Source organism: Mirounga angustirostris, unplaced genomic scaffold (assembly GCF_029215605.1).
Source record: "Mirounga angustirostris isolate CCGP_5_RB_7025 unplaced genomic scaffold, mMirAng1.0.hap1 SCAF_9, whole genome shotgun sequence".
NCBI lineage: Eukaryota > Metazoa > Chordata > Mammalia > Carnivora > Phocidae > Mirounga > Mirounga angustirostris.
The window spans coordinates 140,456,572-140,527,735 of NW_026991717.1; the positions used below are offsets into that span (position 1 = coordinate 140,456,572).

The 71,164-nt window shown below is 52.8% G+C and overlaps 2 long non-coding RNA genes across 2 annotated transcripts; one reads left to right on the plus strand and one right to left on the minus strand.

The window, feature by feature from the left end:
• Nucleotides 1-5,674: 5,674 nt before the first annotated feature.
• Nucleotides 5,675-32,234, minus strand: LOC123862509 (uncharacterized). The gene is made up of 3 exons (XR_006795239.1): nucleotides 31,970-32,234; nucleotides 15,648-15,733; nucleotides 5,675-5,901 (listed from the first exon to the last, which is right to left on the minus strand). It is a non-coding gene; the product is annotated as an uncharacterized LOC123862509 (long non-coding RNA).
• Nucleotides 24,299-41,240, plus strand: LOC135361646 (uncharacterized). The gene is made up of 4 exons (XR_010405329.1): nucleotides 24,299-24,531; nucleotides 36,306-36,481; nucleotides 40,113-40,204; nucleotides 40,817-41,240. It is a non-coding gene; the product is annotated as an uncharacterized LOC135361646 (long non-coding RNA).
• The last annotated feature ends 29,924 nt before the right edge of the window (nucleotides 41,241-71,164 follow it).

The following is a 71,164-nucleotide window of genomic DNA, read 5'->3' on the forward strand; positions in this document are numbered from 1 at the left end:
GCATAAACACAGAGGGGGCCTTGGGGTACAGTTTTAACATAAAATTAATTCTCTAGGAATCTGACTCCTAGGTCAATCGAGGAGAAATATTATTTTTTTGTTTTCCTGAACTCAGTCAAAAATTGATCACCATTACAGAAAAGCACATCACTGATGATAACACCACTCACAGTATCTGACTCCCATCTGCACAGCGGTGCACCTGATGCAGGTAAGTTCACGCGGCTCCTGGTACCTTCTGCTGCTTCATCATGACTTCTGTGCACTTGGGCTCCAGCACTACATGTTATTTATCATTAATTACTTTCTTATTATTTCCTTTTGTATTACAATTAAGGTAGTGCATTTTTCTTTTTAATTATATGTGTGGTCATTTATATAACCTACGAATTTCAAAGAAAATGACGGGTCAGAGACTGGTCCTTTTTCAAACAAAATGATGGGTCAGAGACTGGTCCTTTTGTTATGCACCTATTGGTGCATAACAAACCACCCCCAACTTAGTGGCTTCATGCAATAATTACTTCTTTGCTCACAATTCTGTGGGCTGGCAATTTGGGTAAGGCTCAGCCACAGCATTCTGGCTGAGTGCACTTTTTCTTTGGGAGGAGTTGGCTGATCATCCCGGGACTGGCTGGTTCCAGAGAGCTACACGTCTGGTGGTTGGCTAGGACTGCCCGCTATGGCAGCTAGGTTCTCCTTCATGTGGCCTCTCCAGGTGGCAAGTTCAGGCTTCCTCACATGGTGATTTGTCTCCAAGAGGGAGAAGGTAGAAGCGGCAAAGCCTTTCGAGACCTTGGCTCTGAAACCACACATCACCTCTGCTCCATTTTATTGGTTGCAGTTAATCACAAGGCTAGCTGGGATTTAAGAAGGTAGAAAAACAGACACCACTTCTTGATGAGACAAGCGACCACATCCCATTGCATAGGGAATACATACACAGATGGGGAATTTATAGCCATATTTCATAATTAATCACAGAGCATTGCAAAATACATGTTATAAAAAGGGGCATCAGGTCAGACAGGATTGAGAACCACTGCTGTGAACAGTATTTTCTCCATTCCACCCCTCACCTCCCTCAAAGAGCACATGTCCTTTCTTGATTTCTCATGCAAACAAATAAGGAAAAGTCCCCTATTTACTCAAGAGAGTTTCTCCTCTATAGACTGATGGCAATGGTCTACTCTCCAGCTTGCCAAGTAACAGGGCTGTGTTTGCCTGCTACGGTTAGTGTTCGTCACTAGGTACTACTTACACAGTCAAAAAGAAGTAAAGTAAAATGAGGATTTTGTAATTACCCTTTTCTTGCTTCGTTTTTTTCTAGAAATCGATGAACAGAACACTGATAGCCTGTAGTGAATTTTTATGTAAGCGGTCTTCATTATCAGATGGCTGAAAAATCAATCAGATAACTGACCGAGGAATTAGATAAATGACAACTTCGGCTACCCTGGGCGCTACACACACTTGACCCTGACATTCAACTGGCGGTGTCCCCACCTTAGAGACGGCAAGACACCAGCTCCTCAGGCACCAGAGAGTCTCGTCAATGGACACAACGCATGACCCAAGTGATGGGATCTACCAGTTTGGCCCAGGAGTTTGGGACAGCACGTCCCAAGTTCCGCACAGCAGGATTCTGAACTCCTCCAAAAGGATAGACTATCCAGACCCAGATTCTCCCAGGCTGGCCTTGCTTTTGCTGATACACTTCCCTCACAACCATGGGTCACATTATACACAGCAAGAGTGGGTAAAAATCACAGTGAAAACCAACAGACATCTCAGCCCAGAGGGCAGAGTCTCGGTGTTTTCATTACACCCAGGGTGGCAGTGGCTGGGCACGCGGAGAATCAGGGTGTTTTCATTCAGGAAAGTCCTCACCAGCCACTCCAACGTCAAAAGCCTTTTCTGTTCACATTCCCTTTTTAGGAGAAACCTTCTCTGGGATCCCACGGCCTCCCCATAGGTCCTAGAGAGGCAAAACGACTTCAAACGCAAATATTTAACAAAGGCAAGTTCATGAGCCAGAGTGACCTCAATGTTCTGACAACACCTGCCGGCCAGGGATGGGGGCCAGCCAACCAGAGGCCCAGGGACAGCCCTCCTCACCACCACCGGAAGGTACCAAGAGACAGCCTCCCCGTTTGGCTGAACTGGGGCACAACCTATTCCAAGAAATAAGTCTGGAATCCTATCAGGCAGCAGACAACAAATATGCTTTCTTGCCAGACCGAACATAAAAGGTAACATTTGCGATGCACTGTGTCACATCCAGCCTATTAAAAGCTGGCAGCATGTAACTATTTAAGAAGAAGTAGGGAGCACCCTTCCCCCCACCCCCAATAACATACTCCAAATCCTTGGATCTTCCAGTGGAATTTATTTAGGGATCAATTAGGTCTCATCTCATCCTCCAAGAGAGCTGAGACCTTTGTTATGAAGTCTGAGCTCCATGCAGCAGACATGACCCACCCAGATTCATCTACCAGGTCAGTGGACCCATCCCCCAGCTGTGCGTGTGGGGTGCTTCTGGCTGCCCCCTTCTCCCAAGGGTCTCCTCCATCTGCCACACAGGAGACACACATCTGAAAGGTAATGCCCCTCCCCAGAGGCAATCCAAAGACCCATCAACCCTGGGATTGGAGAGATTCCTCCCTTGACTCCAGGGAAGACCAACTCTGAGGCTGGTCTCACACTCACCTCAGGCAGGTGTGCCCCCAGGTGTTAAACAGAATCATGCATCTGCCCTGTGCTCTTAGCTTTTCATGTATACACAGCTCATGTGTTTATAACTCCACTCGACCATGACTTCAAGGACAGGAATACTCTAATCTTTAATGTTTGCTGAATATCCCCTACAGCTAGGACTTTCCAATTTTTTGACAATGACCCAAAATAAGACATTATTGTGCTATATGTTGTAATCTAGTATATACATGCGTGTGTGTGTGTGCACACATCTCAAATGTACATTTTGTGAAATAACATCCACCTTTACTACTCCTGTTTTCTATTTCATTTTTAAAATGTTGGTCACTAAGATTAAAACAGAGAGGGAGACAAACTATAAGAGACACTTAACTCCAGGAAACCAACAGGGTTGTTGAGGGGAGGGGGGAGGGGGTAACTGGGTGATGGGCCTTAAAGAGGGCACTTGATGTAATGAGCACTGGGTGTTGTATGCAACTGATGAATCACTAAATTGTACCTCTGAAACTAATAATACACTATATGTTAACTAACTTGAATTTCAATAAAACCTAAAAAAAAAAAATGTTGGTCACGACTCCCTAATTTTACTAACCCAGTAATATGTATGACACACAGTTTGAAAAACGCTGCCTTAACACTTAGCAAAGTGACTCACACATAAGAGGTACTCCTTAAATATTTTATGAATGATTAAGTGATTGGCTGGTTATGAGAATATCCAACTAACAGTCTGGAAAGGCCTTGACCTTTGGCTCTGGGTCTTTGGATCTTTCCAATTTGTTAGACTTCTTGGCAAGTTCCATGATTTACCTTCACAGAGGGTGAGGCCCCTCCAGGGGCCCTGAGAGGGAGGGGATCAATCCAAAAGGCCCGTGTTGGTGTGTTTGCCCAAGTCCTTAGGCTCCCAAACAAGTCTTGTAGTTTTAGAAATAGGCTAATGGTGACAAATTCAAGACAGCCAGCAAGGACCAGAAATTAAGTCAAAGTATTACCTCCAGAAAACAACTGCCAAAGAAGGCTGCAAGTAAATAAAATGGGAATCTTGAATGAAAGCAGAAAAATAAAAAATAATAAAAAATTTAAAGCAGCAAAGAAGGCTGTGAGAGCGTTTGGTATCATTACTATAGGATGTCAGGCTGCCAAGCTGTAATCTGGAAAGCACTCATTCTCTCTGTGGGTTCCTCAAGAAGACACACATGTTAAAAAAAAACAAAAAAACCCCAAAAAACTGGGTAAGGAGCTACTTCATTATGAGCTGGGCCAATGCATAAGCCATCCCAAATTCAAGGGCTCCTGGGTCATGGTGGAAGTGGGAGACTCGAGTCTTATCCAATAGGAAACAATAAAGTCTGTGTGCTTTTTTTTTTTTTTAACTGTGCTGGCTTTTCCAGGATTCTAAAAAGAAAGAAAGAAAGAGAAAATAACAGCATAGAAGGGGGGCAGAGAGCTGTGCATCACGGCCACTGCCCGGCCGTCCCAGGGGATACGCCCAGCAGCCGCTGCCCTTTGTCCTGCTCAGCCCAGCTGGCCACGCCCTCCCCCGGCATCCAACTGCCATCACCTGGGCCCTGCCCCAGCGACAAACCTGAGCATCTCTGGGTCTGCCCTTCCATGACCCCACTACCCACGAAGACTTGATTTCCCATTTTATCAACTACCATTCCCCAGATGAAGCAACCTGCACTTTGACCTATTTGTAATTACTGTTTACTGCAAAGGAGGCTGTGACCCTGAGTGGGAAGAAGTTTCAGCTTCAAGTTCACCGCTCTCTAACAGACATTAGCACGCTCCCTTCCACTGGGAAGGCAGGCAGCAAATCTCCACAGCGTCAACATTTCCGGTGATCTCGTCATCAACAGAAATCACGAATGTTCTCTTACCACATCCATGGTGCCGCAGGCATCTCAAAATACCACTCACGCTCATCGCTGCTTTGAAATTATGGTAGTTGCTACGTTTACCACCTGATCTCATTTAAAATAAAAGCACATATATGACTACATCGCAAGTCTGCCTTTTAATATATTGCAACTTGAGGGCGCCTGGGTGGCTCAGATGGTTAAGCATCTGCCTTCGGCTCAGGTCATGATCCCAGGGTCCTGGGATCGAGTCCCGCATCGGGCTCTCTGCTCCTTGGGAGCCTGCTTCTCCCTCTGCCTCTCTCTCTCTGTCTCTCATGAATAAATAAATAAAATCTTAAAAATATATATATATTGCAACTTGATTTCAATAGAACGGGTTTCCTTTGTAAGCCTTTATATTTTAAATTTACTCATTTAAAAACGTGAGTCTGAGCTGGGTCTGTAGGCTTCGCCAGCAAGCAGGTCCATGGCACAGATGACGACCTTGGATGAACGCCCCTGTACGCCGGTAGTTGTGTCTATTTCTTATTTCTTTCCATTTGCAACCACTTTCTTCTTTTGATTTAAAAAACTATATATTTTTTTACATATACTCAAATTACAAGAATAACTTAAGCTTATGTGAACCAGTGAAGCAAGGCAAAAAGGTGACCCAAGAGTCGATACGGTCACCTCCTCCGTGCCCCTCAACGTCTATGCCCTGAAGAAACCCACCACACCCTTCCCCTTGCTTCTACAAACACACGAGGGCTGATTTATTGCTTGCTTTATACCAAAATAGAATCATTCTACACACATTATTCTGTAATTTATATTTGTCACTTGGCAATTGACACTGCAACACAGACATTCCTACAAGTCTGTGACTACATGTTTTTCTAGTTTCTTTATATGCACTTGTATAAAATCGTATGTGAATGAACCCCCATCGTGCACGTCATGGTGCTTTGGCACAGACTTCCCCTCTTGTCCGCCTCCTCGCCTCCCTGACTTGTCTTAGTTACCCATCGCTACATAACAAGATAACTTGGAACCTAGCAGCTTAAAACAACACATTTATTGTCTCAGAGCTTCGGGAGGTCAGGAGTCCGGGAGCACTGGGCTGGTTGGTTCTGGGTGGAGGGTCTCTCATCAGGTTGCAGTCTGGAGATTAGGTGGGGCTGCCATCATCTGAAGGTTCGACTGGGGCCAGGAACTCTCAGAGTCCACGTCGCTGGCAGGCAGGTGCCAGCTGGTGACAGGAGGCCTGTGTCCCTCACCAAATGGGCCTTTCTAGAGGGTTGCTGAGTGTCCTCACAACATGGCAGCTGCCTTCTCTCTAGGCAGAAAGGGAAAGCACGGTAGAAGCTTCGATGTCTTTTATGAGCCAGCCTCCAAAGTCACCCATCTTCATTTCTGTGCTGTTCTACTGGTTACTCAGGTCAGCCCAGCTCACTGTGAGTAGGGGCTTTGCCAAGGTGTGAACGCTGGAGGCAAGGCTCACCAGAGGCCCTCCTGGGCACTGGGTCCTCAACCACCACCTCCTGCAAGGGCCACCTCCCCAGATCACTCATGTTAACAACCTTCTATATTTTGTTCCATGCTGATAGGAACATGTGCAAACAGATCCATGAAGTACCTATGCAGACTACTTACGAGGGAGGTATTATTAACATGAAAATTTTTAATATTTTTGAGCATTTCATATGTCTGTGATTTATAGAAAGTTAATGAAATTTGATATAAGTATTTTTAAATATTTAAAAATAAAGAAACAGAAACTCTGGTTCAAGATCATGTGTCGAAGAAGTGGAGCTGCTGGTTTTCGGAGCCAAGACCGGCGGACTGCAAAGCCCACAGTCTTCCCAGGACACTGAGCCAACGTCACCACCTTGTCTCGCTGCCTCCCTCTTGGTGACAGCCCTGAGTCTCCTCCCAGGGGATCATCCCTCATTCTGATTGTTCGTGGGAGTGAAGACTCATGGGGTCAGGGCTTCTCTTCCAGGTCCTGTGCTCTCTGCTTAAAGCCCTTTGCAAAAACCTGATGCTACCCACTCAACCTCTCCCATTAACTTAATTTGCATCTGCTCTGGGCCTTATTCCACCACATTATTCCTCTTCCTAATTTTACAACAAAAAGAAGTTTTCTTTATGCTTTTATTCTTGTGAGTGCAAATACAGATCAAGACTCCAGGGAAGGTAACCTCACACCCTTCCCCACCCTCCCCAGGAAACAGAATGCGGGAAGGGGGAGCACTGGAGCTGGGCTGGCCCTGTGTCTTTACTTCCACTGCCTCCCTGCTTCTCAAGCTCTTATTTCTTTTTTTTTTTTTTTTAAAGATTTTATTTATTTATTTGACAGAGAGAGAGACAGCGAGAGAGGGAACACAAGCAAGGGGAGTGTGAGAGGCAGAAGCAGGCTCGCCACAGAGCAGGGAGCCGGATGCGGGGCTCGATCCCAGGACCCTGGGATCATGACCTGAGCCGAAGGCAGCTGCTTAACGACTGAGCCACCCAGGCACCCCTCAAGCTCTTATTTCTAACCTTCATTGCCACCAGCAGGTCCTAAGCGGATCTAGGTCCTTCGGTGGCCCACCATGGGACAGGCTTTCAACAGGTGGCAAGGGGATCCCCCTCCTTGCACCGGGTGCTTTGCGAATACAGGAAGAGCATGCAGTCTGTCCCTAGACCTGGACACACACAGATCGCAGCGGACTGTCCATTCCACTGACGCGGAGGAAGTGCTGGGGGGCGAGCCCGGAGGACAGAGCGGGTGGTGGGCAGAGCAGCTCCTCGCAGGCGGCCTTTCCTTTGTGGGGGGAGTATGCAGGGTTTCCCACAGACGTCAGCAGGTGCCCTCTGAGAAGGGTTCCATGGTCACCCAGGACAAGGGTTGGGTGAAGCAAAGGAAAATGACATTCTCCTACTCCGCTAAAGTGCACTGTGACCCCAGGGCAGGGAAATACGTGCAAGGTTTCTGAAACAGAGTGGACCCCGGAGCCCTTCTCCCCCTCCCCCAAGAAGTATCCTCTATTCCCTGGAGCGTGGCTTGGGAGCTGCTGAAGCAGGGTAATCTAAGTTTTGTTCTGACCTCAGCAATTTAAAACACGCAACCAACAATGGCTGTATCCTTTGTTTTCTTCTCCTTAGGTCAATAACGAGATTCCGAGAGGTTTCTGTCTTGCCAGAATTCTTTATTTATTTACATTTAAAAAGAGCGGGGGGAAGAGTACAACCACCACCAACAATCTCTCTCCTTTTTTGTACTAATATACTTGGGTCTCAGCCTTTACCTTGCTGGAGGGGGCCCTTAATTACTCACAGGCTTTGCCAGAGCAGCCCTCGGTTCACCCATACCACTGTTTACACTGAAGCCCACATTACAGAATTCCACGGATTGTGGTGCCTCCGTGTCCTTCTTTGGAGACTAAGGCTGTGCTTTCAGCGACATACACAGAAAAGTTTAAGAAGTCCCAGTCCCTTGCTGGAGAACGCATAGATCTGGTGATTGGCCCCTCTGCCCTGAAAATGAGGACGCATTTCACCCTCTCCCCAAGGCCCCCAGAGATGTCAGTTAAGATTTCTCATTAGCCACTCGAATGAATTATCCCGTTGAGAGACTCTACAAGCGCCCCCTCCACCCCAGCCAGAGCGCCATCAAAGCCAGACCATCGCCTCGAAATGGATGATGACCGTCTTTCCCTTGCCTGGATGGGCCTCAAAATCAGCGTTTCTAAAGAACACCAGGAAATGATGGAGCCTCCCCCGCAGGAAAAACACTTTTATGGATGACTAATCAGCAATAATGCTGCAAATGACCCGTCTGCAGAAATCTTCAGTGCCTTGAGATCTAAATTACTCTAATTTTTCTCCCCAAAAATTAGGTATAATATTATAATTTCAAGTAATGCCAGAGCAATTTCTCCCTTCATTGGATACCAAGCTCAAGATGTTACAGGAAAAAGAAATAGCTTTTACCGCTGATATGAGAAATTTAAAAGACAGACAAGTGTGAGCAAACAAAAGCTGTCACATCAAATACTGCGGGGCGGGGGGGGGGGGGGGGGGGAGAAAAATCTAGAAAAAATGCCAGGAATGCTCACGTCTAAATAAAGTCATTTATTTGTTATTTTAACCCCTTCGCTGTCAGTCGCGGGCGAGGCTAGCGAACCCTCTGGGGGCGGGAGGAACTGGAGGAGACGGCTCTCTTGGGCTCCTCACAACGGTGGTCTGTCAAGGATCCTCTTAGTCCCCTGGTCCCCTACAGGGTTTCCAAACACCAAGCACACCGCCGATGCCTCCCTGCTCCCGACTCCTCTGTGGGCATCACTTCCTCAGAGAACTCAGCCGTGTCTAATTGCCACCCCCTTAAGCAAAGAAGCTGGACCCCGAGTCCCCAGAGGACAGCAGCAACATACCGTCCACGTGCATCGGTAGATGGCAGGTGTGCAGCCGAGGCGGCGGAAGTCCCTTCTTGGATTTAGTTTCCTAGACGGCTAACGTGCAAGCAACTCCAAGATACGACTCCTTCGGGGGAGGGGGACTCTGCGAAGGACAGCTGGGAAAGGGGAGAAAACACAGCCTGGACAGCCCTGGGGCACGTCCCTTGCTCCTCCCTGGTCCATAAGCCTGTTTCCTGTGTCAAGACGATGTACTTTTATTTAAAAAAAAAAAAAAAACAAAACTGAGTAAGGTAAGGTTGGTGCAAGACCATCGCTAATGATGGTCTCTAGAAATAGAGGCAAGTATTTCCAGTGAAAATGGATTGATCGGGCACCGATTTTTGCACACTTCAGCAGGCCCCGAGATGAGAAAGTCACAGCTCTGTCCTCAAGAATCTACCCCCTCCACCCCCACTCTCTCTGCTCCAAGCAGTTTTCCAACAAACTGCTTGGGCAGTGGCCCGCAGGACCTCCCAACAGAGAGGATTCCACAGACGCAGCTCCTACCCGCATACAGACACCTTGATGTGCCGGGTCTCCAAACTTTCTCCCAACTGCCCATCCATTCCTCCCCAGTAGGGGGCCCACCTCGAGCTGCCACGAACCTGCGGCTCCCAGAGGGCAGCCTGGGAGGTGTCCTGGGTCCTCGCCCCTCCCTGCAGCCAGCCAGCTCCTCAGCACGGCACCCAAAACCCCCCATGGTCATGAGGTCCCCTCCACCTCCAAGGCCTTGCACCCTCGATCACCCCCCACTCAAACACGCTCATCTCTGCTCAAGATGCTTCCTTGAGCCCTGAGCTCATGCCCATTCCCACTCCGGGCTCACCCCCTCCTGTTTTGGGGTGCCCAACCTACCTGCATTTCCTCTCCTCCCCTCCTTGGTACCATGCACTGTGCCCGACCAGGTTTATGCACTCGACTGTCCTACTAGTGATGAATGCCTCATGGGCAGGAACCCAGCTGCTCTGCTTGGGAACCCCCAGGGCCTTGTACAGGCTGTGAGGCAGGGTAGGTCCTTAAACTGGGACCGCGTGAGAGATGCCTAATCTATATACCAAAGCAACTCCCTTGGATCTTTAACAGGTAATGCTCGCTGGCTTGCCAAAGAAGTCTGGTTAAATGAAATGCTTTTCAAAGATATTCACCAACGGGAGAAATGGGCAGGGTCTCCCATCCAGAATCACAGACTGCCTGGGGCTCATTTGACCATTTCTCCACATTCCGCAGATTCCTCCCATCCTGATGCACCTTTGTCTTGGGACCTTCTCCGCTGCTCCTCCCCTCGTGCAGATTGGCTGTGGGTGGCAGAGAAGGCGCCTCTGTGGTCCCCGGCACCTGGTGGCAGCCACCTGCTTCCCCACAGCATCTCGGCTGACCCGACTCCCTGGAGCCGGTGCTGGGGGGAGCCGCTCCTGGGGGCCTCCGCCCGTGTGAGGCTCTAAGGGACGCGAGGGATGTGCAGCCATGTGTTCTCAGCTCAGACATTCTGATGTGGGTTTCTGTGTGGGAGACGGAAAGATGCACACACTCCCGCAAGTCTAGGATTTGTGGCTTGTGTTATCTTACAACCTCACATTTGGAAGAGGTATTTTAATTTCTTGTGAGTTGTGAAAATAATTATGTAATTCTGCCACCTTCTTAAAACTAAGATATTTCAAACTGACTCCTTGTAGTCTGGGGCTGACATCCTTAAGGGGACTCGGCTTTTTTTTTTTTTTCTCCTTTGAGTTTTCAGCCAATTTGTGCCAAACAAACTCTTGAGTTGTTAAAACAGTTTGTGATGGAGAACCATCTTGCATAAAAAAGTAGAGGAAAATCCTTCTTCCCTCCCAAAATTAACTGTCAACAAGGACTTCTTGAAATTACAAATGCTGTTGGCGGTCGCCAGCGAAGCCCACTTTTCCGATTTGTTTTCGGGCTCCCGCGGTCTCTAGTGCCACCGGATTTCTCCATCATCCTGCCTCACTCTGTTTGTCCCTCCCTGGGTCTCCCTTATTTGTCTTCGGTTATTTAAGAACCTAGGGAAAGGTTCAAGAAGATTGCACCAGCAAATGCCACTAGGAAGCTCTCAACGGCATATTTTAAATGATTGTCCGAAAGGCACTTCTCTGTCGAAAGCCTTCCACTCTAGATTTACCCCAGCCAACCATTAAGTCACTTGGTCGTCAATATTTCTGAGCATCTGCAACATCCCAGACCTCATTTGGGGTTCTAGGGACATGGAGCAAACAGGCAGATGAAATCCCAGATCCACGAGTGACCATAGGGGCATTTATACTTTAACATCACCCATGGCTGACTTCGTGACATTCACACAACAAGGTGATCATTTCATTAAATACAGCCCAGAGACTGTCAGTAGTTAGGATGTGTTTATCATTTGTTCCAGGGCATAAGTTTTTTTTTTTTCTCATATGTATTTCATATTCCTAGCTGGAGAAATATCAAAAGAATCTGAATATCACCATCTGGACGTTACACCATGGGCTCCAGTGGGCAGGATTAGAGCCGGGTTTCTCTTCTTCCTCTAAAAGTGTGTTTCTTCTCCTTTGAAATGAGCACAGACATGGTTGATCCCCTGATGAGACCGACCCAGGCTCCAAAGGGCACTGAGTCTCTGCCCTCCATCCTCGCAGGCTCCTGGGATTCTCCAACGCAGAGGAAAGGGGGTAGGGTCCCTTCAAGGACATCTGAGCATCCGTGACTCACTCAGCCAATAAGTCGAACGTGCTCACATACATGATACCAGCAACACAGCGCCCCACTCCTCACGGAGCAGTCTGCTGGTCTGCCCGGCTCCCGGGTTGTGCCGTGGAGCCCTGGGGAGCCATGCTGATGTCGAAAGCATGCAGTCGCCACCGAATGCTTCACAAAGTGTCCCTCCCCTTTACTAGCATTCCCCTCGCTGGTGTGTAATGGTTACTTTTGAAACTACTGGTATTCTTAAGGAACAGAGAACATTAGCTGTTTTTTGAAAGCACTCACTTTTTATACCTCCAGTATATCACTTTTATGTTTGTAAGTCTCTCCATGTCCACCCAGAATGCTTTCATCCTCTCCTCACGTGGTTCTCTCTCCTGCCAGACCAGCCTGGGAGCTCCTGAAAGAAGCCTCGGCACCTGGCCCATGAGAGACGTGTGAGACACAGGGTGATTTTTAAAATTAAAATTGTATTTTTTTTTAATTTTTTTAAATTACTATTATAGACATAGCTAGAAAAATGTGGCTATGGCCCATGTCAGAGAGATTACTGCCTGTGCTCTCTTCTATGAATTTCATAGTTTCAGGTCTCTCACTTAGGTCTTTAATCCATTTTGAGTTTACTTTGGTGTATGGTGTAAGAAAGCGGTCCAGTTGCATTCTTCTGCATATAGCTGTCTAGTTCTCCCAGTGCCGTTTCTTGAAGAGACTGTCCTTTCCCCACTGTAGATTCCTGCCTCCTTTGTCATAGATTACAGCCACTGTGGAAAACAGGATGGAGCTTCCTCAAGAAATTAAAAATAGAAATATCATACGATCCAGTAATTGCCCTACTCGGTATTTACCCAAAGAAAATGAAAATCCTCATTCAAAAAGATATATGCACCCCTATGTTTATTGCAACATTATTTACAATAGCCAAGATATGGAAGCAGCCCAAGTGTCCCCTGGTAGACAAATGGATAAGGAAGATGTGGTATATAGATACAATGGAATATCACGCAGCCATAAAAAGGATGGGGTCTTGCCATTTGCGACAATGTGGATGGACCTAGATGGTATCATGCTAAGTGAAATAAGTCAGGCTGAGAAAGACAAATAACATATGACCTCACTCATATGTGGATTCTAAAAAAACAAACTAATAAACAAACAAAAAGAATCAGACCCACAAACACAGAGAACAAACCGATGGTTGCCAAGGGGCGGGAGTGGGGAGGGGACAAAATGGGTGAAGGGGAGTGGGAGACACGGGCACAGTGACGGGAAGGAAAGGTACAGCACAGGGAACGTAGTCAATGATACTGTAATAATGTTGCACGGCGACAGATGGTAGCTACACGTGTGATGAGCACAGCATAACGTACACAATTGTCCAATCACTATGCTGTGCACCTGAAACTAAGGTAACACTGCGTGTCAACTAGGCTCAAATTCAAAAGTTTAAAAATTTAAAATAAAATAAAATTGCATTTTTAGCTCTCCCCTGTTAACTATTCGTTAACAGTTTGCATTGTGTGTAGAGTCCATATTGATAAATATAACATTAGCTCTTTCTTAAATTTTCACAGGACAAATTCGGTTCGGAAACATGCTCTGCTGATCATGCAGGGATGGTGTCCGAACTGGGCGAGCGTTCCTAAATCCCACGGCTGTAAACGGCGACCTGCTACAGACGTCTATTTCAAGCCCAAGTTCGAATCGCCTGCCATGGTGAAATCGGCCCAATAACCCTAACTTAGGCCCAATTCGTATTTATCATTAGATAGTCTGTAACACAAATGAAGGACTCCCAGACGCCTCTTTAATGCTGAGAGGCAGAGCTGCTCATTCCTGAAGCTTGACCTCGGATGAGGCGTCCAGGCTCCCCAAGCTGCGGTTGCCTCCCCCGTGAGATGGATGTGCTAAGAGCACCCAACCCACAGGTCGGACAGTGGGAATAAGTGAGACATCAGGTGAAGCCCACAGAATAGCCTCGGGCAGAGGCAGCCGTTAACTAAGATGTTCGCTCTTTAATCCCTTTGGCCTCAGGATGACGCTACTGAAGATGCTTACAGACCTGCAGAAGGCTTAAGCATGAGGTTCTCTTCAGGAGGAAGAAATCTATAAACCGTTGTAATGATGCATTTTATAATAATGCATTACATGACCCCTACTCAGAACTTCAACCCAAAATGCTGTCTTTCCATAAACAAGACTCACACGGAGACTCCATTTACACAAAACAAACCAGCTTCATAGTCAGATGAGATCAAACAACCGATCGCTAAAAATGTTTTACACAAACTGGTTTACGTTTGTGGACCCAATCCTCAATATTTTTTACCAAGTTACCTTCAATATGTCATCAGAAAGGTTTTTAGTGGACAGCTTTGAACCTAATTTTATAGTCTGAGGGTACATTAATAGCGTAGTAGGGTCGTATATTGTATATGCACTTTCTAAAGTATTATGTATAAGATATTCTAATGCTGGGCCTATCCTGGGCTCAAGAAACAAAGCCCCTTGACATTTATAACATGATCTAGCTCGGTTATCCAGACTGAACTGGGGAGGGAGTCATCTGGATGTTTTTTTTCCCATGCCCTTATTTAATATAAGTTGGAAGGGTCTTTATTGGGGCAACAATTCACGGTCCAAGTTGGGTTTCTCTTCTCTCTGACACAAGGATAACTGCAAGGTGGAAAAAGCTCTCTGTGGAAAATACCATGCCCGGGAAAACAGATCTGTGAAAGGCAGGACTGGACAATCTATGTTGGCTCCCGTGACCACTGACTTCCATCAAACATTCTATTGCTGTTACTGCCTCCAGCATTTATAAGAGTAAACTGCTCCAGAAAGCGACTGTGTCTTTCTCAACTGAGATGTGCTCTTATCACACCAAGTGGCATCGATCACCCACCCAGCCCATACCCAGGGAGAGCAGATTCCTGCAGCTAATCTTGGTGACATTAGCTGGTCTTCACACAGCAGAAGGAAAGTGAGGCTCTGGAAGCTTCCAAGGCTTGCCCAAGGCCCTGTGCTGAGCCAGATCTGTACGAGGTCATCTCTGGGCCCTTCCCTTACACCTTGCTCATGCCTCTCTCTGCCAGGGACGATCCTGGCAGCAGCACCCCGCCTGCCAAGTAGGCCTGGGGAACTGGCCAGCTCTGGGGCCCTGGATGTTCCTTTCCATCAGGAGGAAGAGGAAGGAAGCCTTTCTCTCAGGTCCCCCCATGGTGCCAATGAGCCTCTGCAGCCCCCACTTCCCGAGCCCTTTCTCCACAGCAGCCGCAATCCTGCAACCCAACAGAGAGCCACACACTCAGTCTTCCGATTTCGGGGCAGCGTTCACGGTCATTTCCTAGCTCGAGTTAGCTATAGGGAGTTGAGGCTGATACCAGCCCTGCTGCTGTTCCCAGACAGCCTGCAAGAGGTACAAAGTATACATACAGATGTACACACACATACTAATAATCTAATAATGTCCATGAGCAACAAATGCTTCCATCTCATCAGGACTCGGATATTGAGAATGTACATGATCACATTAACAGGTAACAGGCTAATACTCTTAACATGGCATTAGAGAAAAGTACAAATCACTTGCAAGCCCAGGATCTGGCGACCTTAGTTTTTCTGATTTTGTTTTTGGAAAACTCTGTCTTCTCCTTAACAGACTGATTACATCATCACACCCTTCACTAAGTGTCAGGCACCGGGTTACCCAGGCCCTCCCTGGGTTATCGGGTTAATCCTTACAAGAGCTACCTGATGAAAACATGGAAGCCCAAATCTGCTGCAGATGAGGGGACATAGGTGCAGATGCAGGTGACCCGGAGGTCACAGCACCGAGCTGAAGCCCACAGCTGGACCCGAGGCAGTGGGTCTCCACTGCTATGGTCTTCTCGGGCTCTCACTGAGCACAGGTTCCAAGAGCTTCGCAGTCTGTTATGTAACTCACCTTCTCCGCAGGGCTGAAGAGTAGAAACGAGTGCATACTTTCCATGAAGAAGGAGCTTGTCCCTGTCCATCCTGATCTATAGGGACCTATATAAAAAATATAGATAAATTATATCTTAGTGATTGATAGACATAATACAGTTCACTGAAAAATGATTCCAAACAATAGAGAAACGACTCCCCATCCTTCACAGATTCAATAATGGTTTGGTTGAGGCTTACTATTAGTCAACGGGAGTGTTGGACTCTGGGAGGAAGAATAAAAAGTATGGGGGGGGGCCCTCTCTTGACCACAGAGATCAAAGTCAGGTTCTGATCTTATCTTTTATCTGATCAAAGTCAGAGAAGCTGCATATTCCAGAAAGTTCTGCTTTCCATGACATGAGCTCGGGTCAGCACTAGAAGCTCACTTATCAAACATGGAGGAAGGAAGACTAATAGAATACTGTGTGTGAACCACCCTGGAATTAAAATTTTTTAAAAATAAATAAAATTTTTAAACTCTATGTAAAAAAAATGGAGGAAGGAAGGAAGAAAGCATTTCGGGGGATGGAGGGGACCCTTGAGCTTTTGTCTCATGGCCATAGAGAAGGCTGTGGTGACATGTGACATGTAGCGGTCCCGTTTGCTCCTGGGAATGAACAGGAGCCGACTGAGCCGGATAGCAGATGCAGCTTCACGTGGAGCTGGTAATATTGCTTCTGCTTTACTATTTTTAAGATGCCATAAGACTGCTCTGTCTTTAAAAAAAAAAAAAAAATTACAGATTAACTTAAAACCAGTGGGGTAGACATCTCTCCTCTTCTTTCAGGAGGAGAATTTTGGAATCACTTAAAAATCATAGCCTGCGTCCTCAAACATCATGGCTGCTGACTTGGGTATTTGTCTTTGAGCGTGATGAGCTTCGTGCTGAATACTGATTTGAGGTGTGGTTCACTGTGCTGCAGACTTAAATTGTCCTTCCCACAACTTTATCTGAGAAGCCTGACAATCACAGGACTGGTTTCATTGGGTAAAACTCTGCTATCTGCAATTTACTCTGACAGGCTCCACAATTTTAAGTGCAATTAAATCCTAAGAATTTGCCCAGAAGAAAAAAAATTCTATCACATTAAAAAAAAAAAAATTTAAGAGAAGGTTAAAAAAAAAAAAAAAGAAGAAGAAAAAAAACAGTTGAATTGAACAACTAATTTCTAACTGGTTGCTCTTCCAAAAAAAAAGAAAAGAAAAATGTATTTGGCTGAGCCCAGAAATCAATTTCGCTGTATAGGCAGGCAGCTCTCTCGGCCGGAGAAGGAGGCCTGCCGGGGGGTCACAGCCTGCTGACTAGATGCTCAGCCACCGCTGGTACCCACAGGTCCAAAGCGAATGTGGGAGAAAAACAGGAAACTTGCAGAAAACGACCTTCAGAAGCAGCTATCACCTGATCTCCCCTCAGCGGGAGCAGAGCAGCTGACCCCAAAGCAGGTGGGAGCTACTGGCCTCCCTTGTCGCTGTCCACATCCTCACCCCACTGTCGTCATCATAGAGATGGGACCCAAAGAAATAGCCCGAGCAGACCAGGCCAGCCTGCCCATCTGACCAGATGCAGGGCCAGTGGGCCAGACAGTCTTCCTTTGTAACCGTCTAGGGAATAGACTCAGAAGCGTAACTGTCTGACTGCTTGCCTTCTGGGACATTCCAGTTGCATTTCTAATCCACAGCCAGGGTCACTGGTGTCCTGGAAAAGGACCTGTGTCCCTACCCCTTCTTGGCATTCCACACTTGAAATCTTTATTCAACAGGAAGCTAAGCTGACACCGAAACAGCTACCTGGGTTACGTCTGGGAAATCAGGTTTTTCTTTAAGAGATGTCAAATTATACCTAATGTTGGGGAACATTTCATATAAAATATGCATTGAATTCAGCAGAACATCTTCGAGGAGACACCTTCAAGCTTCCTAACTCTCATCACTGAGGGGCACGGAACTCAACAGCCCCAGCCCCCTGGCCCCTGCCCTCTCCACCGCCATCCCACCCTCTCCCCAACCCCAACTAGGGGTTACTGGTCCCCGGAGAGACCAGCCGTTTGATGGTCTTCCCTCCTCCCAGCATGCCCCATGCATAGCACTGACCGCCCCCTGCAGCCCTACCCCCCGAGACTTCTACCACTGACAACCCTCAAATGACCTTGCCCATCTTTCCCTACCAGGCCCTGAATTCGCTGGAAATGGGGACCACCTCACTCACTTCCCAGCACCTCACAGGGTGCCTGGCACAAGGCAGGGTTCCCAGGGATGTTTGCTGAAGGCTCCTTTCCTTCAGAGCTGCTAAACTGGGCACTAAAAAGCCTCCTGGGTGACATACTTCTCTTGCTGAATATCTTCCCCGACCGACTACAAGCCCAGCGAGGGCAGAGACCATTTACCCCAGTGCTTTGGCCCGCACTTGGACCCGTGAGATGCTCAATAAATGTTTACTGACTACATGAATTAAAGACAATACTAGGGGCACCTGAGTGGCTCAGTCGGTTAAGTGGCTGCCTTCGGCTCAGGTCATGATCCCGGGGTCCTGGGATCAAGCCCCACATCCAGCTCCTTGCTCAGCAGGGAGCCTGCTTCTCCCATGCCTTCTGCTCCCCCCCACCCCTGCATTTGTGCTTGCTCTCTCCCTCTCTCCCCCCTCTCTCTGTGTCAAATAAATAAAATAAATAAATAAATAAATAAATAAATAAAGACAACACTAATACAGAGATCCTGAAAGTATGACTCGAAACCTTCAAACATCCCTGAGAATATTAGAGAGAATATTCTAAGAGAATATTAGAAAATTGAATTTTCTAAGAGAATATTAGAAAATTGTCCATCGGTGCTTCTCTTTTGTGGGTGCCTATTAAAGTCTGCAGAACTTGACCTTGAACGTGCTGCAATCTAGCATGGTATTGGACAGATCAAGCCGTAGGGAAAGAGGTCATCCCACTGACATGTCATGGAGAAACAGGGATGAGGAGCTGATGTCTCATAATGGAGAGGGGCACCCTGGAGCCCCTGCCCCCCACTTCTTGGGCTGTTTGTTGCTTTTTCCTGGACAACCCTCTCTTTCTTATCACCCAGTGCTGTCCCCCTTGCCTCTCTATCAAGGCCAACTTACTCCCTATGACTCAGCTCAGCTACTGCCTCCCAAGGACGTGTTGCTGGGCCCCTCCTCATCCCACCTGGATGAGAGTCCCCCATAAACACACCCGCATTGATGCATCTGACACAACACCCCTCCCCTGTAGCCGGCGCCCCATGGCCCTCACTGGGCCTTGGGTCAGGAGGGGCCGAGACGATTTCTTCTTTATCTTTAGGCAGTGCCTGAGCAAGCTCACCCAGATTTGCTGTCACCTGTCCCTGCAACCAGCCCTGGACCCTGGCTCTCTTTTCCCCAGCCTACACCTTCACCTGCTTCCCCTCATTTTAATCCCACAAAATGAAGTCGATCCTTCCCACATCAGAAGCCGTGTAAGCACCCAGAGGTCTCCCCAGGGAAGAGAAAGAAGCATGAGAAACGCTAAGGGGAAGTTCAGATAGAACGTTCCCTCGGGGCAGGTGTGGCCTCGGTCTCCTGCCGCAGCTGAAGTTCACCTTCCTGTGGTCAGGCCTCTCCCTTCAGCGGGCGCTTCGGTACGCATGTCGGGTCAGTGGAGAGGGGTGGGGCAGGGTGCCACCACCTTGGCCCCTGTGGCTTTAAGGGACACCTGCTACTTTTGTCAGCTCCAAACTACACACTGCAGTGGCCTCTTTGAGGATTTTCTCCTAAGAGCTGCCTTCTGTTGCCTTCTGTGCCCTCCCCGTCCGGTCAGTCACGGGGGACGCTGGCCCTCAAAGGCCCTTCCCCCTTTATTAGCATTAATACTGAACCCCAAAAACGGGCATTACGAAAACAGGGCCGCTTTGCTTTGAGCACTAGATGGACTCCTGAAGAGTCCGTGCAAAACAGAACCCTGGCGTGGTGGCCCTCGGTCCCACGACCGACACTGTTCTTTCAGAAGCGCGTTCCTACAGGTTGCGGACTCCCGTCCAACGCATCAAATCAAACAAAGCATTCTGACCCTTCCCGAGTGCACACGGCCCCTGTGCACTGAATTTGCTTGTAGAGGCCCTATTAGAAACTTAAACCCACAGACAGCTCGGGACTTCTCTGATGAAATAAACAAGTGCTAATTAAAATATACATCACATTCCCACTTAAATGGGGAATGCTATTTCTGCGCAAAACGGTCCTGTCTCTTAGGACGGTAGATGTTTATTATTAGCCCGTACGGGGCACACGAACTCACGGAGTCAAAACTGGCCGGGATGGTGGAGGTTATGTAACCCAACCCTCCACCCCCTGCAGGAATCCCATCCACATGCTGGGGGCTGTCATCATTTTAAGGACCTCTTAGTACCTCAGGTTCTATTAGTCATGAGCAGTTTATTTTTGTTCGAAAGGTCAGAGGCAAATGAAGGCGCTTACAGCTTTTTTTAAGCATGGGAGCCTTTCCCGGCAGGGTAAGGGGTGAAACCCGGCCATCGGCGGTCAACTGCTGTCCCTGGCACTGCGTCCAGCCCTCACCTAGGGCAGGACGTGGAAATCCGCCTCGGGTGTTAGTACCGGGCGCTTTTAATACACTAAAGCAAGGTCCTCGGTCCATTTTTTCCTGAACTGTCTGAAAATACATAAGCATTCTTGAAACAATGCTGAGGCACCACCTACAATTAAAACTGACCGATGGGAGAGGGTTGTGAAGGACCTTGGAGCTGGTGCCTTTTTTGTTTCTTTGTTTAAAAGAAAGGTAGGGGGCGGTCCTATAATCCAGATCCATAAGCCCTTACACACACGTGTCCAAAACTCCAAAGAACTCTGAAAACCGAAGTTGTTTCATACACTTAGCACATTCCCTGACATGAGGCGACTTAGAGTCTCCATTCTGTCCCACTTGGGGTGAATATTCATATGATTGCTGTGAAAACATCCATGTCTTTGATAAGGGGGTGCTTCCCAACTGCGGAATCCCATACTATCCAGTATGCATGATACACTATTTCCTTTCTAACATCAGGGGAAAAAAAAATCCAAGTTCTGGAAAACATCCAGTGCCAAAAGTTTTGTGGACCAGTGTTGTCAAAGTCTGACGTAAGAAGGAGCCCGGTAGATGATAATCAAGATAAAGGAGAACCTAAACTGGAGAAAATAAGGAGGTCTGCGCTGGGGGTTACAAGTGGAAACCTTGACCCAAAGCTGTCTCTGAGAGACACCCAAACACACGGGCACCTGTTCCCCGGGTTGCTGGCCCAAACTTTAATGTTGGTTCTGGATTGAACCGTAAATCTGAAGTAGGTACTTCTGTTTCGTTTCTCTTTTTTTCCCCCAGAAGGACACCAAAGTCAGAACATCAAAATACTGTCCAAAACTAATGCGAACAGGATCAGTGTTCAACTACAACCGTGGTCAAAGAGACGAGGCGAGGAGACAGTCAGAGGATCTCATGGATGGGAGAGGCTTAAACCACCCATCCACCTGTTAAACACTCTTCCTCAGGGAGGAAGGGAGGAAGCTCTTCAAGTCTTTAAACCGGTTGGAAAATCACATCACGTGCACATCTTGACCTAGCGGCACTCCAGATACAGCCATGCATTGTGAATATATACGTGCGTCTCCCTTTGATGATTTTGCTGGTGCTTACAAGGATGGGCTGAGACTCTGATGCTCCACGACAGGGTCCCGGTTCTCCACTGGAGATGGCGACTCTCAGGGTGGCCCCCTTCAGAAGCAGAGCGCTTGTCTAAATACACGTCTGCCTGATTTTGGGGAACCTGGTGAAGTGGCCAGAAATGATACCTTTCTCGTGGATGGGTTGTTAACATGTGTTCACTGGAATCGAAATGCTAAATGTTCCTCCTTCAAATTCCCGAGAGTGTGCTTTTCACTTCTTCCTGTACCACGGCAACTGCTAATCTCTTTGTTCCCTGAAGAGCTTCAAAAGTGGATTTGTTCACGTCATTTCTGTCTTGTTACTTTAATCGTGTGCTATTGACCAGAGTGGGATTTCTCCTCCTCTGCAGAGCCAGCCCCACCACCAGTGTGCTAGTGGGAGGCAATGGAGGTGGCCTGGGAGAAGGTGCTGGAGGGTCCCGTCCACCTCCCAGAGACATCAGGGCCACGGGCCTTTGCCAAGACATGACAGCACTTGAGACTTTCTGAGGCTGTTTCACAGGAATCTGCTCCTTTTCTTGGGCAAATCAAGATTATCCAAAGCAGACTGATCTATTTGGATTTCTGGATTTGCTTTTGTTTTTTCCCCCACTTTCTACTGCAGTCCAACTGAGTCATCCACATTTTTTAAACAATTTAAGATTCCATTTAATCGAAATAGTTTTATGTCGGTTTGAAAAAGTCCAGTGACAGGTCCTGTGAGTTCAACAGAGAAGCATGTCAGCTTCTCCTGGTGCCTTCGGCAAACGGGAGCATTTGTCACTGTTTTTTTTCTCCTCCCTGCTTGCTGAAATGTGATTCTGATTTATAAATCGACACCCGATTGACAGATGGATGGCCTACTTTCTGGGCGCTGGCTGCTGACAGGGCCCCAAGACATGTGTAAAATGATACCTGCTCTCAAGGGGTCTTCATTGTTTTCTTCTGAACCAGAAACATTCCCAAAGCCAAGCTACAATACGAGAAAGAAGCAGGGCAATGAAAGACAGATGGTGTCACCAGGCCCTCCGTGAGAACCCAGTGGTGGGGACGGTTCCCCGGGAGCCCGACGCAGGCCAGGCCCACATGGGTCCGAGAGACGATGAGGCAGGAGTCTGACAGGTGCAATGTGGACAGGCAGAGAGGAGGACGTAAGGTGTTTCGGGGAGGCAGAGGGTGGGAGGGAAATCTAGAGGCAAGAAAGAGAGAAAGAGTCAGCTGAGGCAGAAGATTGTAAAGGCAGGGCTGGAAGTGCCTGAGGCTGGGATCTGCAGATCCTGAAGCTTGCTGTCTGTCCTTTCCTGCCCAGTCCACAGGAGGCCCAGATGTGGCCAAGCAAAGGCTATGTAGACAAACCGTGTGGCCTGGCTGGAGGTGTGGTGTGTGCACAGAACAAGAGGTCAGAGGCCCAGTCGCTGGCAACCACAGGGCCAGGAAGGGCAATGAAATGAGAGAAAAGCGGGGCAGATTTGAGAAAATTTTCCAAATCATTGACGACTAATACAAACTACTCAAAACATAAACATTCAACTTTGCACACGCATTTTTAATTACTCCCTTATGGATTTAGTATGCAGCCCACTCCCCCTATAACCCATGCTCATTTCATTACCATCGAAATTATAATTCCTTAATTAGGAGCCTATCACCTATTCTTTCCTAAAACCAATCCAGAAACCACCAGGTACGAACTTCTATTTAATAAAATGAACATCTGTGATGATGCACCAGGAGCAAAATCCTCATTGTTCTAAAACTGGCACTTTGCTTTGACAACCAAGTACCTATTTTTTTTTTTACAAAAAAAAAAGAAAGAAAGAAAATGTTTTATTCCTTTAAAACACCTGCTTTACTTCTTTTTTGACTTCTGAAGAGATTCATTTTTATTGGCAAGAAGAGAAGTCACTCTCTAACAAAGGAAAAGCTGTGCTCTATGGAAGAGTTGCCCGCTACATTAAATAATGCACAAGGATATCAACCCCAAACCACAAATCAAAGTGGGGCCAATCCCGTTTTCCCACATAAAAGCCCGCAGTCTGATAACCTCACTCCTTTGGAATTAGGCAGCCTGAGGAGGCTGCAATTCTTGCTACTCGAGGGTGGCCGCACCACCGCGCTTCTGGACAGCCGGATTTCCATTAGAATCGCCTTCCCTCATTCACTGCCTTCTCCTCCACCCCCCTCCACCCCAGCGCAGTTATTCAGTGAGTTATAATTTGGCACTAAAATTCAATTAAGCTGAAACTTTGGTCATATGTGGCCTTTTTCTCAGCAACGCGCAATTTCTCCCACCCGTCTTCCAAATGTTAGCAGATCGATTTTAAAGCGGAGGAAGGCAAAAGTTTACTGGGACCAAGCTCTCCTTTCTAGAAACCGCCTGGGACTCTCTACAAATTCAAAGACACGCAGCGCGGGGTCAGTGCACCAAAGCGCTCCAAGTTTTGACAGCGCTGGTGGACCCGAGGCCTCGGAGCGCCCCGCGGCCAGTGCCTCCCGCTCGGGCGGCCGCCCCGCGGCCAGGACACCGGCGCGCCCCGATGGGAGTGCGGCTTGCAGGCCGCTCGCAGCGGAGCCCCCGCGGCTCCCGGTGAGCCGGCCAAAGTCTGTCCAAGCATTGAGACCCCATTGAGGACTGTGGGAGTTTGGGCGGCTTAATGGGATTGTGTTCGGTGCTTCAGGCGCTCCTTTAAAAGATTCCATGGCACCGACGAGACTCCAATAAAAGGGCCTCTCTAATTGCTCTCTGACTTTCTATGAAACTTTCTAAGCTGTGCTGACATCCTCGAATACGACTATGGAATTCAACAGGGGAAACCAAGGGGGTGTGCGCAGAGAAAGCGGTTCTCAGCGAGGCATGTGTGGGGTGGGGGGTGGCTTGGGGGAGGGGAGATGGGGCGGGTGTGAAGTCTGTGCCGGGAAAAGAAAAATATGAGTGTTCTCCTTTGTGTGCGGACGAACAGCCGAGCGCGGGAGGTCGGGGCCGGGGTCACGCGGCTCCGGACTGCAGCTGCCGCCGTGGGGCGGGGGTCCCGGGCGGCCCCCGGGCGTCGCGGCCGGCGGAGGCACAGCATTCCGGCGGCGCGGGCGGCCGCTGTCCTCGCACGACCCCGGCCCGTCCGGAGCGCGCCACGCTCCAACCCTCGGGGCGCCCGGGCGCGGGGAGCACGGGGCCGGGCGCCCGAGCAAGGTAAGCACCGCGCGCCAGCGCCCCTCACCCCTCGACAGGGCGCACGGGAGGCTCAGGCCGGCCCCCGCTGCCCGAGCCCCGCCGTCCCCGCGCTCCTGGGGCCCGACGCCCAGCCGGGACCCCGGCAGCCCCGCCACCGCGGCGCCCGGCCTTGGCCTGGGCCTAGGCTTGGCCTGCGGGGCCCGCGGCGCCTCACTCCGGGCCCAAGAGGACGGAACCGCCTCGGGGCCCGCTCGCCCCTCTCGGGAGGGGGCCCACGAGAGCACAGGTGACCTGCCCAGGCCGCCCGCAGCGGGGGTCACCCTCCCTCCGCACCGCTCCGCGGGCGGCGGCCTTACCAGGGTCCCGGGCCCCGGGCGCTGGCGTCCCTGGGGCCCTGTGCGAGCCCCCGCCGCCCCCTCGAGCGCTCCCGTGCGCAGGCGCGGGCCGCAGGGGGCCAGGCTTCGGCCGGCGTGGGCGCGCGGGCGTGGGCCCGGCCTCGGACGCTGCCCTGCGTGTCCACGCGGTCACCCGAGGGCGAAGGCACATTGGGCGCTGGGGGGCGGGGAAAGAAATGGCGGCGTCGGCGAGGCCCAGGCGCCGGCAATCAAAGGCTGGGGATGGCGCCCGCCGCGTTGCCCACGGCCAGGCCCAGGGCATGAAAGGATCTTTATCCTCGAGTGACACGGCGGCGGTTTCCTCCTGCCCCCCCCTCCCCGCGGCCCTAATTGGGGCCGGCTGCTAATGTGATTAAAGGCCAGTTAAATGTTTCTCGGGGCAGATGGTGGGAAGAGGCCGAGACCCCTGCCCCCTCCCCGGGGTCACGCCGGGCCCGTGGTCAGGGGACCGGTGGTGGTGCCAGTCCCAGGGCAGCCTGGCCGGGCGCCCGCCGATTGTTCACCCCGAGGCGGGGAGGCCGCGGGCGGGCTCCTGGGGCTTTATGTAAGCTGGTGGGCTTGGGGCCCGGCCGGATTTGGGGATTCTTTTCGCACAGTTTCCATTTTCTGGCCTTTGGAACTGCGCCCTGGGCCCTTGGGGCCCTCCCCCTCCGGTGCCCGGCGCCTGCGGGGCCCAGCGGCGGAGGCAGGCCTGGGGGCGCGGGGCGCTGCGGGTCTGGCAGGCTCGGAGCAGTTCGGCTCGGGGTCTCCCCACTGAGGACAGTGACTCAGGATGGTGGTGCTGCGGAGGCCAGGCAGGACCCCCGACCCGCAGCGCCCCCAGGCCTCGGCGACAACCGGGTTCCCACGTCGGCGACGGCGTGGGTGGTCTCGCCCTCCCTCCCGGGAGGGCTGGGCGTCGTGGCTGCCCCGGGGCGCAGGGCCTGGGAGCCAGTGTGCGCGCTGCGCTGCCCGCCGCGCCCGCTTCCGAGGGCGCCCAGAGGCCCCGGGGACCCCTCCCCAAGCCCGCCTGACCTGGCGGAGGCTGTGCGGGGGGCCCCCCAGACAGCTCCGCTGCGCCCCGAGCGGAGAAGGCCGGGCCATGCCCGGGTCAGCGGAGTCAGAGCTCCGAGCCCCGGCCCCACCGCCCGCTCCCCGCCCGTGGCCCTGTTCCCCCGCGGGCCCGGCCCTGCGCTCGCGCGGGTTCACGGCTCGGGAGTCCCCGAGCGGCCAGGAGCGCGGCCTGCCGAGTCCCCGCGGCTCCGAAGTGGCAAATCTGGAACCAGTTAGGATGGGGGCAGCAGATAAAAGCCGAATGGAAGCCCGGCGGAAGAGTGAGCTCGGGACGGTCCGCCAGGTGGCCCTGGCCGTGCGCTCGGGCGGCGGCGGCGCGGGCAGCGCGGGGCCGGGCGGCGCAGGCGGGACGCGGCAGGACCCACGTCGCAGGCCGCGCACCCTCTTCCGGGCCCCGCGGGGCTCTGCCCGCGGCCTCCGTGCGCCGCGGAGGGGGGAAAAGCCAGCCAGCTGGAAGGCCGCGCGGGGCCGGGGCCGCGGGACGGCGGGAGGGCGCCCGGGGCTGCGCACGGAGCCGGCCTCGGGCGCGCACGGAGAAGGCCGCCGCCGGCGCCCCCGCCGCGCTGCCCTGCGAGCACCCGGCGCACCGCCGCCTTGAAAACTGACGTTAACCAAGCAAGCGTGCTTCCGTGGAAATCTTACATATTGGCTGTTTACGTTTTTCCAATATTTTTTGGAATAGTCTACAGAACTTCCTCACATCTAACAAATGTCAGACTGAGCAGATCAGAGAATATGAAATAAAAAGAATGACATTTCAGTTTAAGCGGAGTGAAAGCAAACGGTATTTTTTAATAATATTTTTGCCAGAGTGTATTGTGGATCTAAAATTTTGTCATGTTCAAAATATATAATTTTTTTGATACTTAAAATACACATTTTGTACATTTTTCAACCAAAAGAAGTAAAGCATTTAAAAAGCAAAAGCCGAAACCAAGGAAAGCCTGCAGAGAAAATGGTGAGGGACCAAAGCCTTTCTCCTGCTCTCCTATTTTTTTCTTTTCCTCCTTAATAGCCTGAAGGAAAACAGAGTCAAAATAAAACAATTTCATATTAAACTAACACATAGATGGAATTAATTCCTTCCCAGATGGTCTGAGGGACCTGGCTGTTTTAGTGGGTTCAGAAAATGCTAGATTCAAGGTGATTTTCTTTCCTTCAGCTGCTCAGGGAATTGTAAACAGCGTCAGCCTCATGATTTGTTTTAATCTGCTTATTGAACACAGATAAAATTAGAATCGTCCTTCCACTTGACATAAACATGGCACAGGGAAAAGTCATCAGTGTTTTTAACCAAAGGAATATCTGTTTTTGTTTTGTACAAAACAGTAATATTTAACTAGTATGTAACAAACCCAGTGACCTTGCGTTTGTTTAAAACGGCAAATGTTCTACTGTCAGTAACCCCAATGGCTGTAAAAAAAAAAAAAAAAAATCAGTTTTTAAGTTAATCTTCCATTTGCTCTTTTCCAGTGATCTTGTGTCACTAAGCAAGCAGCATAGAGTAAAACAAATCATTTGTGTGTTCCTGGTAAATAATTTTTTGAGTCTCAAAAAATCAAAAATATGTCAACTGCTGCTTTTTAGGAAAAACCTTTAAAATGGACAGGAGAGGGGAAAATACGGTTTTGTTGACACTGGGAAAACTGCCTCTGGATGGGGAGGGCGCGTTGTGAGGCTCTCGGTGCTCCCGGGCGCTTCTGCAGACACACCCCGGCCCCGTTACAGTTATGACGCCGGTGATGGTGTTATGAGCCAGACAGGTCCGTTGTGCACCTGCAGTAGGGGAGGTGCCCTGGACCATGCACACGGGACCCACACCCGCCCGGCCGCGTCATGGTCCCATCTGGAGGACCCTCTCCGCTTTACAACGTTTTCTCTCCTTTAAACACTCCGTGGTGGCCCGCTCAGTAACATGACCGGGGACCCGTTTGTCATTTTCGCACACAAAGCCATAAGTAACCAAAGTCTGGACCAAAACTTAGAATCAGAGAAGCCCCCAGGCTGCTTTGTCACATCCACAGCCCGTAGTCTGAAGAGCGGGCCAACCATGGGACATCTTTGTTCATAGCCCACAAAGGCGACAGCGCGTTCAACCTCAGGCCCGATTACGCAGTTGCATTTAGGTGTGAGTGAGAGCGTTTGGGGTTTTTTGTTTGTTTGTTTCCATCTTTGTTTGGTTCTGTTTCTCTGGGAAAACTAAGGTCCCCCAGCACTTGGGCCCGCCTGCACGGCAAACGGGAAATCCAGCCAGGACAGGAGGGGGACGAGGCCTCCCTTTGGGATGCCAGTTTGCTCTGGGCCTGTTTATTACAACTGAAGGTTTCAAGGTGCCTCAAATTGCCCAAACCTGAGGCCCATTCCCAGGAGGGGAACGAACGCTTCACCGCCACGAAGAGGCCCCTGCAAAGTTTGTCCAAGAACCTTCCCAGCCTTCCTTGTGGGGGTCGGCCCCCGACCCTCTCCAAGGAACAAAACAGCCAACTCACATATTTTGAACACCCAGAATGTTCAGTGATATTGAGAAAAGTAGACAGCTGGCCTCTGGCCTTGGAGACCTTAAAACGATGTGGCCATAATAGACAAAAGAAGTGACAGAGTCTGTGAGTGCTTGGGGGAAGAAGAATGCCCTGCAAGGTAGGCAGGGTACATCTGAAAATGGCCACCCAGGGGTTTGTGGCCCGTATCCAGGCCTCTGTGGTGGGAGCGGGACCATCTGGAGGAAGCCAGCAGATCCGGGGGGCCAGCCCCACACTCCAACCACAGTTAGTTCCGGACTGAAAAACAAATCTGATAACCCCAAAAGCCTTCCTCCAGGTGCCAACTGCTGGCAGGAGGGAGCTCAGACAGCTTCCCCAACAGGCCTCCCAGCCCAGCCGGGCATTTCTTGGCCCCTGCCCATGTCATTGCCCTGCCATCCCTCTGCTCCCCAAGACACTCTCCTCGGCCACCAACACTGGCTCAGGGATGGGGAAAGGCTCTCACTCTGCTGGCTCCCCATAACCACATGGGGTTCGGTGCCTCTCAGAGCAGGCCAGCCTGGGGAGGCCCCTTTAGGGCCTTGCTTTGGGGACCTCCGGAGCACCCCTGGCCTGCAGGTGAGGAACAGTCACATCTCGACACCCCAACCTCTCAGACCCCACACAGCGGTGCCGCCACCTTGCTGAGCCAGCCCCATTGGTGTGCGGGTGGGGGCACATAGCGGAAATCCTCCAGCACGTCCTGGCTCCTGTCCTGTGCCCAGCACTGGCGTTCTTGTTCCGAGAACAAAGGCCCGGAGGCCCCTGCAGAACAGAGAAAGGCTGAGGGCAGTGGCTTTCAAAGCTTGCTGACCGTGGCCAGGGTAAGAAATACATTGTGCCTCTCAACCCAGTGCACACAGAATGGCTACGGATAAAATAAGCAATGAACTTGTTATACATGTCTAACAGAACGTTTTCACAAAAGAATACTTCTCCTTCCGTGCATCGTGAACCCTGATGTTTGTTATCCCTTTTCGTGTCTTCTCAGCGATGGCAGCCACCTACTAAAATGATCCCATGACCCTAGTGGGTTGCAGCTCAGTTTTTGCAGAGCTGAGGCTGTGTGGGCTGAAGGAGCTTGGGACTCAATCTGGTGGCACCCTCAGTCCCCGCCTGCTACCTTTGCGTCCCCCCCATTTCAGCCCTAGAGTCAGACCATCTTGCTGGGATTCTTAGAGCCATGAAGCTGGGGAAATCACCTCCCTCTGCTGAGTTTCTTTCTCTTAGAATGGGGGTGACAACACCCACCTCCTAGGGTCATGGGGAGGATCAAATGAGATCCTGCACGAAATGAGGGCTGGACTCAAAGCACCCAAGCACCTGTCCCTTTCGTTCCTCTGCCTCTCGGCTGCACCTCTGGTCCTGACCAGGTTGCCAGCCCCAGTCTGCCTGCCTCCCAGTGGGATTCTCCCCCTGCTGGCTCCCGTCCCGGCTTCCCTCTGGGCCACCTCCTCCTGGGTTCCCACTGCAGGGTTCAGTCCAGCTCAGCATCCACCGAGCCCCGATTAAGTCCTACTGCCCTGATGGAACTCCAGGTGCTATATCCCACACCCGTGGACCACCAGCTGTCCTCTGGGCGAGACCCTAACAATAGTACAGCATTGGATATGGGTGGTTGCTCCTCTCCTCATGTTGTAGATCAAGTACTGGGGACCCAGAGGGGTGTTGCGCAGTTAGTAAGTATAGAACTGGGATTAGGCCAGCTCTCCTGGCCTTGGAATATTGTCACACTCCACCTGATGTGCAGCCCCTGGGTCCACGCCCTGCGTCCTCCCTGGAGCCAGGCCGAGAGGACTCCTGCTTCACGCTCTCTCCCCAGCCACCCTCGGGAGATGGCTCCTCTCCTGGGGTTGAGGGATGATCCTTGGGGAAGGGACAAGGAGCTCCCTCAGGCAACAGAGGGAATTATTCCCTGGCCCGTCTTCACCTCCTCAGCCCTGAGAGGGCTGACTCCATTTGCCTTTGAGCGTCCCCCACTTGGGGGCAGAACCACAGTGTTCCTGCACCCCCTCACTGGGCTCGCTTCAGAAGTCACAGACATGGGACCAGGACGGCTGCCCTGCGTTCTCTGCACACAGACACACATGTACACAAGTATGCATGCACTCACACACACACATGCTTGCCGTGTGCATTTTAGTTGGCAAATTACTCTCACACCCTTTAACCCCTCCAGCCTTCCTATAATCGGTAAATAAACATTAGGAAATAGATGGCTAACTCGATCTTGAGGGAGGCAATAGAATGTTTGGAAACATGGAAACTGGTGGAAGGCCTCTTTCCCTCAAGTTTTTTCAGGCTTTATGAGCCTCCAGTGGCCCTGAGGTAGGAGGTCGCTGTGCAGGGACAGCAAAGGACAGAGTTCTTCTGTGGACCAGGCCCTGCTGCAGACACCCAGGTCCCTGCCCATGGAGCTGACGTTCTAGTGGGAGACGGGCAGGCGGTGCAGCCGGGATGGACCGTGTCTGGGAGCAGGCAGTAGCCGTGGAGGGAGGTGCCAGCAAAGCTCTGGAGGAATGTTCTGGCACCTGTGCCTGCAAAGGCCTAATCCAGAACCAGGTCCAGTAGCGGAGCAGGAAGGAGTTGGTCTGGCTGCAGCAAGAGGCAAGTGGCAGAAGAAAGGGTAAGGAAGAAGGAATGATGGGGTCTCTCTGGCCCTCCAGCCCTGAACGTGCTACCTTCCCTGCCCCGCCTCTGAGCCCAAGGGTGCTGCAGGGCCCCTCCCCCAACACCCCCACCCCACCCCGCCTCTCAGGGCTGCAGCAGGGCACGGTAACCCAGTGCCAACCGACCCAAAGGTCCATGATGGCTCTGTGGAGCCAGCCCCGTCTGTGTGCCTCCTGCAATCTGTCCTTCTGAGTCCATTTTCCCTCGTAAGGATTTTCCCTTTTCCTTGTTTTGTTCCTCTGACAGTTTTTATCTCTTTGAAGTTGCTCTTGTATGATCCAGCTGTTGCGGCCTGCCATTTTACTCCCTCTCAGGCCCTTCCAGGGGGTGCTGAGAGCAGTGGACACCCCTGCCACGGCTTCTTCGTGGCCTTCGCTGCCCACCTGCCCGCACCGGCGGAGCGCCAGAGGGACGACCAAAGCCCTGGCAGGGCTCGAGTCATTCTCCAGGCTTCGAACTGCAATGTGGGGAAGCTCCTGCACCCCCATTCCCCATGCATAGACGCATGCGTGCACACACACACACACACACACTTACACACGCCTGTGGTCCCATGAGGAAAACTGTTTCCATCCAGGAGTGAGCTGCCCAGCACCTGCTGACCCAGCGTCGCCCTCCGAGCCACTCTCAGGGCCAGTGCAGGATGCCTTCTGAGGCTCGTCCTGACCCTGGGGCCCGGACACTGGTGTTTTCCTTGAATCTGTCCACCCAGAAAGCAGGTGCCATAGACCCGGGCTTCTGCCCCCGCCTCCCCTGCCCAACGGTCGGCTCAGGTGTGGGGCTCACCTTCAGCATCTATGAGCGCTGCCATCTACCCACCTGCTTCATCCACGCATCGCCTCTGCTGGACAGCTCTTCACAGTGTGGGCAAGCATTCTAGAAAATGCTTTGAGCTCCATGGGCCCCCGGGGCCCCAGGCCGTCGGAGATGATGAAGCTGGACTTGCAAGGCAGACAGGCAGTGTGCACAGAGGTGGGCAGCTTCCTCTGAGGGTGGGGACCCGGCCCTCCCAGGCTCCCAGCCTCCCAGCCTCCCGCTGGCCCTCACATGTGCCCTGCTCACCTCGTGCTTCCCTCTTGCTCTCTATGCCCCGCCCGCTGGACTTTGGATGCATTTTTTTCCCTTCCTGCCAACCTGTCACCTTGGTCACTGCCCTTCACCCAGTGCCTCCCTCAATATATTTTCCTCTGAGGTTTTCCGCCAGCATAAACCTCCAAAGTTTTTGCCTTAGTGTGTATTAATATTCATATTCTTAGAGGCACAAAAACCCCAAAGCAAAAGAACACCTTATGGTGGCAGATGCCCAGGTGAAATTGGGATCCTGTGGCCGGGTCAGCCTGTCCATACTGCCCAGAGCTTGCTGAACTCCAAATCCAAGCAAAACACTCAAAGTGCACCCCCAAACTTCAGTTCAAAGCACACCTAATTTGGAGTCTGATAAAGTCATGGACCCGTGGAAGGAGGAAATCCCTCGGAGGGCATCTAGCCGGGCCCCTTATTTTAAGAGAAGACCATAGTAGCTCAGGGAGGGAAAGGACTGGCCAAGGTCACACAGCCAGTTGATAAGTATAGTAAGACCGGGGTAGAAGGGCTCTCAGCTTCTGCTCTGGCTTGTTAAGCGTGGCAAGCAGTAACCCAACTGTCATGAAAGGTGTGATAAGCACACCAGTCTGAGCACCAAGCTCAGCACACCAATCTGGACCTGAGCATTCACTGTGTATGAGTACCATCATGCCGCTCCTTCTCCATGCCCTTCTGAAGAGTCCACCCCTTTCCCAGCCCAGTTGGTGCAGTCTATATCAAGCAAGGAAGCCTTCCGGGCCACGCTCCCTGGATAGAGCTTCAAGTTCCAGCCCGGCCGCAGCCATCCGTCTTTCAAGAATTTGAACTAAGCACAGCCGCTGAGTCAGACTGAGCTGGGCCTGGGGACACGAGATCCCACAGATGCAGAGAGTGGTATCTCCATGTAGTGAACCATAGGTTTCCAGTAGCATCCCCTGCCCCCCTCTATGCTCCTGCTCCCCCAGGGGCCTCATTGGCCTTCCATCAGCCCACGATGAAGCAAGGCCCTGGTTCTCCGGGGGCGGGATGAGACCAGGACTGGGGAAGAGAAGGGGACGTGTTGGAGGCAGCCTGGGCTCCGGAGGATGGGATGCAGGGCCCCACATCCTTGAGAAGGTGAGCGGGCACCTCAGCAGCACCCGGGAGGGACTGATGCTGAATGCCAAGATGTCACAGGGTGAGGCCCCACCCCCGGGACCACCCCTTCGGCCCAGACACACCGGCCTGTCGCCCCATCCAGCTCGAGATCCTCCTGGACACCTGTGTTCATCTCCTAGCGCCCCCATAACGGAGGACCGCAACCTGGCCGACTTAACACAATAGACACTCTGTCACAATTCTGGAGGCCACGAGTCTAGAACCAAGGTGTCTGCGGGGCCATACGTCCTCTGAAGGCTTCAGGGGAGGATCCTTCATGGCTTCTTCCTCACAAGGACACCGCCATTGGGTTTAGGGCCCATTGGGTTTAGGGCCTGTATCATCTTAACTAATTACAGCTGCAAACACCCTATTTCCAAATACGGTCATGTTCTGAGGTTCCAGGTGGATGTGAATTTGTGCCGGCGGGGACAGGATTCAACCTGACACAACCCCCACGCTCTCTAAAGAAAGATGGCCTCCATACACCTTGAGGGGCCGTCGGGTGTGCAGACAACGTTTGCTTCTTGCCTGAGGTGGGCTCGACAGAAGCTGCTGGGGATTCCCTGACAGCCCGGGGGTGCTCACACTGCCTGTGTCGTGTCAAACCAGGGCAGCGACAGTACCATGCAAGCCAGTGTTCGAGGGGAAACCGGGGGCCTGTGGGAAAAGGGCAGGAGCGTGGAGCCCCCAGGGAGGACAGCTGCTGGCCCGTTGTCCTGTCCCCGCGGTTTGTGCCCCCCACCCCGAGCCCTCTCTTAACAGGCGCTGGTTTGCCCGGTGTGCTACACATCTCTGGTTCTGTTGGCCCCAAGCCCCAGGCTTCTCCTTCCCCGCTGTGGTCCTTATAGTTTGGGCGGGGCTGGGCCAACGGGGCTCCTGGCCGGGTACGTGAGCCGTGCCTGGCCCAGCGGCACACTGTGGTGGGCCACTCAGGACGCAAGGGCAGGGTTGGGCCAAATCAGGGCTCTGAGGGGGCGCTGAGATTGCTGAATGGCAGAATGACCCGTGGAGTCACCTTGCCACCTTGTGGGGGAAGCCCACCGCACAGTGAAGGGGGTCTGGATGGAAGCCGAGTGCAGAAGGACAGACGCGTGCCGTGACATCGTGCGAGCCAGGGGGTCCAGCTGAACTTTGGACTCCTTGGTCACGAGAACCAGTCAGTTCCCTTTAAGCCAGCCTGAGTGGGGTTTCTATGCTAACTGGCCACAGCTGTGCCCCCCACCAGCTCTGGGACCAAGTTTCACAGAAGGTGTGTCTGACTCAGTACCGAGTCTACACACAAAGCCCTGTCCACACTCAGTCCCCAGAAGGGTCACAGATGTGTGCCAGGGCCAAGGCCAGAGACCAGGTCCCAGATGGGACCGAGAGGAGATGTGCTCCTGGTCTCAAGCATAGATGGCCAAGACCGCGTCTGTGCTCTAGACTCTGGGCCACCCCATCCCACCATCGCTGTGGAAGTGATGGGCAACTCCCAATTTCCAAAGCAGTCTAAGCTCCTCGGTCACTGAGCACTGAGACCCCCAGCCCCTGCATCTGAGGCCTCCCTTGTAAGGCAGAAGCCAGGAGCCTGGTTCAGGGAAATAGGAGTGGAGTTTAGGGGTCCATGTAGGAGAGAAGACCCCTTCTGCAAGCAGACAGACGTCAAGAATGAAGGAAGCCCACAGAGGGGATGGGGCAGAATTGCTGCTCTAAGTCCGGCCTCTGGGGGTGAGGGCTTGTGATGGAGGGGCATGGGGTGCAAGCCAGGTCTTGGGGGGTTGCTGGCCAGACTCTGCTGCCTTCACAGCGCCTCGCGGTGTAATTCCTCTCTGTAAAATGAGGCCCTTTGTCTTTATGGGCACCCTCCATTACCAAGTTTCCAAGGGTCTAAAAATCAAAGTCACCAACCAGTAGGAAGCCTGGAGCTGGAGCCCACCGTCCCACCGTTTCCCCAGTGACCATCAGGAGACTGGCCAGAAATCGGGTGGGCAGGTCTCCATGGAGATAGGACCAAGATCCCCAAGATCCACTGGTCTGTCCTTCCTCTGACCTGAAGCAGGAGCAAGGCCAGGAAGAAGACCATCTTAAAGGTTTGAAGTCCTCTAGGCCACCCCCATTGTTCTACAGAAGGGGAAACTGAGGCCGGGGGGGGCGGCTCTGGCAAGGGCAGAGCTGAATGCCTGCCACACCACTGTTGCCCGAGCAAACTCGGCCCTCATGAGCGCCTCAAGTGGCCTTCCCGCACCGGGCCACCGGGATACCTGTGGTCACCAAAGGCATGGTCATTGGTGGCAATGGTCACCGTTGCCAATGGCAACGTCACCCTCCCAACAGCTGCGGTGAGCGGTGTAGCAGGCCTGCCAGGTCGAGTGTGTGCGGGACTGGGGCCAGGGTCATACCAGGGAGGCAGCCGTTTGGGGCCCAGGCCGACAGGAGACAGTTCTGTCCCAGGGGGTCTTTGGATCCTGTCTGGGACTAAATAGAGGCCCTTGGCCACTTTGACTTGGTTATCGAGCAACCATGGCAGAGAAATAGGGGGCGTCCTCACCTCCAGCTTCAGGTTCAGAGCATCAGGGCAGGCCCTACGTGGGGCCCAGGGGACACTGAGAGCAAGGCAGCCCCTCTCTTGGCCTCATTTGGCCCCCCATGAAATGAGGACTTGGACCAGAAATTGTCCAGGGGTCTTACACCTTCCATCTTCCACATTCTGGAAACCACGGGAAACAGAGCTGACCTGTAAGCAAGCACCGGGGAGCCCCCCTGAGGCCCCTGAGGGTTCACTTTCTGGAATCCTGGTGCTTTCTTCAGTTCTCTTCCTAGGGACCCAGTTTTCTCTTTGGGGGGGTTGAGTTTTTAAAACGGCATGACCGTGTTTCTATCTTTCATACAGAAAAACGCAGCCAAGGAACAAAACCCTGTTACACCCCTCCAGATACCCCTGTTGACGTTTTCTAAAATAAAGTCATACTTGCAGTTGGAGAGGAGCCACAGAGAACACGGAAAAGGTGAAGAGTGGAAGCTCCCAGCTCGGCCCGAGGCCTTGCGTCAGCAGCATGCCGGACAGGGGCTCGTGGCCTGCACCCCCACACATCCGGGCAGGGCCCTCACCTCCCCGACAGCGGAGCCCTCATCCACAGAGGGGGCCAAATGGTAATACCCACTTCCTGGGCCCTCCAAGGACCTGGCGAGTTATGGGCCCATAAGCACTTGGAGGAGAGCTCACGACAGGAGGAATCGACTCCTGGCATTCACCCCCAGCCATACCCCCATCGATCCCTTCCCCCTTTTTAACTCAAAATGGATCAGATTTTGTTTGGCATCTTGCATTCTTTGCCCTGTTTATTCTAGAGATCTGTCCATCCCAACACGTGCAGGCAGATGCACCTCCCTCTTGCTCAGAGCCTTTAGATCCAGGGGCCCATCCTCTGTCACCCTCTCCGACACCGGGCCACCAGATTCCTAGTAAGTGTGGGTTCTACGCAAACTGTGCATGCATTTTCAGTGTGGCTGGATTCACACCTCCATCGACGAGGACCAGCGTCCCCTCCCCGAAAGCCCCTGCCAGCCCAGGGATCACTGCGTCCTGAGTAGTTTCTGATCTGCCTCAGGCACCCCCTCGGGGACAGCCTTGCAAGGCGGGGACCACAAGGGCCGTAGTGATGCAGCCGAGACACGGAGACCGGGAGTGGGCTCCAGGGCTGAGGGACGTCTCAGGGACCCCGGGGGGATGGGCAGGAGCCATAGCCAGCAGCCAGTTGCTCATGCCCATAGGCCCTGCCCAGCGTTCGGCTCCCGGGACGTTTGATAGAATGAATGCCCACCTTGCAGCTGGGAAGTCAGCTGGGACATTATCAGCCAGCTTTCTCTGAGCCTCTCTGGAGGCAGCCCTCTGCAGCCTGGGGCTGGCTGGGACGCCTGCCTTGGGCCCTTTGGGGGGGCCTGCAGAGACAGCCCGTTGTGTGGCCTCCTTAGCAGGTTCGGCTCTGACCTCAGAGAGCCGGCCACTTGTGGAAACAGCCAGATGCCATTCTGAGCCAAGCCCAGCGGGGCTGCTGCTGGGGCCAACCCAGGTCACTCATGTGAGCGACCACAAAACAATGAAGCCCATCTGTCCCTGCACCATTACTGGCCTAGAGAAGGTTCCAGAAGAGAGGCTGCAAACCTGTTGCCAGTGAAGGTGGCACCGCTGGGTACAGAGGCAGCCTCCAGGGTGATAAGGGGACTTGTTGGGAAAGACTGAAATTTAGCCCTCTGGTTAAGATATTCACATGCTGGGTCTAAGCCTTGACGCGAGTTGGCCCACCAAGCTCAGCCGCGTCCGTGGCTTTGCAGACACTGTTCCCTATGCTCCACCTGCTGCCTCCACCCCACCTGGAGCTTCGGGGCCCTTTACCCCCTCCTATGACCACTGAGTCATGGCCTCTTCCTTAGACACTTCTCGTCCCCTTGTCCCCACCCCAACACCCAGATGATGAGCTCCAGAGGTCACAGCTCATGTCTCTCCACATCTGTGTCTCTGTAGCCCAAAGCAGTCATACCAGCTAACAGGGATTTCGGTGGAGGAAGAGAGACATGCAGAGCAGCCCCTGGACAAGAGCATTAGAAGACCTGGGGCCAGGGCTCGAGCCAGCCAGGGCCCGGGATCTCGCACCTTGGTTTCCTAACCTATCAAAAGGGGTGTTGGGACCACAGGAATCCAAGGCCCCCTCCAATCCTGTTATTTGTAGGCGTTCTCCTGGCGGAAGCTAGAGGATGAGAGAGGCCCCCCACACTCTGTGCCCCGCATGCAGTGAAGGGACAGCCCCGTCCACAGCCCCCAGGACGGTTCCCAGACCCCACGGTGCCCCCAGGGAAGGCAGCAGAGGTGCGCGGGAGGGCACGGGAGGACACACTTTCACTGACCATCCAGCCCAGCAAAGCTAGAAACCGTCAAAAAGTAAAAATTCCATTTGTAAACAAGATCGAATTATTTGATTGTGAAACCAGGGTCCATGGAATTTTAAATAATTTAATATGAAACAATATCATTTGAAATGCTGGCCAGCCAAGGACCTGGGGGCGGGGGGGGGTGGGGGGCGGACCTAGCCTCCTGTGGCCGGACACGTGGAACCCAGCCTCAGGGAATAACAAGTCACCGGTCAGCAGGCGAGGTTGAGAGTCGACTGCGTGGCTAGCCGGGACAGGGCATGGGGCCGCCAGCCTGGGGCTCCTGTCCTCCTGGGGTTCACAGTCGTGATAGGCAAGCAAGACACCAGCCGTTTAAAAAGCCGTGCCGGAGAGCAGGAGGGGTTTGGTTAGGTGGCTATGATCCAAGCCAACAGAGAGGCCCGGATGGAGCCAAGGGGAAGGCGCACACGGGGCCCTCGCAGGCGCTGTCAGGGAGGCTCCAGGCCATCCCATATCGTGGTGAGGAACTGGGGCAACACCTCGGAGGAGGGACAGCTGAAGAAGGGTATTCGGAATAGAAACAATGACCGCCTTTGACCCCGGCTTTGTCTGCACTGCCTGTGTAACGTGGGGCATGCCAGCCACTCTCAAGCCTCTGTTTTGTCATCTGTGGAATGGGAATAATCCCAGTGCTCACTCCCTGGTGGCGTGAGGGTCAGAAATCAGGCCTTCCCCCGAAAGCCGACGTCCCCCCCATGGACAGGGGCATTCCGGGTAGAAGGTGTGACGCAGTTGGCACTGATAACAGACGCCCGCGGGCGGGAGGCGGGGGTGGGCAGGTGCCCTGGATGCCTCTGCACGCGGCTGGCTCAGGATCCCGGCGGCGGCACCTGCCTGTGCTCTGCGGGAGGATGGGGGAGGCAGGGCCCAGCAGATCCTGGTGCAGGAGCCCCCTGCCTCCACGTGTCCTGCCTCAACATAAACACAATCAGGAATATTTCAGGACTGCAAGTGCAGGAAAAACAAACCCGGGGAACCCAGACAAAGAGTGCAAATGCTAACTTGCATGTCGCATCCAGAAACCACGTGTTCAGCAAGCCACCTGCAGGCTCATGGCTCAGCAGGGAGGTGCAGGCTTGCTGTGTTTAGAAACCAAGCTAGCCGGACAGCTGGGGTGCCACCTCCCTCCAGCCTCCCAGGGGGCTGCCTGGGATTTCGGCGTGGGGACGGGCGCGAGTGCCTCTGGGTTTCACATCACCTGGGAGTCAGTGGGGCAGAGTGGGAACTTTCCATCACTGTGGTACCACCTGGGCGCCTCTCCCTGCAGAGAAGGGTCTGGAAAACGCCCAAGGTCACCTGGCCAGTGAGTAGCAGAACTCATACCAGGCCCCCTGACGCCGCAGACACGCTCTCTTCCCGCTGTCCCTGGCTCACCAGCCACCATCCTGCTCATGCAAACCAACTACCTATGGGCTCGGGGAGGGCTCCAGATCCCTCCTACCCTTTGAGACAGCGATGCTGAGAAGTGTTATTTTTATTCGTCCCCAAGCCTTGCCAGATTACATTGTCAAGGCCAGCACTTTGGAGATATTCCCTTGGTTTCGCAATTCACGCAGTGACTAACACATGTTACATTTTGAAAACCTCTCTTGGTAAAAATTTAAGCTGAATTGTAAATACATAAAAGTCTCGATGTTAATGGGGTGCATGATTTCTCAGTGGCTGTTTTGTAATCCTGAGATTCAGAAAGGATGTGGAATTCTATAAAAGTGGATAACAAGCTCCCGCCCAGAGCTGCCCTTTGAAACCGTCACTATGGGCAGCAAAGCAGCCCTTACATCCGTCCGTCGTTATATAAGTTACAAAATCACTCCGAGTTTCCTGCCTCTGACAGGCCCAGGACACTTCGTGGGGTGATCAGAGCAGGGGACAGGAGAAGTCCGCAGCAGAGGACGGAGTCCCTCCAGGGCGCATGCGCGTGCGCAGGTAGGTGGGGTGCCGGGCACACCTCACCCGAGGCACCGAGGTGTTAAGACGTGATAAGGGGGTAGAGCAGGACCTCGTCCCAGGCCCCACGCCTCTCTGCAGCATGGGAGGCCCCTGGCTGTGCCCATCACGCCCACCACCCCCACTCCTGAGCACCCATGTCCCGGGTCACTCGCTCTGTACCCACCTCAGTTGATTGCACCAGAGTGGTCCCCACCTGGGACAGGCGATGCAGAGGTGGACAAGCGGGGTCTCTGTTGGAGCATCGGAACTAGGACATGAGAGAGGATGGGGCAGTTGGCAGCAGGACAACCTGAGGTTCCACAGGCATGCTGGAGTTGGCATGAGAAGGTGACAGGGAGAGGAAGAAGGGAGGAGACAAGTTGAGAGTGGCGAGGACTGGCCATCGGCTGCGAGAGAGGCTGGTAAGGGAGTGGGTCCAGGGCTGCCCCGGCCCCTGCAGGCTCGGGTGGGTGGCAGGCGTCCAGAGTGCAGGCAGTGCCTTCCAGCCCCGCCAACACCTCCCTCACACCCCCGATTTATTGCCTGGGTGGATAACACTTATCAGTCTGTAGTTACTCTGTTTCTTCTTTCGTTTACCATTCAATGCAGGTCCCCACGCTGGACTGTAGACTCGGTGCATTAAGTGGCCCGTCTGGCTGGCTCCCCGCCATATCAGCAGAGTCCGGCCCAGCGTCTGGGCATCGTGGGCACTCAATAATTGCTTGTTGAATCCATGCACCTCTGAAAGAACCAGGGAGCCACCCTACTCCAGCCGCCCCACCCCTGCAGGTAACTGTAGGAAGTCCTACCAGACGCAAGGGCTACTCTGGCTCTGCAGACGGGTGATATGGGGGTGGGGCAGGAGCTCCCCCACCAGCAGAAGGCTCACCTGGGCCGTGCAAGAGCCAGGAAGTGGCCGTGCCACTCGAGACACGATTATGATTCAGTGAACTCCAGGATGAACACTGATTTTCTTCCAAGTTCACGGCCAATCTGTCCGGGATCCTCCTGGGGTCCCGCCCACCCCCACCCCTGAGCTGCCTGCCAAGCCCGGGGACTCGGGCCATCAAGGCACAGTCTCCTCGATGCTGTGGGACCCCCTTGTCGCCAGCATTCCGGTAACCTGGACATTTGCAATCCCGCGGTTGTTGCAATGAAGCTAAAAAAAAAAAAAAAAAACCATGTCCAGCCAAAGATACAATGTGGAGAAGGTGCTTTCTGAAGACACTGTGGAAGAACTCAGTTCAGGAGTGATACCGAAGTGGGCAAGGTGCAGCCCCTGCTCTCGAGACACCAATGGGGGCGGTAAAAGGGTGTGAGACAGACCCAGAGGTGATCACAACACGGTGTGATTGTGAAACAGGCGCAGAAATAGCAGCTCGTCCAGGGCCCAGGAGGGAAGGACCAGCTCTAAATGGGGGTCATCAAGGGGTCCCCAAAGGAAGGAAATTTCCATTGTCTGTTGCAATTTTAATCCGGCATCTCTAGAATACCTGTTATATTAGAGCCAACTGGGTCCTTAATGGAATTACTCAGCTTTCAGTAATAACGAGTTTGTCTAGGTCATGTGGGGAAGTGCTTTAAAGTTATTCTTTCTTTTTTATTATAGCAACGACTCACAATGCTTGAAAGGACATTTTCCTTAATTCAATTACCGAGTGAGCTCAATGCATCTGCTGGAGATAATTAAGAATCTTTATAAATATAAAACAATTATCCCATCAAAATACAGTGCTAGATGTTATTATTCAGGATAGCTTTTCAATCAAGCTCCCCCCCTTTCAAAGCAATTCCAGAGCATTCCAGGCCCGCCTTCACTGGTTTTCCGGGCAGAGCTGCCTGTGTCCAGGCTCGCCGCGCCAGGCCACGTCGTCCTGCAAGCTTTTCACCACGATGCAAGCGTTTGCCCACGTCCACCTGGCTCCCTGGACCACGAGCTGCCGGCGTCCAAAGCTCTCCCCGCTCACCTCTAGGGCCCTCGCCTTGGCCCAGAGCAGGTATCAAAAAACGACATGACATGGCCCACAGGAGCCTGGGAAGACAAGATGACCACGTGCAGTGCATTCCCCAGCTCGGATGCTGGAGCAGAGAGAGAACATCGGTGGGACAACTGGGGAAGTCTAAATCAAGTCAGGAGTCAAGTTAATAATGGACCAATGTCAGCTTCTTGGTATTGGCACACGTCCCATGGTGACCCAGGGGGAAACTGACTGAGGGGTGCATGGGAACGCTATGCTGTCTTTGCAACTTCTCTATAAATCTGAAATTATTCTAAAACTAAATGTCTACTGGGGTGCTTGGGTGGCTCAGGCGGTTGAGCGCCCAACTCTTGATTTCGGCCCAGATCATGATCTCAGGGTCCTGGGATCGAGCCCCGTGTTGTTGGGCTCCATGTTCAGCAGGGAGTCAGCTTGAGGATTCTCTCTCTTTCTGCCCCTCCCCCCAATCCTGTGCACACACACACACCCTCTCTCTCTCTCTCAAATGAATCTTTTTTAAAAAAACTTTTAAAATTAAATGTTTATTATAAAACAAAGGCCACAGTGTGACCAAATGCACAAGCAAAAGGGCAGATTCTCTATTGCTCAGTACTCCCCATCTTTAGAAGCCTGCCTTGGACGCCCCACCACCCCAGCCCAGGGCAGGAATGGCGATGTTATGCCGTGTGCGGGGGCTGGGAAAGGCGCGCACCCTTCTGCTAGAGCTCTGTCTAATGTCAGGTGCACTGGGGCCACCCACGGCATCACCCGCATGCTCTTCCGGGACCCCTCGAGAACCTGGCCTCTGGGGGGGCCAGGCCAAGTTACAATCCCTCGGAGCTGCATGGTGACGCTCATGCCCACACCATAATAATATCTATATTTTAAATTTTTTAAATAAAATTTCAAATACTTCAACATTTGTCCACAGTAGGCAAAATCGAACAGATGTCCGTGAGCCCCTAAGAATGGCGTTGAGACACATGCCTGCCGTACCTAATGGAGAAGCGGGGTCCCCAGGCCACACTTTCCAGCTAAGTGACCTGGAGTAACTTCCTTAACCACCGCATCTTCGATCCCTCACGTGAGAACCAGGGATAATGATGCCTGTTTTGCAGGCTTTTATGAGGATTGCCTAAGTTAATGGGTGTGAAAGCACTGACTCGAGCCTGGCCCCCAGGAGGAGATCGATAAGGACGGGCTGCCTTTCTGAAACATCCCAGCCATCTGAGCAGACAACAATATTTCCATCTTCTAAATGTTCCCAAGAGAGCCTCAACTGGAGCCTGCCCACAAGGCCTCCTGATTTTATTCTGCAAGCTCTCTCATTACCTGAAATTAGAAGTACTTGAAAGGCATCTGGCCCCTCCGCTTTGCCCTGAGTGCTGTGTGGTGCCCCACTTCCCACCTGAGGCCGACGTGCTAGGGTTCCCTGGACGGTTGCCTCGGGGGGAGGGGGGCCCTTCTGGATCTCATCCTTCCCCCAGGCCAGGGACTCAAGTTCCCTCCCCGCACTAAAACCAAGGGAGGGTGTTTATGAAGGAGCTCTGACCGAAGTCCAGGCTCAACCCAGAATTTCTCTGTTTATTTTCGCTCCTCCCAGGTGAGCTGGCGGGACGGCCTGGGGACTCGCACCACCCCGATGACAGTCTCGGCATGGGTGCCAGGGCTGACCTCCCGGCTGGGTCCTCTGTGCCACTTCTGCTGAGGGCTCAGACAGGCTTGTCCTTTTAGCTTAACTGCCACGGCTGAGCCTGCAAGAGAGACTCGCTCCTTGGAATTCCCACAAATGCTTCCCAGTTTGTTTAGCTTGGGAAATTAGGCAAGAGCAGGTAGAAAAACTGGGGGTCAAATACGAGCCATTGCAAGAAACTGACTCACACTTTACCAACAGCAATTATTCACCCTCTTTCCTTTAGCTGGCTATTTATGTATTCATTTATTCAGCAAATATTTATAGAGCAGCCAACATGGGTCTCGGTCCCCTCACACCCCAACCTCACATCCTTGCAGACCAGGTCAAAGGTTGCCTCCTCTGGGAAGCCTGTGCTGGGTCTCTGTGCCAGACACCATCCCTCTCTGTCCCAAGGAAGGCCAGAGAAGGAGGTAGCTGTGGGATCAGACAGGCCTGGCTGAGAAGCAAGGCTCCGGGACCCCCGATGTGTGTCCTTGGGCAGATTGCTGAAACTTTCTGCCTGTTTCCTCACCTATGAAGTGTGGATAATAATACTACTTACCTCCTGAAATGAAATACCTGGGAATGCTATATAAAATGCAATAAACATTATTTGCAATATGCAACAGAGCTTACAGAAAGTAGAGGAGTCACCCAGGGGCCCAAACTAAGGGGATCTGAAATGGAGAGTGAGGAGCTGATCCTGACACCGAAGCAACCTCAGGGCATTGGACAGTCCCAGCATCCTCGCAGGGAAGGTGCTCAGGAACAGGAGAGAGCCTTGGGCATGTGCAAGGTGGAGTGTTGGGACCAGCATCCATGCCAAAAGCCAGGCTGGCTCAGAGGGCTCCCACTCCAAGGAATGGGCATCTAGGTGAATTCCACCTGCTGGAAGAGTGATGACTTCTAGCGCCCCCCAGGTTCAACGTTCCTCTTCCTCCAGGCACAGAGGTTTCCTGCCCCTTGCAATTAGCCTATCTTTGGGACTGGTTCTGGCCAAAGGGTGCTGAGAAGAAGAGAAGTGAGCCACTTCTAGACTAAAGCAATCAACATCCAGTGCCAGATTCTCCAGTGCTCTCTCCCACCCCCATCCCCAGGTGCCTGAGGATGCTGCACACTCAGATGGTAGAGTTGTGTTGAGATTGATGAAACCTGGATCATTGACTGGCTCCATGATGGACAGTTGTCTCTCCAATCTGAGTTGCTCAGATTCCCTGCAAACTTTGCAAGAGCTTCAAGAAATAAGCCTTTGTTGGGTTTCACCAGTGAAAGGACTGTTTGTTACTGAAGCAGAACTTAGGCTACCCTGACTAACAGAGCTGGCAAAAAGAGATAGCAAGCAAGGGAGCAAGTAGGATAACAAGGTAACTTGTTCATCTCTATTTAGAAAACTAATCTCCTCTGAGAATTCATATCCACAGTCCCGTACTTCACAAGAGTTTGGAGGTTGGATTTACACCATCCTTGTGATCCAGAAAACCCCAAACTGTAAAATCAATTTAAAGGTATCTCTGGTAAGGTCCAGCTACTGGAAGCAAACTCAAATCCCCCTCAACCTGGCCTCATAGGATTCCCACAAATATAGAACCATCAAACAGGCAATCCCAATCCCAAGTTAGAACCCCAAGTTCACTAAATAAATGCAATGAGTAGGAAACTTAAATAAACTTTTTTTTTTTTAGTGTTGTAAGAAAGGAAAACAAGAAACCAAACTATGGACAATTAGCAAAATACTATCAAAAAAATAAATAAATAAATAAACTTGAAAAAGAACCAGACAACTGGTTATGAAAATCTTATTAAATAGTATTAAAACCTCAATTTTTGGTAAAAGAGCAAATTAGATGTAGCTGAAAACAGAATTCATGAAATGGAAGGTATACTCAAAGAAATTACCCAGAGACACACAGAGAGAAAAAGAGATCAGGAAAAAAAAAAAAAAAGGTGGTAACAGACATGAAGGATAGAGTTAACAGTATACTCTACATCCAATTGGTGTTTCAGAAGAAAACAACAAAAAGAACAGGGCTGAAGGGGGGTGGATACTTGAAGATATAATGGCCAAGAATTTTTCAGAACTGATAATAGATGGGAATCTTTAGATTCAAGAACCACATTGAGTCTGTACCAGGATAAATAAAAATGAATTCATGCCCTGACATATCATACTTAAACTGCAGGATACCAAAACCAAAACAAAGGCATAAAGGTGGCCATTTTTTCATTCCCTTATTTATAAAAGGGATATTTTTGAACACCTAGGTGCCAGGTACTATTGTGGACACTTGGGACACATCAGTGGGAAAAAAAAATAAAACACCAGAATCCTTGCTCATTCTCACAGGAGAAATAATGAAAAATAAGCCTATGTAAATTTCACAATGTGGTAGCAAGTGATAAGTGCTATAGAAAAAGGAAAAGATCAGCATGCAGGAGGTGGATCTGGGATATGTGTGTGGTGGGAGAGGTAGGGGCAGAGTGTAGGAGTCACTAAAATGTGAGGGGAGGTCTCACTGAGAAGGTGAAATCTGAGCAAAGACTTCAAGTAAGGGAGGGACTTAGTGAAATAGAGGATGGGGGAGCACTCCAGGCTAGTGGATTGATCATTTCACATCTTCTTCTGTGGAGTAGCTGTTCAAAGCTTTTGTCCAAGGTTGCACTGTTTGCCTTACCATAGAGTTGCAAAAATGTTCTTATGTTTTCTGATAGAGTCTTTTACCATATGGGTGTACTGCAAACCTGTTCTCCCAGGCTGTGGTTTGTCATTCATTTTAACAGGTCCTTTGAAATGCGGATGTTGTTCATTTTCATGACCTCCACTTTGCCCAGTTTTACTTTTATGTTTTTGGTAATTTGGGTCTTATTAAGAAACCTTTGCCTACCCCAAGGTCACAAAAATTTTTCTATGTTTTCTAGAAGTTTTATATAGTTGGCCTTTATGTTTAGGTCTGTGTTCTCTTTCAAGTTAATTTTTGTGTATGATGTGAGGTAGGGGTTGAGGTAGGTTTATATTTTTACATATAGATATCCAGTTGTTGCATCAACATGTGTTTTAAAGGTTTTGCTTTTCCCAGTGATTTACCTTGGCCCCTTTTTAAAAAATCAATTGGTCATATATATATGGAACCATTTCTGGGTTCTCTGTTCTGTTCCATTGATCTAGATATCTATCCTTATGTCAATGCCATACTATTGCTTTATAATAGGTCTTAAAACTCAATAGTATAAATCCTCCCACTTTGTCCTTTTTGAAAATTGCTTTGGCGATTCTAGGTTCTTTGCATTTCCATTTAAATTTTAGAATCACCTTGTTAATTTCTACAAAAAGACAACATAATTGGGATTATGTTGAATCTACAGATCATTGAGGACAGGATTGACATCTAATAGTATTAAGTCTTTGGATCCATGAACATGGTATATCTCTTTATTTCTTTATGCCGTCTTTAATTTCTCTCAGCATTGCTTTGTAGATTTTAGCATGCAGGTCTTGTATATATTTTGTGAAATAAATCCCTAGGCATTTCATATATTTTATGCTATTGTAAATGGTATTATTTTTTAAGCTTTTTTATTTTGAGATAATTTACAAATATCAGAAGAGTTGCTAAAAGAGTACAAAGAGTTATCATATAACTTTCACTCAGCTTCCCTTAATGTTAATACCTAAATCATGGTGCAATTATGAAAACCAGGAAATTAACATTGGTATGATACTATTAACTAAATTACAGAATTTATTTGGATTTTACCAGTTTTTCCACTAGGATTCTTTTTGACCCCAGGATCCCACATCATATTTAGTTGGAACATCTCCTTAGTCTCCTACAATCTGTGACAGTTCTTCAGTATTCCTGTCTTTCACGACTTGACACTTTTGAAGAGTAATGGTCAGGCGTTTTGTAGACTGTCCCTCAATCTGGCTTTGTCTAATGTTTTCACATAATTATTTGAGGTTAAGCATTATTGAGAAGAACACCACTGGGGCAATGTACGTTATATCAGGGAATTCTAATCACTTGGTGAAGATGGTGTCTGTCAGATTCCTGCATGGTATTATACTATTTTGCTTTTCATTAGTAACTTTGGGGTGTGAGACACTTTGAGACTTAGCAAATGCTCTGCTTCTTTTTAAACTTTTGCCCACTAATTCTAACATCCATTGGAGTATCTTGCCTCCATTACTTCCATGGAATGCTACGGTGATTTTTCTGTCTCCCTCAATCCTTTGACATTTATTAATTGGAATTCTGTCCCACCTGTTCTTTTTTCCTTTTTCCCTTTCTTCTTCTTTCTTTGGGATTAATTGTGGTTTTTTATTCCATTTTCCCCTCTAATATCCAATAAACTACATCTCTTTGTTCTAATTTTTAGGAGTTGCTCTGGGATTTAAAAGATGCATATTTAACTTCTCACAGTCTGGTTTCAAATGTTATACCATGTCAGATATGATGCAAGTATCTTACAACAGCATTCTTCCATTTCACCTCTCCTGTCCATTGTGTTATGGTTGTCATAGATTATACCTTTCAATATCCAATAAGAGCCACAGTACCTTGTTGATATTTTGATTTAAGCAATCAACTGTCTTAAGGAGATTAAAATTTGAGAAAAAAGTATTTTAATAACTGTTTTTAAATGCATACGGCAGAATAATATGAAATATTCCACATACAATAGCAATCTATACTCCATATATGTTTTTATATGTTTATGTTTAATATACAAAATGTGTAGAAGCATATGTATCAAACATTATTTCCTTTGGGGAACAGGTTGGAAGGGTTTATTATTATTATTTTCTGTTTGTATTTGGATGAAATGAGTATATGTGACACCTATAATTTAAGTATATGTAATCAAGTTTTAATTTTTTAATAACATTTATGAACCACCAGAGTGCCACAAATATCATGCAAACAATCACTCTTAAAGTGGGCTTTTGTTTAAAAAAAATTTTTTTACATTTATCTACATTTTTTCCATTTCCAATACTCCACTACTTTTTGTAAATCCAGCTTTCCACCTGACGTCATTTTCTTTCTACTTGAAGAATTTTCTGGGGCACCTGGGTGGCTCAGTTGATTAAGCATCTGCCTTTGGCTCAGGTCATGATCTCAGGATCCTGGGATTGAGCCCCGCACTGGGATTCCAGCTCAGTGGGGAGCCTGCTTCTCTCTCTCTCTCTCTCTGCCCCTCCCCCAACTCATGGGTGCTCTCCTCCTCTCTCTCTCTCTATATATATACACATATATATATAAAATAAATAAATAAAATCTTTTTTTAAAAAAAGAACTTCCTTTAACATTTCTTGCAGTGCCAGTCTGCTGGTGTCTTAAAAACTCTTTATTTTGCCTTCATTTTGAAAGATATTTTTGTAGAGTGTAGAATTCTAGATTAAATTTCTTTCACTGTTTTAAAGATGTCACCCCATTGACTACTGGTTTGCATTGTTTCCAAAAAGAAAACATTTTTTATATCGTTCTCTCTGTATTTCTCCTTCTCTGGTTGCTTTTGGGATTTTCTCTCTAACTCCGGTTTCAGAAAATTCACTGTGATGTGTCTTGGTGTGGTTTTCTTTGCATTTACCCTACTTGGGATTTGTCAAACTCGTTGGATTTGTAGACTTACCATGCTCATCACATTTGGATGTGGTGTTTCAGCTGGGCCTCCTGGAAAGAGCTCTTCTGTCTTTGAGTATAAGGGTCAACCAATGAGCTATTAGTGACCTGGGTAACCACACTTACTAGAATGCTGTCCAGGAGCCTGAACAAATGGTTAGAGCTCAGCGTCAGTGGTCCCATGGTATGCGGTGGAGCCTGGTGAGATTCTCTGAGGTTCTCTCAGTTACCTGGAGAGTTAGGACAGCATTGCCACTGCCTTTGGCCACAGCAGTGCTGGTGGATACACCACACGCTGCCCTGGATGCAGGAAGAAACATGAGTCTTTTGGAAAAGAGGTGCAGTTTGAGCTTGGGGAACAGACCTCTCAAGCAGACCCATCTTCCCTGGATGCTGTGGACACACCATGGCCAGACAGGCACAGAAAAGCCCAGCAGGTAGGAGAATACATCTGCGTTGCCTCTGGGGTCTCCCTCCCCATAAGATCTAGATCTGTTGGCACACATCCAAGTGCTTCCCTGAGAAGCTGAGCCCTTGACTTCTCCTGGTCACCTCTGTGTCCCCATTCTCCACCCCACATCTGCAGCTATTCCTTTACCTCTCTGAGGTGTTGGCCCAAATGTGGAATTCAGCCCCTTGTCCTTCCTGTCCATAAGAAACCACATGTGGAAGGCCCATGTCTGAGCACAGGCTCTTCTAAAGGTTAGAGAAGAGGGGTTGCTCCATCACAGTCATGAGGACACCAGAGGTCAGACCTTCCTAACCCTCCCCCTCCCTTTCCTGCCAGGCCCCCACGCTCCCTTCCTTGCCTGCTGTGCCCTACCTTGAGGGTCACCCTCCCCTCCAAGGGGCTTATCTAGGAATTTTCCTCCCCAAAAGACACAGGGCTGGAACTAGGGTGAGCAAAGGAGGTACTCACCTCAGGTGCAAAATTGAAGGAGGCACCAAAAACTCCATGATAAAGACAAGCCACATTCAGTGTGATATTTTTAAAGTAAAAATTAATGCAAATACAACCCAACCACAAAACAATAAGCAGCCCAATTCAAAAATGGGCAAAGGACTTGAACAGACATTGCTCCAAAGAAGTTATGGAAATGGGCAACCAGCACATGAAAAGATGCTCAGCATCATTAGTCAGCAGGGAAATGCAAAGCAAAATCATAGTAAGATACCACTTCACACCCATTGGGATGGAAAGAATAAAAAAATTAATTAAAAAATGGAAAATACCAAATGCTGGCAAAGATGCAGAGAAACTGGAATCCTCATGCACTGCTGGTGGAAATACAACATGGTGCGGCCCTTGTGGAAAACAGTGTGGTGGTTCCTCAAAACATTAAACATAGAACTACCATATAATCCATGAGTTCCCCTTCCATGTAGATACTCAAAATAATTGAGGGGGGAAAAGAAGAACAACCTTGAACACCAATGTTCACAACAACACTATTCACAGTAGACAAAAGTGGAAACAAACCCAAATTTCAATCACCAGATGAATGGATACACAAGATGGGGTACCTGCATACAAGGAAGTATTATCCACTCAAGAAAAGGGAGGAAATTCTGACACCTGCTATAACATGGATGAACCTGGAGGACACTGTGCTAAATGAAATCGGCAGTCACAGAAGAACCAAGATCATATGACTCCGCTTACCGAGGTCCCTGGAGTACCCAAATTCATGGAGGCAGAAAGTAGAAAGGGGGGCACCAGGGGCTGGGTGCAGCAATGAGGAAGCTAGGATTTAAGAGGGACAGAGTTTCTGTTTTGCCAAATGTGGAAGTTCTGGGGATGGACGGATGGTATTGGTTGTACAACAATGTAAATGGACTTAATGCCGCTGAATTATACCCCTAAAAGTGGTTAAAATGATAAAGTTTGTGTTATGTGTATCCTACCACAACTTAAGACAACACTAATGCAAAAGATCCATGATAAAAAAAAATAAAATTTTAAATAGAGATGAGATCCATGATATGACAAGCCACCCTGGAGCCCGAGACGAAGAGAACAACCCCTCAATACCGATCCTGTCTTTATTTAAAATTTTGGCATTTTGCTCATCATAGATTTTTTGCGTTACTTTGATTTTCGTTAACACCACAGTAAAACGTGATTTCTCTGGAGCACTGAGACCAAGGACGCCCCTTACATTGCACCCAGTGCAAGTACCCCACTTTCCCCGCCCCCAGTTCTAGCCTGAGGAATGCAGCGTCAGCCCCTGAAATCGTAAGTCTCCCTCGATGCTCCGGCAGGGCCCACCCCAAGAACCCCATCTTGCCCCGAGCAGGGGGCCTGGCCAATCCCTTCTCGGAGGCTGGGTCAGGGCCAATCGTTTTCTCTTTTTGAATTCCCCATTGCCATCAGTCCACAGAATAAAACCAAAGTTTTATTCTTGGTTTTGGTTATTTGGTTATTTGGTTATTCTTGGACTATTCTTTAGTCTTAAAAAGGAAGGGAATTCTGACATCTTCTACTAATGGATAGACCTTGAGGACATCATGCTAAGTGAGATAGGCCAGTCACACAAACAGATGCTGTGCGATCGTGCGTACACAAGCTATCTAGAGGAGTTGAATTCATAAGGAGAGTAGAAGGGGGGTGCCAGGGGCTGGGGACGGTGGTGGGGGTCCGTGTGTACCAGGGGCTGAGTTCCAGTTTGGGGAGCTAAAAGCTTTCTGGAGACAGAGGTGAGGGCTCACACAACAATGTGAATGTGCTCAGTGCCCCCGAGCCGTACACTTAAAAATTATTTAAAAAGTCAATATTAATATATTGTACCACAATAAAAAAAAAATAAAAGTACCAAGCAAACACACAAACAGCCTCCCGTACAGGTCCCTGGCTCTTCACGGTGGTTGGGCACGAGGAGCCTCCAGGCGGGGCTTCGTCCACCCTTTGCCCTCTGAGCTCCGTGGACCAACATCCCCTTTTCATCTGGCCACGGGCCACTGCTTGTTAAACAACAAAGATAAATATTTTCTACCTTGACTTGGCAGAATATAAACAGAAAAGATCCAGATTTCTAGAGTAACTATGTTTTGTTCCCCAAATACTTCTTCTAACCTTTAGGTTGTCGATCCGCCTTAATTCAGAAAGCACTCAGGGGACCACTCCTCAAGCCTCCTCGGTGATTCACATGATCCACGCACTAGTCCCCACGCCTCCGGGACTGCAAGCTGTCCTCACACCCGGGACGCCCCGGGCTGCTGTGACTGATGGAGAGCTTCCATGCTCATCATCCTCACAAGGCAGTGAGTGTGCATAATTTACACAGCTGAGGAATGATCCTCGAGCCCAGGGTGTCCAAGTGACTGGCCCAAGGTCACACAGCTGGCCGAAACTTTGGCTTTGGGCTCTGGCCCCTCCCCTCTCCCCCAGTACCTTCCCCCCCCACCCCCCGCCAGCTACTGGACGTGTCCTAGTGCATCTTAACCACAGCCGTGGACCTGGTTCAAGCCCATCTCCATGCAAGGCTCCCCAGCCCCACGACAATTAATGCATGCAAATAGGAGACCAGGGCCTCAGCCTGGTGCCGCCAGGGCCCGCGCTTCTCTAGGGGCCCACTTCTTCCTGCAAATGAGGCTGGGGGCCTTCGTGGCAGGGGCCGGACCCCCTGATAACGAGGCTTGATGGGCCTGAGATGCTTGTGCCCAGGCTGGGATGGTGCGGCGGCCAGCGCCCTTCCCGGGCCCGGCCTCCTCCGCACGGTCGGCTGTCCTTTCCCACAAGGCCCCACATCTCTGCTTGGTATGCGACGGGGGTCCCCGCCAGGGTCCAGCTGCCTTCCCAGGCCATTCAAGTCGACCGCAGCAAAGGCTTTTTGTTGTTATTACCACCCTCCGCTATTAGCAGGGGCCGTTTTTGTCTTCCCAAATGGGAAAGTATCTTTTACTTTTCTCTTTTGACACTGACTATTTGGCCCAAAGCAGGGACCAATTAAACTAATTAATCCCTAGGCATTTTGCCGGTGGAGAGACCAAGCTCTTACCCTTCGAGTCGCTGCAGAGGGAGCAAGCGGACTCTCACATCCTGCGCGGCCCTGACCTCTGGGCCAGTCAGCGACCCCAAGACCCTGGGGCTTGGGCGCGGCCCTCAGCAGGCCTCTGGGGCATTCAGAGGTTCGGGTCCTGAGGCTTCCTGCCACCCCCCACCTGCCACACAGGGCACCCCAGGCCCTCCCGGCTCTCACCCCTCCTCCCCTCCCATACAAGCCAGCCTGCATCTCCAAGGGGGATCGCTTCCTGCTTTGCTGTGCAATTAGCACTTTCCCTTAGAAGGGGGCATACAGGACCCCAAATTCAGAAAGAGCCCAGTGCACTGAAAGGAGGTGCTCAAGGTGGAGCTCAGAGGCCCTTGGGGGCCCGGGGCGGCGAGGGGGTGCGAGGCTGCTCTTCTGGGCCTCTCAGCTCCTGCTGAGCCGGTCCCTCGTCAAATGCATTTTCATCATGGACAACAGCAGACTTTCTCTGGCTCCGGCGGGGGAGAGCAGCTGTCCACACTGTTCATTCCGATACCATTCTGGCAATATGCAGATTGTTTTCTTCTCTTCCCTGCCGGCTCTGAAACCATCCATGGGGCAGTTGGATGCACGTGTCTGCACATGGCTTTGCAGAGTGGCGTCTTTGAGGAGCGCGTACCTCCTCTTCCAAGAGCCCTTTGCCGCGCGCTCCTCCCGGCCCCTCCCCCCGCCTCCCACCCCCGCTAACGGGCATGTTTCCGCGAACACTCAAGGCGGAAAACACTCGATTTTGAATGTGTCTCTTTCATGGTGGCTTTCACATTTTTTTCATTGTGCATCTTGGCTGATCCAGGATTTTGAAATTCCCAGCAGCTGTTCCCAGGTTGGTTTTCAAAGTGTTTTGCACCTTGGACCTCACCCCCGCACACCGCCCCCCCTAAAAAGAAGAAAACCAGAGGGCACCGGCCAGGAACCTGGAGCCTGTCTCTGAAAGCATTTTTCAGTAAAAGTTGCATGGTTTTGCCTCTGGTTTCCCCTTGCCGCTTGGAGCCCTAGGCTCACAGACCCAAGATTCGCTCTGAGCCTTGCACCCACAGTACATCTTGACAAGCACCAGGTTCCAGAACTTTGCACAACACTGACCACAAGCACTCAGGATATGTGAGTCTTCCGACACCCAGTCATTTCCTGGACCAGAGGCTCCACCAGGACTCTGCACACTGCCCCCCCGACACCCCACTTTGGGTGTCTCTTCCTCCAAACTGAGTGTAGACCCGGGACCGGGTGCTCAGGGCCCCAGCCCTCCCGGCCAGCCTCATCCTGCAACCCCTCCCTGGCCCCGCAGGCTGGTCTGAGAGGCTGCTTCCCAGCCAGCAAACAGCCTACACTCCGCTGCTGGGCCTTTCCACTCGAGTTTCCTTCCAGCTGGCGGGGTCCCCACTGCAGTCCCCCCTCCGCCCTGGGGCGGGGGTTGTCTCCTGGACCATATCACAGCACCATAAACTTCAGGGCTCAAAGCAACACCAATTTATGATCGTACGGTGCTGGAAGTCAGTTATCCAAGTGGCCTCACTGGGCTAAAATCCAAGTATCAGCAGGGCTAGTTCCTTCTGGGGGCTCTGGGGAGCTACCATCTCCCGGCCATGTCCAGCTTCCAGAGGCATCCGCATTCCTCGCTCACAGCGCCTCTCTCCATCTTCAAAGTGCATCATTATGACCTCTGCTTCCCTCATCACATCACCTTTCCTCTGACTCTGACCCCTTTATAAGGACCCTCGAGATTCCATTGGGTCCGCCGGGATCATCCATCTCCCCATCTCACCATCCTTAGCCTAATCACATGAGCACAGTCTCTCGGGCCTTTACCCAGCCAACCCCGGTGCACAGTGCCTGCCACAGTCCAGCTCACAGCGGATTCACTTCCAGATCCTGCTTGATTTCCTAAAGCAACGCGAGAAGTAACCAGACAGAAGTATCAACCCTGTGTCGCAGGTGGAAAACAGAGATACACACAGCCGGACACATCAGAGCGAGACAGGCAGAAAGGGGGTGCTCAGGGACCCTGCCAGGACTGCAGCCCATCGCTGCTCAGACAGCAGGCATCTGGGCCTCGAGGCAAATGGCCACAAGTGCGCAAGGACAGGTCAGCAATTCATTCCGGGGTATGGGTGCAGGCGGTTCATGGTCGAAACGGAGGATCTCACTTCTCTTCCCAGACCCACCTCTTGCCCATGGAGCTGCGTGAGGAAAGAGCACCAGACGAAGGGGCAGACAGACCCAGGCAATGCAGCGGCTCACACCCACACAGGCACACACACAAACACACGCTTGTGAGCAACTGGGCATCCTGAGCCTCAAATCCTACCTCACCATGGGCTATGAACAGATCGGCGTGTGCACATTCCAAGCCCTGGGCCCCAGAGGAAGGAGCAGAGCATGTCCTCTGCCTCCTCTTCTCTGCTTGGCCCTGGCCGGAATGCAGCCAGGATGGAGGGAGCAGCTGCAGCCTCCTGAGACCATGAGGTCAGAGTTTCTTGTTGAGGAAAGAAGAGCAACAGGAGCTCAAGCATCTGGGCTTCTGACGTCATGTTGTCTCCATATCGTCCTGAGCCTCGTGTGTTTGGACTGTAATGTGAGAAAGAAAGAAACTTCCATCATGTTTAAGCCACTCTCTGGGGGGATCTTTGTTCCAGCAGCACACCCTGATGGCATCCTGACTGGTGTAGATTCGGGTGCCCAGAAGGGACAGATTCTGCTCCTGTGGCTAAACCCCCGCAGTCTGGCCTCCATGGTCCAAGACACAGGTTTTGTGAGCTAGAAAGCTGTCGATGCTTGGACTGTGGAAATCTTCATAAAATCTTTCATAAAAGTGCTCCCACGGGTGCTTAGAAGGCAGACCACCTCCGGATGGCCCCTGGAATTTTAGGACTGGGTTGAAACACTCAGAATGTAGGTGTGTGGGAACTGCTACTCCCTGCCTTTGGGGAGTGATCTGGGAGAGTCACCGGATGGCTCTGAAGACAGTCTTGGTGGAAGAGAAGAGGCTGGTCTCAGGAGTTCTCAGCAGGACGGGAGGGCCAGCCCCGGGCCGTGCTCTGAATGAGGCGCTGTCTCCCTTACCCAAGTCCATTGGTGCAGGTGACAGACAGCAAGGCAGTCGCTCTTGAATGAGCAGGATGGGCCAAGAACAGAACCCAACTTTATAAGAATAAAAAGCCAGGTCTGCACAAGATCTTTAGGTGGAGTTACATGCACCATGGAAATAACCAGTTGTCAATAGACCAGAAATGTACTCATTTTAGAGGGAATTGTATTCCCAAATAAGTCACAAGCCTGGCTTTCAAAAGCATGCTGTGTTTTGAAAACCCCCCCCAAAAGAAATCCCCGGATACCCCCGGAATGTGGACATGAGGGTTGAGTGCATGCTCACTTCGGGTGTGGGCTTAGGGAGGACAGCGAGGCAGGGACGCGCTCCCAGAGGACAGAGCCCGGACGGCGGAGGACAGCCGGCAAGGTGTACGAGCGAGTAGAGGCAGGGGTGCCGAAGGGCTGGCCGAGGCAGGGCTGTCTGTGGCCGTGCTGGCCCCGCCGGGTGCGGCCGCGGTTCTGCCAGAGCGACTGCTCGCTGTCCCTTCTGCTCTGCGCCAAAGGCACGTTTTTACAGCAATCGGACTACTCCTGCATGGCCCCGGGCTCCCAGGGGGCTGCAGACCACCTGTACTTTCCATCTGTAGTCCACAGCTCCCGGCTCGGGAGGGGTCACATCAGCCTTGGTGTGCCTCACACGCAGGTCCCGGCTGCGGCCGGACACAGTGCCTGGAAGGGGCTTCAGGGCTGTGCTGCTGGAAGGGGCTGAGTGTGCTCAGAGCGCAGAAGGGAGAGTTTGCAGGAATCGCGTGGCCCAGAGGGCTGGACTGTGGCCTAGACAGCAGGCCGTGCCCCAGGCCATTTGCCCGTCCTTTCCCTCCGAGCAGCAGAGTCCTTCAAGTTCGAGCTCGACGCAGAGCCGCCACCTGCAATGATGCTCCCTGTCTCCCTCACAGCGCCCTGCGGCCATGTGACCGACTTCCGGCTGATGGGGCGGGAGCAAAGGCACGCGTGTGGCTTCCTGGGGGGGACGGGCCATGCACCCTGCTCTTGTCTCTCCCTGGCTGCACTGCGGGTCTGTGGAGGCAGGCCCGAGCTTCCGGAGCTGCCAGGGAGAAGGTGCATGAAGGCCGCAGACCAGGCGGTAGAAGCAGTCTGTGGGCCAGACGCCGGGAGCCACCACCCGCCCCACACGGCTCGTGACGCAGGACAGGGAAAGAGGCTTCTAGGCCCCGCTCACGGGGACGCTGGGATCCTTGTTAGAGCTGCCAGCCCTGTGCCCTAACTTACACAGCTGCAGGGTCTGCGCGTGGGCCCCAAAGTGGAGGCTGCGAGGGGCGGGGGCCTTGCTAGCTGTTTGGTTTTGTCTTCTCACCCAGGAACGGGCAGCTGTGAGGTTCTCAGTCGCCCTCAGGGAAGGGCCACGCCGTCGGTCGCCACAGCGATGCAGACGGTACTCAGCCTAGCACGACACAGCCATCAGCAGGGTGAAGGGAGGGTCCGGGAGATACTGCGCTCGCTGCGTGTCCTCAGGGGACTGGTCATCTGTGTCCCTGTGCGGTCGTCTATAGAAGTGGAGATGGCAATCCGCGTGGCCTCCCTCGGCTGTTGGGGTTCGGCGAAGTGATGCAGGTAGAACCTGGCCCTCGGCCGGCTCTCGGTGATGTCGCCTCCTGCCTTCCGACCCCGGTGCTCGGAGTCCAGGGACCCCGAGCAGAAGGCAGGTGTGACGCGGCCCATCCAGGAGACCCAAGCGCAGCCCATGTAGCTCAGGAGGGAGAGCCAGTGTGAGACCCCTGGAGGAGCCCCAGGGGGGCCACAGGAGAGGGGCTGAAGCATGTGGCGTCCATGGCGGGGACAACACGGGTGGCCTGAGGTCAGCTAGAGGACATCCACTTCCTTGGGTGGGAGGAGGGGAGGTCTCTGGCCCAGCTCTGGAGAGCTGTGACCTTGGGAAGGGAAGGACGATGCAGACAGGTCATGGGGGCAGCACGGAGGCCGGTGAGGTCCCGCCCCCCGGGCGCACCCAGATCCTCCCGCCCTGGGCTGCACCTCAGCAGGGTCCCTGCTGGGCTGCCAGCTTTGGAGGAGTAGGGATGCATCTGAGGCCTCCATCCCTCCTCTGGGGTCTTTGTCCCTTCAGCGGCCTCCTATCTCCCTGCCAGCACGCATGGCTAGAGGACCCTCTCTGCGCCACGGGGTAGGTGCCTAGTGAGTGTTTGGTGGGTGAGGGCCTGGCACACAGTAGGTGCACAGTCTACGTCTGAGGAATGAACACAGCGGGCGCTCACTTTGGCCAAATCGGCCCTTGGTCTCCTGCCCAGAGTGGGTCTGGGGGCTCCCAGGCCTGACCCACTGTGCGCTCACCCCTGGGAGACCTTGGTCACCTGGCTTCTCCCTGCCCACCTCTGCCTCGATCAGGGTGTCCTCAGGGGACCCCGAGAAGCGAGTGCCACGGAACTGGGAGGCAGTGTTCCTTTCTGTCTTCACATCGGGCTAAGACTCAAAACAAAACTGTCAGATTTCAGAACATTTCACAGCGGCAAAAATAACTGCACTTGGGGAAAAAACACGCAGACACTTCTCAAAGTCATCTAGTCGCTTCAACAATGTGCCAAAAGCTTCTGGAATTGACAGGTTCGGCTTGCCACGCACCAACTGTGCCTACCTCGTCTCCTGAGGCCCCCGAGGCCCCCGAGACCCCCGCGTGCCGAAACCTCGGCACCCAGGGGGCAGCGGGGGAGGCGCGCAGAGCCACCTTTGTCTGCCCCTACTGAGTGCCAGTCCAAACGCCGTGCCCAGAATTCACAAGCCGCGGATGCCCAATCGGAGGGGACAGAGGCGGGGCAGGGAGGAGAAAGGCCTCGCTGGGAAGGTACCTGATGATATGCAGCGCACGCGCTATTGACTAGCTCACTAGCTCCTCACAACCACGCTGCAGAAAGGTCTCCCCATTTCAGAGGTGGGCACTGACGCACAGAGACGTCCCTCAGGTCAGGGGCGAGCCATCCTCTCCTGGGAAGGAGTCCCGGTTGTCCTCCAGTCCTCTCTCCCCTCTTCCATAGCAATGCTAAAGATAGCCAGGCACACATGGTCCAGACAAAAACAAGGTTTCCAGCCTCCTTGACAGCCAGGTGGGGCCACATAACGAAGCCTGGTCGATGGGTACAAGCAGGAGGACTCTGTCCAACTTCCTGGTTGAGCTCTCCCCTCCCTCTGGGATGGCAGGAGCTCGGGCAGCCACCTTAGACCCATGAGGACATCAGAGCTGTGAGACAGAAGGAGCCTGGGCTGCCAACACCATGGAGCTGCCATGGGGACCTGGACCATGTCCGCTGGCTCCTGAGGCAAAAGAGGAGGAACGCCTACCCTAAGTTAAGCACCTGGCAACAGGTTGGCTAAGCCAGCTATTCCTGTGGTTCTGCATCAGGAGACCAACCAGGGGGGCCTTATAGATGCTGAGGAGCCTGGATCTTATCCCGGGGGTGGGGAGCCAGCAGAGAGGAGGGTTCTAAGCAGGGCAGTGATCTGATCCCACTCATGTCTTTCAAACATCTACACGGATTGCAGCAGGCAGTTTGGCCCCTGAAGTCTGGGAGGTGACGGGGCTCAGACCAGGGTGGTGGTGGAGAGAGGGTGGGGAGGTGGATAGATCCAGGACACATCCCAGAGGAGGGAGGGCACACTGGAGAGGAGACATGGGGCACCCCACACTTGCCCCGAGCAGCTGGGGACGACAGACGCCAGCTCAGCGGGGCCGCTCCAGGTCTCAGCTCAGGGGGTGAAGTCTGAGGCGCCCGTGAGGTGTCCAAGGGAGACGTCCAGCAGGCAGGCCGGGATTTCGGAAGGTGGCGTGGAGGCGTAAGCGGGGGATTTACCAGCTGAAAGTTAGTAGTAAATGCCAGGGAGGACATGAGGTCAGTGAAGAAGGGGGTCATTGGGGTGGTGGAGCGGGTCCTCAGTAGAGCTTGGGGAAAGCAGTCAGGGGGGCGAGGGGAAGCCATGCAAGGGTGGGCTCCAGAAGCCCTGAGAGGGAGCTTCAGCACAGCCTGCGGACCCTTCCAGAGGGGACCGGCCGTGCATCTCCCTACAGAGTGGCCACCGGAACTGCTGAGACAGTGATCGCTGGCGAAGGAGGGAGCGGTGGTCACACGGCAGAGGATTCGGGAGAGGGGTTTCAGCGGGGTTCCTGCTCTGCAGACGTTTTCCCTGAGACAGAGGGGGTGCAGGAGGGAGTGGGTCCCGGGGTGGAGCTCCACAGAGCCTGGGGTGTAGGACGAGGGAGCTGGTACAGTACTCGGTGTTTTTCCAAGTCCCTGGGTTTTTGTTTTTGTTTTGTTTTGTTTTGTTTTGCCATCCTCTGATCCAGACTGATTTTTACCAAACATTGCTCTTAAATGCAATCCTTAATCGTCTCGCTTTTTAAAACTTGCTTTTTTTTCTAGGCAATATTCTCAGTGAAGTCGCAGATTTGATGGGTTAACTTTTTTGCTAATACACATGACACCAAATACACAGCTATGTAAAAGGTCCATCTGTGCATCTTTAGGACGGTCTTGGGACCCACCCTGTCTAGCACGCTTTTGACATTGAGATGGGAGGAGGACCATGGGGGTTGTCCCTGGTGTCAGGTGACCCAGGGCCAACCCCGCCTCACCTATCACCAGCAGGGTGTGACCTCAGGCAAGTTACAACCTCCATAAACTGGAGACAACCCTCGTCTATCTCAAGAGAGGGCATGAGGAGGGAGAGAAATCATCCACCCAGAGCCCTTAGCAGAGAGTTGGCACTCAGGCCAAGAGGCGCTGGGCACGGATGGTCACCGGGACTGTTGATGAGGGTGCAGTTGAGCCAAGATCCCATGGGACTTCCTGGTGCCTGTGCCCAGCCCGCCTCACTCTGGCCGGGCTCTGCAAGGGTTGGAATATATTCCAGCGAGGCTCTGGGATACATGACACCCCAGGAGCCAAACATGAGCAGAGGAGAAGCCCACATGCACGCCAGTCTATGCCATCCCCACCACCAGTGACATTTGCCTCTCTGAGGACCCACCAGGGAAGGATGGTCAGGACCGCGGACAGACCCGGCCTGGGAGGGCAGTGGGTAAACTGCTCGGCACATAGGCTGGAAACACACCATCCCGCCCATTTTTCACCATTTTTCAATGTGGTTCTCTCTGAGCTACCAGGAGCTGCAAATAAAACTTCACTCTTCCTTTCTGGAGCTGCCTCCTAAATTCTATCCTTGTACAGGTGGGAAACGGAGGCAAGAGAGTGATGAAATATAGAACAGGACAGAACTCAGAAGAACAACGAGTCCAGGGATGCCTGGGTGGCTCAGTTGGTTAAGCGTCTGCCTTCGGCTCAGGTCATGATCCCAGGGTCCTAGGGTCGAGCCCCGCATCGGGCTCCCTGCTCGACGGGAAGCCTGCTTCTCCCGCTCCCCCTCCCTCTGCTCGTGTTCTCTCCCCCTCAAATAAATAAATAAAATCTTTTTTTAAAAAAAGAACAGCCAGTCCAACCTGCTTCTGCCTACGGAAAGCTTAGCCCCGCGGGCCAGGGACTCAGCGCCATCCCCCAGCAGTGAAGAGGTCGGTGGCCTCTCTCGCCACCACAGGCTCAGGGAACCGTTGTCCTGGGGACTTTTCTCCCCAGGTAATACCCTGTCGCCACATAAAAGGGGGCACTGCAGGCCTCACCTCTCTCTTCTCTGCCAAGATAACAACTCGTTCCACGGAAGCCGGGCACTCAGGCTGGGAGGTGGCTGTCCACGCAGGGCAGAGGCCAGCTGAGTTCGGGGACAGAGGCGGGACCGAGCTGGGCCAACAGGTGCCGAGCCCTCGGCAAACGGCACCCCATCCTGTGTGCCTCCCCCACCCCCTGCACCAGAGCCGCACCAAGCCCACAGCTCCCCGAGGGCCCGGCTCTCTACACAGATAAGGAGTGTCTGCGATTAGCATGCCCCAGGACATTCGCCCCAGGACATTTGCCCCAGGACACCTGGCTCTCCGGAGCCGGGGACACCCCTCTGCCCTCTAGGGCCTCTCTAGGCCTGTGGGGCAAAGGTGAGCCCCCACCCAGCCCTGTTTTCAATTCCTTCAAATTATAAACTCACAGGGTCTAAAGAGCAGACCCAAACATACCTCTACAAAAATGTGTTTGAAAAGAACATTCTCTACTCATGCTGGCCCTCTGCCTGCTTCCACTTTGGGGTTCTGGGCAGACTTTTAGAAGCAAACCTCTCACCAATTACCGAGAGCAAAACAACTCCCAGAAGATCTCAGCGGGTGCCAAGCAGAGCAAGCAACAAGCCCCTTTTGCAGAGAGTTTCCGCTTGGCCTCTAGAAATCCCAAAAGATGCACATCATGTTGGCTCTGGCCATGTCCATAGCTGACCCAGTCCCCTCTAGCCTGGGCCCCCTCCCGCTCCTGGCCCCAGCCATGTCTTGCCTTCCCCCTCAGCTCCTGGACCAGGGGGAGCCCCTCAGCTGTCAGCAGCCAAGCCTGAGCACCCTGGACCACCAACGCATGGGTCCAGAAGCTCCAGACAGAAAAGGGCGCGGTAGCCAGGGCTTGGGCTCCCGGGACCCACCCTCTAAGGTGCAGTCACCCCCCTCCCCGCACCATCACTGCAGGTCCTTGGCTTCTGAGCAACACCGGCCAGAACTCATTTCTATGCCACACAAGGATGCTGAACATTCTGGGGCGAGGTCTTGTACCTTGGCGGTCTGACGCTGCCAAGGAGAGGGGGGCTCCGGGAGGCCCGTCTCTCCTCCTCTCCCGCCACCCTGTTGTGGGTCACTAAAGGGAAAAGCAGGAGGAAGGACCTTCGGATGTGCTCTGCTCACAGCCAGGGCCAGGGAAGTGGGCCTCGCCGTGTCCCGGAATGATCCCAATACGCTCCGAGCTGGGCCTTTCAGGAGCAGATTGGAAAATCCCCCGGAGCGGGTGGGGCCTTACCAGCTGCTTGGGAAAATGTCTTTTCAGAGCTTAAGGGCGGCATCTCCTTGCTTCCCTCTCATTCAGGCTGCAGGCTGCATAGCCCTGTGCTGCGGGCCGGGGGCTGGGGCCCCGGAGAGGAATCCAGCCCAGCCCCCCGTCTTGCCGGAGGAGCCTCCACCCAGAGCAGGGGACAGTCCTGATGGGAGACCGCAGCAATCATGCAGGATAACTAGGGGCCATGCACAGGGTGCAGGCTTGAAGGAGGGAAGGGGTCAGGGAAGGCTTCCCGGAGGAGGCAGCTCCTGAGGACCAAGTGGGAGTTAACCAGAAAACAAGTGGGGGAAAGGCATCCCCAGGGGGTGAAAGCAAAGGTGCAAAGACCCCAGGTGGAAGCAGAAGCAGCCTGTGAGCAAAGCTATCGCAGAGCTTATGCACTGGGGAGGACAAGAGCAGAGGGGCGCCCAGTGGAGAGGTACGCTGGGTGGACTCAGGGCCAGTCCAGAGGGGCCTCTGTGCCACACGAAGGAGTATGGGCTTCATCTGGAGAGCGGTGAGGAGCCATGGAGGGCTTTAAGCTGGCGATGACCCAGCCTGGGTTTACGTCCCGGAAAGTCCACTCTTGTGGCTGCCTGGCCTAGGGCAGCATGAAGGGAGGCAAGCTGTGGGGATGCGGTTGGGGGGACTAGGACTGTCCTTTCTGGATCCACAGCAGTATATTCCCAGCCCTCCCTGCCCCTGAGCCCCTTCTCCAGCCTCAGAGTCCTTCAAACTTGCCATGATTTCCCTACCTCTGAGCCTTTGCATATGCTGTTCCCTCTGCCTGGTGTGTCCTTCTCTGCCTTCTACCTGAAGAACATGTGCTCAGGAGCAGCCAGGGCCCATCCTGCTGTGCCTCCCTGTCCACCCCTCTTCTGGGAAGAATCTGTTGCTCCTTTAGACGGTTCCAGCAGAGACCTGGCCATGCCCCAGCTGTGATAATCCTCTGGTCAGGAGGCGACCTCCCCACCAGACTAGAAGCCCACTGGGGGCAGGGATGTGCTTTGTGTCCCTTTGGATCCTAAGTCCTCAAGCAGGGCAGGGGGTGGGCTCTTGGGAAGGGCCTGGAAGGCTGGCCCAGGTCCTGGAAGACCTGGTCCTGAGGTCCCCTTGAGGCCAGTGACCGCAGCCCCAGCTCACCCCTGAGCAGTCCATCCTCACGCTGGCGAGCCCAGTTTGCGTGCCCTGCATTTCTCAGTGTGGGGTGGCAGGGACCAGCTGGATTGTTGTCAGACCATTCCCCCTCCCCCTGGCAATCCAAAGCTCAGCACTGTGCTGAGTTCTGTCCAGTGCAACGTGAGAACCCACCCCTTCCAGCCTGGCCCCAGCAGTCGCCCGATCTGTCTTATTCTTGCTGTCTCTTGCTTGCTGGCTGGATGGAGAAGTTTCAGCAGGCGGCCCCAGGGCCCTGGGAACAATAAGAATAGGTACCATGAGGTGCCTCCCAGCTTCCCCACGGGAAGGAGAACATCTTCCCCAGCCTCTGGATGTGCCCCAAGTGTCAGCTGTCGCTGAATAGGGCTCCCTCGCTGGGATCATGCCCCCTCCCCAGGGTGGCCCATATCCAGCGACCCGTCACCATGGGGCTATACACGGCCAAGCCATGCACCCCAACCTGAGACAACTCTGAACGGCAATCCCAGCCTTGGACCTCCTCAGGGCTCCTCTGAGGACCCCACTGGGACAGCAGCTCCCTCGTGGGCTTCCTGTCCTTCCTGTCCCCAGTTACTGACCCAGAGCACCCCCCCACGCTCTCCATGAGAGTAGACGTCACGACACCTGTTCTGCCCCAGAGGAGTGGAAGGGTATTGATGGAGTGTCCTTACATGGGAAAAGGAGAACGCCCAGTTGTGTGGGAGGCTACTGGACACAGGATTCGAGTGGACACTCTAAAGACTGAATGACTCCAATGGGGGAATGAGGCCGACGGGGGCCAGGTTGTAAGTGGCATCCTGACCCAGGTGGAGCTCCCTGGGTCTGTGGGCCTCCCCCGTCCCCCCAGTGGTTATTTCCCTGGTTCTTCAATGAATAATTCAAATAGACTGATTTGGTAGTTGGTAAAAGCTCCACTGGGGCAATGGCACAAATGAACATCTTTAAAGGCCTAAAGGATGCGGGAGCCGTGGTCCAATGTATCTCCATTCAGCTTGCCTGTCTGACCCCAGGAGAGTCTGGTGATGGGTCTTGGACGGTGGCAGTGGATTAGCACAAGCTCAGCGAGGTAGTTGGCCCAGTTGCGAGCACTGTGCCAAATACGGTCTTTGTTAGCCCCGATGAATGCGGCCTCAGGGCCTTGGGACAGAGCTATAGCTCTCCTCATCCCTGTAAGAAAAGAGGATCCAAAACAGTTTGTAGTGATTTGCAGTGAACAATAATATAGTTGGTCCTGCACCTGGGCTCCATCCGCTCTCTCTTCTCTGTCCCCTTCTGGCTGCAAGTCTCTGCCGTATTGCCGGCTAGACGTCCCCTAGAACGTGATGTCAGTCCGCTATCACAATAACACCAAGCAAATCAAACTGCACGAATGCACTGGGGGCCTTATGTCCAGAGGGTGAGAAGCAAGCCCTTTGAAAACCCACGGGCCTGCTGCACCCGTGACGTGACGGGCGTGGGCACATAACAGCCAGGAGGGCAGAGGTGAAGGTGGTCCACCAGGTGAGTCCCCACCTTCCCTGGCTGGTCTAGTCAATGCCATTGCTGAATGTCCAACCTGCCCGCAATCCATGGTGAGTCCCCAGGAGAGAAGCATTCCTACAGGAAACCAATCAGCCTCCTAGAAGCAAGTCAACTACACTGGACGTTTCCCATCCTGGAAGAGGCGACGATGAATTTCGACAGGAACAGAGAAATATGATGGGTGCGGTTTGCCTTTTCTTGCCACGGGGCCTCCGTGAGCACCACCATCGGAGCGCTCACCGAGTATTCAGTCCACCGACATGGGATCCCATGTAACGTCACGTCAGACCAAGGACCCACTTTACAGAAAAGACGGTGCTGGAGTGGGCCCGTGACGGGAGGGTCGGCCATGCACGCTGCAGATCATGGTGCTAGGAGGCTTCCACCCCGACAGAGGGATGGGATGGCCTGTCCGGGGCAGACTTGAAGCATGCTCAGGGCAACACCTTGCAAGGATGGGGCGCGGTCCTCGCGACGCAGCCACATGCTCAGTCAGTGACCTTTGTATTGTTTTGTGTCCCCAGAGGGTAGAATATACGGGTCCAGGAATTAAGAGGTGGGGACAGGCGTGGCCACATTTATTGTCTCCCAGCGACAGATTTGGGGAATCTATGCTTCCTGGCCGTGCAATGCAGGGCTCTGTTAGAGCTGTCCCCTGTCCCCCTGTGCGCGCAATAGGAGTTTGACAGAACTATATGCCGCAGCCGATGCCACACTTTGGCTCCTTGTGCCAAATGACCAGCCAGGAAGAAGAGGCATAGCCCTCCTCACAGCTCAGCCTCCTACCTTCCCTTCCACAGGCGATCCCAAGCCCACTCCCCACCCGCCAGAGTGTCTGAGCGACCCCATGGAGCGCAGCCCCGTGCCCCGCCCACCTGCGTGAGCCAGGAGAAAGCTGTGCTGTGCTGAGCTGGGGAACGAGGAGGAGGTTGGTGGTTGTAGCAGAGAGCCTACCCTGACTCCCTTCTGGAGGAACGAGTGACTAACCCAGGAAGCGAAGGAATGCCTTGGGACGACTCGTGCCCGGCAGAGCAGGTCCCGGGCAGGTGAAGAACAGGGTCCTCTCTGCCCCTGTGGGGGCCTCTGGGCTGCTGCAATGCCTTGGCGGTGAGTTCTCAGGCCCCCAGCCCCGGAGCTCTGGCTGCGGCCCTCGGCTGGAACAGGTGCTCAGGAGCGAGGGATGAGTGGATCCAGCCTCTGTCTGTGCCTTTCCCCGCCTGAGCTGGCCCCCGCCTTCCTCCCCCACGCCCGCTGTGTGGGAGCCTCTCCTCTGGGCGTCCGGCACACGCCCACCCACGAGTGGGGGCCGACGCAGGCCGCCCACCCACCTGACAACCGCTCAGGGGCACTGTGGGTCTGGGGTCTGTCTCTCCCACCAAGAGCGGGAGCCCTGAGGGCAGGGGCTGTGGCAGATGCACCTCTGGGTCCTCAGCACCCAGGACAGGGCAAGGCACTCAGGGAATAGGAGGAATCCAGAAAGCCTCAGTTTCCCCATCTGTGTGCCTGTGTCCTCAAGCAACAGACCTCTCAGGTTACACACCCAGGGTCTAGGATCCCCCAGGGATTGGTCGGGGCCAGGATGTCCTGCTCCAGGGCCTGGGGAAATGCCTATAGCTTTGGGGAAGGCATGCATAGGAGCAGTTGGGGGACCCCAGCCAGGCCCCCTGGCAGCCAAGGTCCTGTGCCCGCTGCCCGCCCTCCAGCCAAAACCCTGGTCACTCCCCTGACCCAGACATGCCACCCTAGCCTATTGTACAAGATGACACCAATTGCAAAGGTGGGTCGCCCTGGTACCCCCGGGCCCCGTCCAGCCCCACTGCCCCTGGTAGCTGGATTTCCTCTCTCCAAGTCATCGAGATGCAAAGTCACTGCCGGGGGCTGGTGAGCTGGGCAGCTCCTCACCAGTTTCCGAGGCGCATGCTGCATAAACATTCCTGCTGCCAATGAGGCCTTCCAATGAGGCTGCTCCCAGTGGACCCCGGCTTCCTGCTCCTCCTGCCTTCATGTGGGAACAGGGGCATCCCGGACACATACTTGTCAGGGAGAGGTTGGAGTCACGGTGGTCACGCCCCCACCCAGCAAGCCCACACTGAGCGCCCGCTCTCTGCCAGGTGCCGGGCCGGGTGCAGGGGTGACAGGCCAAGAAGCACAGGCTTGGAGTGGGGGCGGCCTGCACCAAGTCACAGAGCTGGGGGACCACGGCAGTGGGGCCCAAACTCAGGCCTGGCTGCTGTCCACCTTCCCTCCCTGCAGGAGACCCTGCAGGCCGTGACTTTGGAATGAAGCAAAGGACCTATGCCCCATCTCCATCTGCAGCTTTGATTCTGCTGGAAAAAAAACTCTAAACCCTGAATTTCCTTCATCTGCCTCAGGACCCCAGCCTGGCAGATGGTGTGGGGACCCCGGCTATGTCATGCACAGTTTCAGGGGTCCCGAGCAAGGGCCTTCGCCTCGGTACCCCATCCTTGGAGGGTCATCAAGGCCCTGGTGCACGAAAGCATCAATAGACACCCCACATGGACAGAATCTTCCTCCAATAGCACCCTGTTTGCTGAGTGAATTGGAAGGGCCTGGAGAGGAGGCAAGGGGCAAGTCTGGGGTAGCAGCTGGGACTCAGCCCATGGAAGGAGGGGCCCTCTCCATCAGAGCACGCGCTCTGAAAGGTGCCAAGTTCTCCAGCTCTGAGCTGAGAGCACCCAGCGAAGGGAGGGGGGCGGGCACCAAGCCCCCTGGGAGAGCCCCACTGAGCCCCAGGCCCACGCTGGGACTGTTAGCTCCGGCTCCCAGAGGTGACAATTTGGAGGGGGCTGAGCGCTCTGGACCCAGCTGCCCACCCCTACCGACGGAGCCACCCTTTCCTCGCCTCCAGCCCTTTCTGTGTCCAAAAACCACTTCTTGTGTGGAGTGACGGTAACAGTAGACAGTAGCTGCTGTTCTGTTTTTGTTTTCAATGTTCTTACTTGGCAAATCTCAAGTTGGCACCCTATGACAGGAACTAAAGTTGATTTTTGAAATTTTAATTGTTTGCGAAACCCACAGGCCCAGGACTTTGGAGGAATCTCTTGTTTGATTCTCCCAGCACCCCCACGGGGCTCATCGCACCCATTTTACAGATGAGGGGTGGGTGGGAGAGGACTTGCCCAAGATCTCAGCCTGTAGGCTGGGGCGGGGGAGGGGGGAGCCTTGAACCTGGCTGACCAACCCGCGCCCCCTCCCTGACCCAGGCCCCTCCTCTACGGTCCTGCTCCACCAGCAGAGGAAGAAGGGGTCCTTCTCCAGTCCTGGCATCATCCCTACCCAGGGATCCTTCTTCCCCGGCCCCCCCTTAGCCTGAGGCCACCCCAGGAAGCCCCACTCCCACCTTCTCCCAGCCAACTAAACAACCAGGGCTCCCTGGAACTGCCTCACTGTCCAGACTCACCCCTCCTGGCCCCGCCGGCCCGTGAGCCTCCCCCCAGAACCAGGCTCGGGCCCACGGCCATGGGGGCTTGGCCTGGGCTGGTGCCGCAGGGGGTCCCAGGCCACGCCGCCTGGGCCGCCAGCAGACTTCTGTCCTGAAATGGCTCGTGAAGACCCAACTGCAGTTTCTCAATGACAATGAGGACGCGTTGTTTTCGGTGGCCACGGGCCAAGGGCTCTGACTGTGGTCTTGCCTCCCCTGCTGGGAGAGACATCTGGGAAGGGGGCGTGGCTGCACCAGCCCCCCCTGGGCAGCTGCGTCCTCAGCGATCACTGCCCTCGGGGCGAGCTGGCCCCGGTCACTCTGCCCTCCCTGCAGGCTGTTCCAATAAACACCCAACTCCACAGGTTGGCATCCGAGGCCCCAGCACGTCCCTCCCACCTGATTTCCCACGCCCCCCTGCCATGCAAGTCAGCATGGCCCATCCTTTCCCTTGTTCATGCTGTTCCCGGAGCCTGCGTGCCTCACTTCCCGCCCGGCCCATCAGATCTGCAAACCCCCTGCCCAGTCCCGGTGCCCACTGCGGCGGCGGCACCGCCTCCCCCCTGATGCCCTCCGGGGGCCCCTGGGACTTCTCTTCGTGCTCTGAGTCCCCGTGGCCCTTTCTCAGAGCCCTAGTGTTTTCACCAGTAAAACAGGCACGGTAGGAGTACCTAGCTCAGCAGGTGGGGTGAGGACTGAGAAAATGAGACCGTGCGTGTCAATCCCAGGCACTCACACTCAGCAGCTGCTCAATAAATGGTGGATTGGGGGCGCCTGGGTGGCTCAGTTGGTTAGGCGACTGCCTTCGGCTCAGGTCATGATCCTGGAGTCCCTGGATCGAGTCCCGCACCGGGTTCCCTGCTCGGCAGGGAGTCTGCTTCTCCCTCTGACCCTCTCCCCTCTCACGTGCTCTCTGTCTCTCTCATTCTCTCTGTCTCAAATAAATAAATAAAATCTTTAAAATAAAATAAATGGTGGATTGTTTACTGTCATTGTTACTGTGCTGTCCCATGAGGGCTGGTCTTCCCCGGAGCTCTCCCTGCACCTGCCGGCCTCCCCCTCTCTACCCTCCCTGAGCAATGCCACGCACTCCCACGGCCTCAGCCACCACCCGCAGCTGTCCCCAGGGGCCACCCTCCTGGCTCTGTGCTGGCGTGTCCACCTGGAGGACCCTCAGGGTCTGGCACCAACACTGCCACGTTCCCCACCTCTTCCTGTCCCGGCGGACTCTGCTGGTTATGTGCTAGAAGATCATTTCCAGTCCCACTCTTAGCATGAAATCCTGTACTGTTTAAGAATGCCTTTGGCTGCAAATAATAGAAGGCACAGTGAACGGTGACTTAACCAAAGAGGGGCTCGTTTTTCTGGCATAACGAGGGGTCTGCAGTGAGTGGCTGCCGGCTGTGGTTCGACAGCCCCAGGCCGGCCCCTAATGATTTCGCGTCACATGGACCTCATTGTTGCAAAATGGCTACCCGTGCTCCAACCCCTCGAACAATGTCCAAAGGCACAGGGAGGGCATTCCTCTTCAC